Source organism: Elephas maximus, chromosome 7, assembly GCF_024166365.1.
Source record: "Elephas maximus indicus isolate mEleMax1 chromosome 7, mEleMax1 primary haplotype, whole genome shotgun sequence".
Classification (NCBI taxonomy): Eukaryota; Metazoa; Chordata; class Mammalia; order Proboscidea; family Elephantidae; genus Elephas; species Elephas maximus.
The window spans coordinates 58,342,500-58,414,588 of record NC_064825.1 but is presented as its reverse complement, the minus strand read 5'-3'; the positions used below and the strand labels follow the sequence as shown (position 1 = coordinate 58,414,588).

Here is a 72,089-nt window from a genome sequence, read left to right as displayed (position 1 = left end):
TTCTTTCTTGCCACTTAGATTCACCCTGCCCACATCAGCTGGCTCCTTCAGCGCCATTTTTTTTTCCCTGCAGTTGTTTTTTTTTGGCTTTTGTTTGTTTCTTCTCTCTCTCTCATCTTCTTCTTTTCCATTCTTTTGAACATCTGGCTCTGTGTGCCATCTCCACTACTTCTTAACAAGCTGTGAATCACCACTCAGATGGGAACCACTTCCCCAGTCCAAGCTGCCATGCTGGTGGTCTCCCTGGGGACATTTTTTTTTCTTTTTTCCTTTTTGTTTTTCTTCATTTCTCATCTCTCTCTACTTTCCTTCTTTTCCTGTCTCCTGAATACCTGGCACCGTGTGCCATCTCTGCTTCTTCTAGACAGGATGTGCAGTACCTCAGGGCTGGGAAGCCACTTCCCTGGTCTGTGCCACCACACTTGTTGACTCCCTCGGGGCTTTTTGTTTCTTTTCTTTTCTTGGTTTCTTGTCTCTTTCTACCTTCTTTCCTTACCCTTCCCCCAAACACTTGGTGCTGTGTGATGTCTGCACTCCTTCTTGACCAGCTGTGCAGTGCCACTCAGCTAGGAACCCATTTCTGGTGGGCTCCCTTGGGGCATTTTTTCTCTTCTTTTTTTTCCTCTCAGTTTCTTGTCTCTTTCTATCTTCTTTCATTTCCTTCCACCCAACCACATGGCATCTTTTTTTTTTTTTTTCTCTTTCTTAGCTTCTTGTCTCTCTACATTCCTTCCAATCCTTTTTCCTGACCACCTGGTTGTGTGTGTCTTTCTATCTTTTCTTAATCTAGTTTCTTATCTCCCTCTCCCTTCCTTCCTTTCCTTTCTCACCTCACTGAGCTGTGTGTGCCATACCTGGCCCTTCTTGACTGACTGTGCCTCACCACCCAGCTAGAAAGCCACCGGAACATGACTTCCCCAGGTCTGTGCCACTTCAACTGCAGGCTTCCTAAGAAATTTCTTTTTTTTAGCCCCTGTTTCTCTCTCCTCTTTCTCTTCTTTCCTACACACACTTAGCTCCATACATCACAACCTCCCCCTTCCTGCCCATTGGCATCAACTGGATTCCTATACACCAAAAAAGAGAATAACAAAAAGGAAATCAAGAAAACAATACCATTTATAATTGCTCCCCCAAAATAAAATACTTAGGAATAAAACTTACCAGGGATGTAAAACCCCCTTACAAAGAAAACTACAAGACACTACTGCAAGAGACTAAATCTACATTAAGGGAAAAAAAACATACCATGCTCATGGGTAGGTAGAGTCAACATTGTGAAAATTTCAATTATACCAAAAGTGATCTACAGATACAGCACATTCCCAATCCAAATACCAACAATATTCTTTAAAGAGATGGAAAAACTAATCATTAACTTTATATGGAAAGGGAAGAGACCTCACACAAGTAAAGCACTACTGAAGAAGGATAAAGGAGGAGGACTTACACTACTTGACCTCGAAACCTACTATACAGCTGTGGTAATCAAAATAGCCTGGTACTGATACAATGATGGATACATTGTCCAGTGGAACAGAATTGAGAACTCAGTTATAAATCCACCCACCTACAGTCACCTGATCTTCCGCAAGTGCCTAAAGCCCATCAAGTGGGGAAAAGACAGTCTTTTTAGCAAATGGTTCTGTCAAAACTGGATGTCCATTTGCAAAAAAAATAAAAAAAGAAACAGGACCCGTACCTCTCACCATACACAAAAACTAATTCAAAATGGATCAAAGACCTAAATATAAAGTCAAAAACTCTAAAGATCATGGAAGAAAAAATGTGATCAATGCTAGCGGCCCTAATATACGACACTAACAGGATACAAACCATAACTAATAACACACAAACTCCAGAAGATAAGCTAGATAACTGGGACCTTTTAAAAATTAAACACATGCTCATCAAAATACTTCACCAAAAGAGTAAAAAGAGAAACTACAGACTGGGAAACAATTTTTGGCTATGACAAAGGCCTAATCTCTAAAATTTACAGGAAAATCCAACACCTCTACAACAAAAAGACAAATAATCCAATTAAAAAATGGGACAAGAATATGAACAGAGACTTCACCAAAGAAGACATTCAAGCAGCCAACAGACACATGAGGAAATTCTCTTGATCATTAGCCATTACAGAAATGTAAGTCAAAACCACAATGAGATACCATCTCACCCTGGCATTACTGGCACACACACACGCACAAAAACAAAAACAAAAAAAAAACCCCAGGAAATAACAAATGTTGGAGAGGCTGCCGGGAGATCAGAACTTTTACGCTCTGCTGGTGGGAATGCAAATGGTACAACCGTTTTGGAAAATGATATGGTGCTTCCTTAAAGAGTTAGAAATACCATATGATCCAGCAATTCTACTCCTAGAAATATATCCTAGAGAAATAAAAGCCGTCACACAAATAGACATATGCACATCCATGCTCATTGCAGCATTATGCACAATAGCAAGAAGACGGAAGCAACCTAGGTGCCCATCAGCAGACAAATGGATAAACAAACTGTGGCACATACTTAAAATGGAATACTATGCAACGATAAAGAACAATGATGAATCTGCAAAGCATCTCAGATCTTGGATGTATCTGGAGGGCATTATGCTGAGTGAAAAAAGTCAATCACAAAAGGAGACTGTATGGACTCTACTACTATAAAAATTCATGAAAGGATTTACACACAAATAGAAACAACTTTTGATGGTTACAAGGGAGGGAAGAGGTGGAGATGGAAAAACACTAAACAGACAATAGATTAGTGGTAACTTTGGTGAAGGGTAAGACGGTACACAGTACTGTGGAAGCCAGCAAAACTTGATGAAGACAAAGTCATGGAAGCTTCATAGATACATCCAAACACTCTGTGGGACTGAATTACTGGGCTGAGGGCTGTGGGGACCATGGTCTCAGGTAACATCTAGCTCAGTTGGCATAACAGTTTATAAAGAAAATGCTCTATATTCTGCTTTGGTGAGTAGCATCTGGGGTCTTACAAACTTGTGAGTGGCCATCTAAGATACTTCACTGGCATCACCCCACCCACAGCAAGGAAGAATGAAGAAAATCAAAGACACCAAGGAAAGATTAATCCAAAGGACTAATGGATCACAACTACCACAGCTTCTACCAGACTGGGTCCAGCACAGCTAGATGATGCCCAGCTACTGAAGCAGGCAGTCATGAAAGGGTTATGAACCATGCCATAATAGTTGTTTTCAGAAAATCCACTCTTGCTACATTTTTGTTAAAACTTTTGTTACAGCCTTTTGCCATGATTGGTCAAATCCTCAGGTTTCTTCTCTTCTCCTGGCAGAAGGCTGAGGTGCATCCATACTGACTCTGAATTTATCCACTATATGAGCTTCCTCGGGTGGTAGTAGCAAGCTGTAGCCATTTTTTTAGGGCTAAAATTATGCAGACTATGTGTGCATCACAAGACTAAAGATCCTCTCCTCACTGTTCATGCATATGTAGTTCACTCCCTATAAAAGGAGCAAATTTGCCCTGGTTCAGGGAGCTGGCAGCCTTAGGTCACAAGACCCTGCCTGTCTCCCAGTTTGCAAACTGTGAATAAACCTTTCTCCTCTTCCAACCCTGCATCTGGCGGACTTCAGTTTGCCAGCCTGCTTGGCAAGAACCTGTTAGTTGACGGCTTCACTGGCACCACTGACTGCTCTGACAGGGATCACAATCGACGGTCCTGGACAGAGCTGGAGAAAATGTAGAATAAAATTCTAACTCAAAAAAAAAAAAAAAAGACCAGACTTACTGGTCTGACAGAGACAGGAGAAATCCCAAGAGTATGGCCCCCGGACACCATTTTTTTTTTTTTTTTTTAATGAAATCACTCCTGACATTCATCCTTCAGTCAAAGATTAGGCAGGCCTATAAACAACAAAATGAGACTAAATGGGCACACGAGCCCAAGGGCAAGGGCGAGAAGGCAGAAGGGGACAGGAAAGCTGATAATGGATAATCTAAATTTGAGAAGGGGAGAGTGCTGATGTGTTGAGGGATTAGCAACGAATGTCACAAAACGATATGTGTATTAATTATTTAATGAAAAGCTAGTTTTCTCTGTAAACCTTCATCTAAAGTACAATAAAAAAAAAAAGATTTAAATGTTTAAATGGATACTTCACAAAGAAAGACAAATGGCCAATAAACTTGTGAAAATGTGTTTGATATCACTAGCCATCAGGGAAACGCAAACTGAAACCACAATTAGATAGAAATACATGCTCTTTAAAATTGGTTAAGCTAACAAGATTAGCCATATTAAGTGTTACAAAGATGTGGAGAAACTGTACTCTCAAACATTGCTAGTAAAAAAAAACTAGTAGAAAGGCAAAATGACACAAAGATTTTGGGGAATGGTTTGGCAGTTTCTTAAAAATTTAAATATACATTTGTCCTATGACCCAACCAATGCAGTTCTAAGTATTTACCCAAAAGAAATGAAAAACCCTTTTCATACAAAGACTTGTACATGGGTATTCGTAGAAGGTTTATGCGTAATAGGCCCAAACTAGAAATAACCTGAATGCTTACCAGAAGGTGAACAGCTAAAAAAAAAAAAAAAAAATTGTGGTATATACATACAATTTCATAACATTCAGCCATAAAATAAAACAATCTATTGATATACACAAAGGGAGGAATCTTAAGATAATTGTGCTAAGTAAAAAGACTCGAAACAATTTATACTCTGTGACTTCCAAAATTCTATAAAAAGGCAAATCAACCTCCAAAGTCAGAAAGAAGACCAGTGGTTGCCTTTGGTCAGGGTTGAGGGAGGGAGGGGTTACAAAAAGTCATTAAGGAACTTTTTGTGGGGTAGAAATGTTCATTATCCTGATTATGGTAACAGTTTCAGAGTTGTCTTGGTTATCTAGTACTGCTGTAACAGAAATAGCACAAGTGGGTGGCTTTAAGGAAGAGAAATTTATTCTCTCACAGTTAAAAACAGTTAGGAGGCTGGAAATTCAAACTAGGGGTCAGGCTCCAGGGGAAGGGTTTCTCTCTCTGTGATTCCTGGAGGAAGGTCCTTGTCAGCAATCTTCCCCTGCTCTAGGAACTTCTCATCGCAGGGACCCCAAAGGACATGTGCTCCTGGCTCTACTTTCTTGGTGGTATGAGGTCCCCATGTCTCTCTGCTTCTTTGTCTTTTCTGTATCTCAAAAGGGATTGACTTAAGGTGCAAACTAATCTTATAGATTGAGTCCTGTGTCATTAACGTAACTGTTGCTAATTCCACTTCATTACCATCACAGAGGTAGGATTTACAATGCTTAGGGAAATTACATCAGATACCAAAATGGTGAATAGTCATGCAATACTGGTAATCATGGACTCTTGAAGTTGACACACATTTTGGGGGTCACAATTCAATCCATGAGAATGTGTATATCCCAAACTCACAAATTGTATGCCCTAAATATGTGTACTCTATTATTGGTAATATGTACTTATTTCTTTTGAGTATGTGTGTGTATACATATATATAAACAAAGTAGCTGCCTTCGAGTTGATTTCAACTCATAGCAACCCTTTAGGACAGAGTGGAACTACCCCATAGGGCTTCCCAGGAGTGGCTGGTGGATTCGAACGGCTGACATTTTGGATAGCCGTTTGAATTCTTAACCATTAAGGCTGAATGCTGTGTCAACAAGTTGACATAAGTCACCTTTGCCTATGTGCTGGCATGTGTGGTTACTTTCAGTTGAACATCTGACTTTGTTTATTCAAATTTTAGAATTCTTCCTACATAGAGGTATTACAGTTTTACACTTCCCTCTGCTATTCAGATGAAGTGGGAATTGATCACCTTTTTTTTTTTTTTTATGGAACTTGGATTGATGAAAACTCAAATCTTGGTTTCAGTTTTGAAAGAATTTGTTTCCCTCCGATCTCTTCCCATGGCTAATGTTTAGTATTATAGAACTTTCAACTAAAACGCAGGTGTGATCATTAGGATTCCTTCATGGCACATCCATAACTCTAATGCTTGTCCCTTTAGTACTTCCAGACTGCTGAGAACTAGCAGCTGATTTTCAGAGGGTTTTTGCTTATTGTTTTACTCTCGTGTCCCACACAGGTACAAAAGTAAAAGAGAAATAAATTGGAAGAAAGGAAAAACAGTCATATTTACTGCTTTCCTAATTTCAACAGTATCTTGACATATAAGATTGAAACTCTGTTGGTTTCCAGTTTCTTCATCCTCTTATAACAGCCATGCACTCAGGCAAAACTTGGATTCTAACTACTTTGTTGAAGTTTCAAATCAACAATGCCATCTGGTAACAATTCAATAGGTTAAGTATTCCTATGTGGTATAATATTGCCTTTCAAGTCTTTGGTGCTTCAGCAACTTTGGGATGCATCAAAACGATTATTTTTTGCATTATATTCAAGCTTTCTAGCTATTTTGAATGGATCTGCCATAAACTGTTGTGGTTACGTGCCAAAGTGTTGGTTCTAACTCAAGACCACCCTATGTACAACAAAACAAAACACTGCCCATTTTTGCACCATCCTCACAATCCTTGCTATGTTTGAGTCCATAGGTATAGCTATTGTGTCAATTCATCTCTTTGAAGGTCTTCCTCTTTTTTGCTGACCCTCTACTTTACTAAGCATGATGTCCTTCTCCAGAGACTAGTCCCTCCTGATAAAACGTCCAAAGTACTGAGATGAAGTCTCGCCATACTTGATTCTAATGAGCATTCTGGCTGCACTTATTTCTCTAGGATATACACTTCCAAAGTCCTGGAGTTCAAATACCAAAAGGAAAGAACATGCTCAGTATTCTCAAGCTAAAGAACTGAAGAAAAAATTCAAGCCTCAAGTTGTAATATTGAAGAATTCTATGGGGAAAATATTAAATGACACAGGAAGCATCAAAAGAAGATGGGAGGAATACACTATACAAAAATAATTGGTTGATATTCAGTCATTTCAGGAGGTAGCATAAGACCAGGAACAGATGTTGATGAAGGAAGAGGTCCAAGCCGCACTGAAGCCCTTGTTGAAAAACAAGGCTCCAGGAATTGACAGAATACCAATTGAGATGTTTCAACAAATGGATGCAGCACTGGAAGGCCTCACTCATCTATGCTAAGAAATTTGAAAGACAGCTACCTGGCCAACTGACTGGAAGAGATCTATATTTATGCCTATTCCAAAGATGGTGAACCAACCGAATTTGGAAATTATCCAACACTATCATTAATATCACACAAAAGTAAAATTTTGCTAAAGATCATTCAAAAGTGACCCCAGTAGTACATAGACAAGGAATTGCAAGAAATTCAAGCCAGATTCAGAAGAGGACGTGAAACAAAGAATATCATTGCCGATGTCATATGGATCCTTGCTGAAAGCAGAGAATACCAGAAAGATGTTTATCTGTGTTAATTGACTATGCAAAGGCATTCAACTGTGTGGATCATAACAAATAATGAATAACATTGTGAAGAATTGGGAATCCAGAACACTTAATTGTGCTCATGAGGAACAGGTGCATACATCAAGATGCAGTCATTCAGTCAGAAAAAGGGGATACTGCATGGTTTAAAATCAGGGAAGGTGTGTGTCAGGGTTGTATCCTTTCACCATACTTATTCAATCTCTATGATGAGCAAATTATCCATGAAGCAGGACTATATGAAGAAGAACAGGGCATGAGGATTGGAGGAAGGTTCATTAACAGTTTGCATTATGCAGGTGACACAACCTTTCTTGCTGAAAGTGAAGAGGACTCGAAGCACTTACTGAAAAAGGTCGAAGACCACAGCCTTCAGTATGGATTGCCCCTCAACATAAAGAAAAAAAAAATCCTCACAACTGGACCAATAAGCAAAATCATGATAAATGGAGAAAAGACTAAAGTTATCAAGGATTGCATTTTACTTGGATCTATAATCAACACCCACAGAAGCAGCAGTCAAGAAATCAAATGATGCATTGCATTGGGCAAATCTGCACAGAATACCTCTTAAAGTGTTAAAAAGCAAAGATGACACCTTAAAGACTAAGGTGCACCTGACCCAAGCCATGGTGTTCTCAGTCACCTCAAATGCATTCAAAGACTGGCAAATGATTAAGGAAAACCGAAGAACTGATGCCTTTGAATGATGGTGTTGGTGAAGAATATTGAGTATAACAAAGGAACAAACAAGTCTGTCTTGGAAGAAGTACAGCCAGAATGTTCCTTAGAAGCCAGGATGGTGAGATTACATCTCACACACTTTGGACAGGCTATCAGGACAGATCAGCCTTTGGAGAAGGACATCATGCTTACTAAAGAAGTGGGTGTGTGAAAAAGGGGAAGGCCCTCAACAAGATGGATTGACACAGTGGCTGAAACAGTGGGCTCAAGTATAACAACGATTGTGGGCGGTGTTTCGTTCTGTTGTGCAGACTCAAGGGCACCTGTCAACTAACAACGTATTCCTAGGATTGGGATTGCTGGCTCATATGGTATTTCTATTTCTAGGTTTTCAAGGAAGCCCTGTATCATTTTCCAAAACGGTTGTACTGCCAGCTATGCATAAGAGTTTCAGTCTCTCCAAAGCCTCTCCAGCTTTTGTCGTTTTCTGTTATTTTGGTTCTTGCCAGTAACGTCAGGGTGAGATGGTATCTCGTTGTGGTTTTGATTTGTATCTTTCTAATGGCTACCGATCTCAAGCATTTCCTCATGTGTCTATTAGTCTCCTGAATGTTTTCTTTGGTGAAGTGTCTGTTCATATCCTTTGTCCATTTTTTAATTGGATTATTTGTCTTTTTCTTGTAGAGGTGTTGGATTTTTGTATGTATTTTAGGTATTAGGCTTTGTGGAATTATCATAGCCAAATTTTTTTTTCCCAATCTGTAGGTTCTGTTTTTACTCTTTTGGTGAAGTCATTTGACGAGAATAAGTGTTTAATTTTTAGAAGATCCAGGATATCAAGCTTAACTTCTGGTGTTTTGTATTGCTAGTTATGGTTTGTATTCTATTTATACCATGTATTAGGGCCTATAACATTGATCCTATTTTTTCTCCTCTGATCTTTATTGGTTTTGATTTTATATTTAGGTCTGATCCATTTTGAGTTAGTTTTTGCGCATGGTGTGAAGTATGGGTCCTGTTTCATTTTTTTGCAGATGGACGTCTGGTTTTGCCAGGACCATTTGTTTAAAAAGACTGTGTTTTCTCTACTTAATGGGCCTTGGGCACTTATGGCAGATCAGGTGACCATAGGTGGATGGGTTACATCTGGGTTCTCAACTCTGTTTCATTGGTCAATGTGTCTGTCATTGCATCAATCCCTGGCTGTTTTGACTACAGTGGCTGTATAGAAGGTTCTATGGTGAGGTAGTGCAAGTCCTCCTACTCTATTTTTCTTCAGTAGTGCTTTACTTATTTGAAGCCTTTTTCCTTTCCTTCCGCTAATGATTAGTTAATGATTAGTTTTTCCATCTCTTTAAAGAATGTCATTGGTATTTGGATTGGGATGTGTTTTATTTGTATATTGCTTTAGGTAGAATTGATATTTTCACAATGTTGTGCCACTCAGGGGTGCACTAACTTCTGGTGCAGTATGTGATGTCTGGACTTAAATGCATGTGGGAAAGAAGAGAGAGCAGAATCCAAAAACAAAAAAGAAAAGAAAAAGATAAATAAAATAATTTAGAAAATGCCTCAAGGGAACATAGTGGCCTGGACTGGGGAAGCCATATTCCAGTGGCTCCCTGGCTGAAGGGTGGTCACAGCCTGTCAAAAAGCAGTGGGTGGCACATGCAGCCAAGTGGTCAGGAGGAAAAAATGGAAGGAAGGTAGAGAGAGACAAGAAAATGAGAAAGAAAAAAATTATATATATATATATATATAAACTTCCAGTGAGTGCCCACCAACATGGCTGCACATATGGGGAAAGGGCTGCTCAGCCAAGTGGCCCAGCACAGCCAGTCAAAATGCTACAGAAATGGAACACAGCACCAGCTAGTTGAGAGAGAGAAAGACAAAACAAAAATAAGCAAACAATAACGAAATGGCACTGAATTAAACTGCTGGTGGGGGCAAGGTGAATCCAAGTGGCAAACAGCCAGAAAGTGGCAGAGGCAGTGCAGACAGTAGCAGTGTGGGGGGTGAAAAGGCATGTACCCCTGGTTAACGGGTGCTCCGTCTCATGCTGAGAGCTCCGTGAAGTTGCCTTCCCCTACCCCCTATCCTCAGCTCTTGGTGGCTGAGAGATCCAAGATGGTGTGTCCATGCTTGCCAGCTGGCAGGGGACATCCACTTTGCAGCTTTTCTCATTCTCTGTCAGCCTTCTATTCCATTCAGTGCTTGGTTGAATTCTTTATTCCCTCACTTGCAACTTAGGGCTCCAGGATTGACGACTGTAACTGTTTTATTTAGTTTTTAGAGTCTTTGCTATAAAGGAATGGTGTGGTGCTTCTGTCTATAGCAAAATGTTGGCTCTGCCTCCTGGTATATTATTGTTAAATTATGAAAATATCTTGGGTCTAGGAAACTCTCAGGGATGGCTCTTCTCCATCCAGGAGCATGCTGAGACTGGGCCATCTCAGCATGAGTACTCCTTCACAATAATTGCCTGAGTAAAAGTAGTGAGACTCTCAGGATTTTTTCCCTGCTTCTCCATTATCTGAGTTCTTGACTGCTTCCATGGGTACTGATTGTGGACCCAAGTAAAATGAAATCCTTGACAATGTCAATCTTTTCTCCATTTATCATGATGTTGCCTACTGGTCCAGTTGTGAGGATTTTTGTTTTCTTTATGTAAAGATGTAATCCATACTAAAGGCTGTAGTCTTTGACTTTCATCAGTAAGTGCTTCAAGTCTTCTTCACTTTCAGCAAGCAAACTTGTGTCATCTGTGTATTGAAGATTGTTAACGATTCTTCCTCCAGTCTTGATGCTGTAATCTTCTTCATATAATCTAGTTTCTCTGATTATTTGCTCAGCACACAGATTGAGTAAGTATGGTGAAAGAATACAACACCGACACACACCTTTCCTGAATTTAAACCATGCAGTACGCTCTTGTGTTTGCAGCTGCATCTTGGTCTATGCTCAGGTTCCACGTGAGCACAATTAAGTGTTCTGGAATACTCATTCTTTGCAAAGTTATCTGTAATTTGCTATGATCCACACAGATGAATGCCTTTTCATAGTCAATAAAACACAGGTAAACATCTTTCTGGTATTCTCTGCTTCCAGCCAAGATCCATCTGACATCAGCAATGACACCCCTCATTTCATGTCCTCTTCTGAATCAAGCTTGAATTTCTGGCAGTTCTCTGTGGAGGCACTGCTGCAACCTTTTTTGAATTATCCTTCTGTGAGATAGATTGACACAATAGCTGTAACATTGGGTGCAAATATACATGTGAAAGCTGAGCAATGAATAAGGAAGACCGAAGAAGAATTGAGGCCTTTGAATTGTGGTGTTCGCATAGAGTATTCAATGTACCATGGACTGCCAAAAGAAAGAACAAATCTGTCTTGGAAGAAGTACAACCAGAACGCTCTTTAAAGCAAGTATGGTGAGACTGGGCCTTACATACTTTGGACATGTTGTCAGGAGGGGTCAGTTCCTGGAGAAGGACATCATGCTTGGCAAAGGACAAGGTCAGTGGAAAAGAGGAAGACCCTCAACGAGGTGGATTGACACAGTGGCTGCAGCAACGAGCTCAAGGATAACAAGGATTGTAAGGATGGTGCAGTGTTTATTTCTGTTGTGCATAGGGTTGCTATGAGTCGGAAGCAACTCAATGGCACTTCACAAGAACAATAACAACAACTTGACTACAGAAACCAAAGAATCCTTATTGTGTGTAAGACAGTATTAAATTTTGCTCTTTTCCATGTTCAAATATTTGGAGGGCTGCATTGGAACAGATATCACAAAAGTGGATGAACCTCTTTGTGTTCCGAAAGGGTCTTAGCTAACTAATGAAGCAAGAAATGGAGAAAACAGACTATTTCAGAGATGACAAATCAAATGTCTTTGGGGAGTGGTAGATTCTCTATATATTCATGCTCCTACTTGTCCAACTGCATTAAATTCTATTTTAAAATATTAAGTAGTTCAAATAAAATAGTGAAGCAGGTTGGACATTGTCTATGGAATTAGGGTAGATCAATTTCAGAAGGCATTATTTTGCCAAACAAAAGATATATTACTTTCCGCTCTAAGCTGCAACTATAGGCTGAGATCTGAATAAGCACTCAACATTATCTCCTAAAAAGGAGACTGACTTTATCGGGCCTACACAGTACAAAGAAGACATAATGATAGCAACCACCTTTCCACTCACATTCCCCAAATCCCTCCCTTAATCTCATGTCTGTGTATTCTCTCTGGGATGGATGTCATTGCAGTGGGGAAGATGGTGATGTCTCCTCTTAGACTATGCCCAAGTACCTCCTCCTCAGCAGTTCAGGTGCTTGGCGAATGGAAAATCTGAGAAATCAAACTGAGTCCCAAAGTGTCATGTAAGCAAACAGGACACAATACACAACAACGTCAATCTTCTTATAATCCTTTTCGTGCTCTCCTGCCACTGTGGATGGGCACTTGTTTCTTACTACCTCAGCTCCCCCAAGATTTCTACATCAGAAGTGGGAGTTTATATCTCATTAGCATTCATACCTCTAAAATGAATTTATTTCAGAAGACCTAATTGTTTTGTGTGCTAAAGTAAAATTTAATTTCACTAAGATTTGAACTATTTAGGTGAACATTAGTGATTGAGACAAATTTGTTCATTTCACTTTGTTTTTGCAGTGTTTATTTTCTGTCCATAAACAGCGGCATTTGCTCTTATTTCCTCACTCTTAGCATGAACGGAACCCAAAATTAACTTTAAGAAATCTCTTATACAAGCTGTTGTCAATCACAACGTTTGAAAAGTGTAAATAAGCCTGCCATCCAAGAGTTAATTAATTCAGTGATTGCCATGCTTAACACAGAGATATTCAAGGACACCTAAAAGGGATGTCACAACCCTCAGGTAAAATGGAACTTGACTGAAATTTGATAAAAACTAGCTACAAATAGCACACACACAAATCACACAGAAAAGAGAACAGCAGATAATATATCAGCTCATACCTGGAATTGGTAGTGAGAAAGTACACTGACACAAGGACTCAGCTTTTCTGGGTTCTCCTACTTTCATGCAATGAAACCCTCAAATAATAAAAACCCTTTCCATTGTTCAGAGATCCAGGTTAGCTAAACAATCATCTGATTGTATTGTGGTCTTTCACACAACTTGACACGAGGGAGAGATACTGTTGTGACTGTATTTTCTCCTCAGCAGTTGGGTTTTTAATAGTTAATGAGTAGATTGACAAACTAGCTTTCCACATTTGTTTCTGTAAACTAATTTATTGAAAGTATGCTGAGAAATCGATCTTGTTTAAGTGTGCTAGTATACCATTCTTGCACATCTGAGTGCTAGGTACCGGAGCTCGGTAACAGTTTGTTCAAACAAATAGCCTTCTCCAAGGAGACCCATCTGCATTTTTATTTAAAGGTAGCCATTTGAGAGGGTATTTTCTTTGTCCTAAAGACATACTCCATTTAATGCTGATGTGGTTTCTGCTTGTCTATCTATGATCTGAATGAAATTGTTGAATATCTGATTCTCATTCATAATACTTAGCAATAAAGTTTTTGCTGAGGAAACTACTCAGCTAGAAACCAAAATAGTGACTAAGTGCAAAGCTTCTGCTTTCAGTAGACCTAAAATTTTGACATCATTACCAAGTTAAATCCTTTCAGGTTGGTTTGATGCTTCACAGACATGGATCTCGCCCAAGATGACCTAAAAAGAAGAGCTCATAAATATGTTCCCTCAGTTCATAAATGTTTAAAACTGCTTTTCTCTAACTTGGAGTTTTGATAAGGAACAGTAGATTCACGATCCCTGGCTCACACATATTCCCTTGAGTTTCCTGAAAATGCTACTCCACAGTTGCCTTAAAACTTTCTTGAAAGTTATGTCAGTCTAGCTTTCTTCCCCTAATAATTACCTTGTCCTTTTGTACTTGAGGCAATGACAATTTATTTTTATTTTATTTAATCCTAATAGATTTAATAGGATGTGTCTGAGTTTATTGCTCTGGGTTACTTTTTCTAGGTATATAATGGTCAAGGGGTAGATCTACCCTTTTTCCTGGGGGAAGATTTGAAGTGTTTGGCTTATGTGGACATGACAATGTGTCTAGTGAAACAGTTTTCAGCATTTACTTCTGTTTGATCTCATTATTGTCTTACTGAATTATTGTTGGAGATCTCTTACATAAACATCACTGGCTTTTAGGGTTAACCATCCTTAATACATGTTCTCTTATCTGTTTTGTCCTGACCCCATAGATAAGAAGATTAAGGGCAGGGGGAACAACCACATACAAATTGGCCAGAAGGATGTGGATGTAATGTTGTGTCCAAAGCGATGTGTCATGAAGGAGAAGAGAGCTGGCAGATAGAAGGCCAATATGACACAGGCATGGGAGCCACAGGTACTGAGTGCCTTAAGCCGGGCATCCCAGGATGGGAGATGGAAGACTGCTCTGAGGATTTGGACATAGGAAAATCCAATCACAGAAAGGTCGATGTATCCCACTGAGAAAGCAATGAAGCCATAGATAACATTGACCCTAATACTGTCACAAGCTAACTTTGCTAAGCCCATGTGTTCACAATAGGTATGGGGGATAATCCGGACACCACAGAAAGGCAACCTCAAGATGAGGAATATGAATGGAGTCGCAAAGACCAAAGTCCTGACAATGATGACTATGCCCAGAATTGCTATCACCTTGTTGGTGAGGATCATGCTATATCTTAGGGGGTTGCAGATGGCAACATAGTGGTCTACGGCCATGACTGTCAGCACCACAGACTCCAGGCCAGTGCATACATGGATGGTGTACATCTGTGTGATGCAGGCACCAAATACAATCTCCCTGAGATTGAACCAGAAAATGCCCAGCATCTTGGGGATGGTGGCTGTGGATAGACCCAGATCAATGCCAGCCTGCATGGCCAGGAAGTAAAACATGGGCTGGTGGAGGCTGCTTTCAGTCTGGATCACAAACAGGATAGTGATGTTCCCCAGGAGGGCTGTCAGATACACTGTGAGGAAGGGGAAGCCAATCCAGATATGTGCATCTTCAAGTCCTGGAATTCCCATCAGAAGGAAGGAAGAGGGGTGGAACTGTGTATTGTTGTGATGAAGCATATTGAAGGGAATTGGTTATTGCCACATTTCTTGCAGTAGTTATCTTGCTTCCAGGAACAGACCCCAACCTCTTTCATAACACATTGCCTATTTCTTGGAGAAACATAAAATCCATTCTTTAATTCCATAATACAACAGAAGAGACCTGGAGAGGGAATATGAGGCACAGTTAAAGAGACACTTGGACTTTGAAATCTTTGCCTCACCTATATATATAACTGTGCAGAAAATTTCTAAATAGCAGCAGTCATGCACTTCCTGTGTTTCTCTTCCCTTCAATCCTTAAAGGCAAACCTGCACATGACATTAAATTAGCAAAAAATTTGTTGAATTAACTTCAACTAGTCCAAAGAGCCACCTTTTGGAAATAGAGCCAGAGTTGCTTTTCCTGAAGATATTTCCTTCTCTAGATTTCTCCTTGAACTATTTTTCTTTACTCACTTCAGGAAACATTCTTGCAAAATACTACTGTAGACATTTTGGTTACAGTATGCTCCTGTTTCCCAAAAAGTATGTTGGAGATATGTCTCAGGGTATCTGTTAATCAGGATATAAAGAAGAAACAAGATGAAGTGTGTGTGTGTGTGTGTGTGTATGTAAAATACCACTGTATCGCTGAACTAGGATTGAGGTGGAGGTGACACAGTCAGTATGATGGTTGAGGAACACAATGCATTTTAGAAAAGCAGACCTGAGAAGTTAGGAAGATGCTATGTGGGAGGTATTGTGATGAAGGTGAAGGATGAGACAGCTGGTGTTTGGATCTGAGCTGAGGAATGAAATTAACAAACTCACACATATTAGGAGACTTTTACATAATTCCAGCAATACAGTGCTCTCTTCTAGAACTACAATGTACCATTACTCACTATATTACATTCCCTTTCCAGAAAAGATTAACATTGGTTGTTCCCAGCTATTTTAAGAACCTATTGTGATCTATGATTTGTGAACGTCTTTTCTGCCTTTTTCTTGTTGAATTATAAATATGGACAGTCCTATCATGCCACCTCAACAGTGGCACTGTTAATATCTCTGTCCTTTTTAAAGTTAGAGTAATAGCAAAGTCAGAGCATGCCTTAACATGGAAAAGTTGTATAGTTTGTGTTTATTAATGCTGTAGTCAGTTTCGCCGATACAGTGATGGGTGAGAATATGTTTAAGTTGGCAGGAGACTTGTTGAACTGAAACAATTGAACCTCTCGTGTGCCTTGCGACTGATTCTGAGTTGTAACTGGTCCTGTGCCATGAGTGTTATCTGTAACAAGACTGGATCTGTACAGCGCTTGGGTGTGTGTAAATGAGAGTGGGAGAAACTTTGTCATTGCTGATGTGCTCTTGGGTAGACTCTGGGCATGGGTAAAACACCTATAGTATTGAGCTTGTGGGATCTGGGAAGCTGGGATCTGGGAAGCGCAGTGTCTAGAGCACACCTATGTGTTGCCTTGAGTGCAATGAGATCTGATGTGGTGGCAACAATTAAAAAAAAAAAAATCTCTTGCCTTGACTCTTAGAGGCTCCAGGAGCTGTTTAGGAGGTATACTGGCATGTGCCATTTGAACTCTTTGCTTTCTCCAATTTTCTGTAATAATATTCTGTGGAATTGTTTCAAAAATGTCGTGATCCTGCTGTAGAAAAGGAAGATAATTTATGACTCTTTCACTCCCTAAATTGCATTAGTCAAATCTTTTTCTCTGATGGGTTCCGATCCTATGAAAGTCAAGGTCAGCACCTTTTCACCCACTAACGAGCTTTGATTAGATTTACCTTTTTATTCTCGTCTTCCCCTGACCTAACTTTCAATCTGCCAGAGATTCCTTTAATTTCACTTTCTAATAAAAAAGTCCACCTAACATTATGTTGCAGGCATTTGCTCAGTGTTTTGCAAGTATTATTTTATTGAAGTTAATAACAAGCCTAAAATTGGTACTACTGTTGTCCCTACTATGGAGCTCTGGTGGCACAATGGCTAAGTGTTCAGCTGCTAAGTGAAGGTCAGCTGTTAGAACACAGCTAGCAGCTCCGTGGGAAAAGAGACCTGGTGATCTGCTGCCATAAGATTACAGCCTAGGAAACCCCATGGAGAAGTTTTACTCTGTCCTATAAGGTCGCTACGACTTGGAATCTACTCAACGATACACAACAACAACATTGTCCCCATTTGGTCCCTGGGTGGCACAAACAGCTGAGCGCTTGATTACTAACCTAAAGGTTGGAGATTCAAACACGTCCAGAGGTGCATTGGAAGAAAGTCGGGGCAATCTGCTTCCAAAAGCTTCTACCTTGAAAACTCCAGAGTACAGTTCTTGCCAGGAGTTAGAACTGACTTGACAGCAACTGGTTTCTATTGCCCCCGTTTACGGAGAAGTCATATCCAGCTTACAGCGGTTAAGTGACATCCCCAAGAAATTCAAAACTGTGTCCGTCTGACTCAATGGCTACGGCTTTTAAGTAGCATTGTCTTATTAATATGTAAAACTGGGCTCATAATGCTGATCATGTGGAGCTGTCCTGAGAATTAAAATTTATTGACATGGGATGTGCCTCCTCTGCCCTGCATGTCTCTAAATAAATGTAACCATTATTATTACTATTACTGATGATGAGAAGAAAGAGAAATATTTCCCCAGACCATCCCTTTTCATCTTACCTGCCTCTTCCTGCATTTAAATTTATTATTTTTCATGCAGTGTATTTCGTTTCTCTACTAATAATGTGTAACTTCGTTCTAGCCACAAAGATTTAAAATGTTAGAAATTTTTTTTTTTATTAATTATAACTTATGCCTTCCTTTATAATCAGCTATTAAGCCCTTTTGGTTCTGTTTTGAAATTTGTATCTAGTTTCATCTATTCTTATACCTATTCTTCTTTTCACTAATATACTTCAAATGAGCAACATTGTTAACCTGATCTATTATTATCAGATTGTCTTACCTTCATAAGGTGATTCCATTCATTTTCATGACTTCAAGTGCTGCTTTTTTTTCTTCTGTTGATTTTGACAGTATTTTTCTAGTATACTTTTTCCCTGGACTCTCTCTCTCTCTATTTCCAGCTGCTTACAGAATATCTTCATCAGTTATAATCAAGGCACATCTCATTTAATAAGCTCTGTACCAAGCTCATCATCTCTACTCTGACGCCATTCTTCTCCACTTCCCTCAATCCTAGTTAATGGTGTTACATACATTGTCCCAGAAAAGAAATCTTGGAAACATCCTCAATATTTTCCTCCATATCCCTCGAACTTCAGATCCAAACTCTCATCATTAATTATTGTCGATTCTTCATTCACACAACAAACAAATATTACTAGATAACCACTAGGTGCCAACTGACAGTGTTCAAGCTGCTGGGTGATAAAAATTAAGCCCAGGGTCTGCTGTCATGGATCATATAGCCTAGTTAGGGAGACCCAACATTGATCAAATAATTGCTCAAATAGATGGTAAGTAACAACTGGGCTACAAAGAAGACGTACTATACAGTAAGAGCTTATATAACAAAATCAGGGTTAATAGGGGATGATTTCCTGAGGAAATGCTGATAGAATTGATAACTGAAGGATGAGAATCCATTAATAAGTGGAAGCAGAGCAGAGAAAAGTATTGTAGTTAACAAGAACAGGATATGCACAGGCTGAGTGATGGGAGATGGCATGGCACTTATGAGGAAGTGAAAAATCAGCATGACTAGGGCTTGGAAGGCACAGCGTAGGTGAGATGAAAGAGAGGTAAGGAAAGATCATGTAGGCTCCAGAGGTTAACTTTAAGAAACTTTATCCTAGAAGCAATGAAAAGAAGCTGTAGGATCTGTAGCAGTGGTTTAACAAAATCCAATTTACATTTCAAAAATAGCATCTGACTGCAATCAAGAACACATTAAAAGCAGCTAGAGCCTTTGTAGGCAAATGAGTCAGGAGGTTGTCACAGAAGTCCAGGTTAAAGATGTCGTTATCTTGGACCATGGTGATAGTGACAGTCTCATGAATTGGAGCAGGTAAATTTTAAGATGGTTTAGTAGGTTTTTTTTTTAGTAGGGTTAGTTCTCAGAAATAGCTGCCTAATCCAATTTTCTTTCACAATTGCTGGGTTAGTTAATGCATCTATAATCTTTTAACTGGTTTCTCTAATTCATCTTTCTTTACCGATGGCCCTTGATATTTTTCATTTTGAAAATGCCCGAGGGATCGGTGCAGTCCCATTAATAAAGCACGATTGAGAAGCACTGACTTATACCTTAAGAGGAGAGGGCAGGGAGCTATGTCGGGGAGTAAGGGAGAGATATTAAGGGGTTATATGTCGGGAGACAGGGATGTCATTTGAAAAAGTACTCCACTGATTCCTAGGGTAGCATGTAGGGTGGGCAAGAAGGTGAACCTTATTTCACCTGTTTGGGTTTGTTACATCGTTCTTGCAAAATAAAATAGTCTGCATGTATCAACACATTGGGATTTTATAGACTGTGACACAGTCTTACAATTGCTCTTAATGACTTGGGTTTACTTACCACTATTTACCACCAGCCTCTGCTCTGATCTGTTCCATTATAGGAATTTTCAGTTATTAATTGTTGAGTTCATCTCACAAATACTTACAGTGTGCTTAAGTAGTGCTATACATATACAGTACAGCAGAGATTCAGTTGTTCTAAGTAATGAAACTTAGATTATAATAATGCTAGTATTTTCTTTCTTCGTCTCTACTGTCATAATTCTTTTTTTTTTTAATACTTTGTAGGGAAACTTTATAGAAGGCCCTTTGGTATTCTGAAAATGTAGTAGATTCCAAATGCTCCAGGTCACAAGGTTACCATCGGCAAAACTCATTGTCTGTGCTTCAAACGCTGCTACCATTACTTGGCTGTCATCTTCGCCTTTTAGGTGTACAATGGCTTTTTCTGTTTAACGAGGACTTCCATGTATGTTATCTAAGTATATCTTCGCCGTAATTTTCGGAGGCTCTCTTTGCCCCTTCCTGAATCTCTCTCTCCTTTCATATACTTAATGTCCTTGGTAAGCTCTGATGAGCTTCTCCCAGGGACTGATTTCCATTCTTTGCAGCAGAATGTAATTATATCTTTACCCGTTACTGCGAATTGTGGGTTCAAGCCACGTGCTGCAAAGCCAATACTGAGACAGGAGGAGGCAAGCAGCAAGAGGGCTTTACTGAACACCGGTGTCCAAGACAGAGAAGGGTTAAGTTCCTCCCAAATTCTGTCTAACACTAAAGGGCTAACTGGAGGGTTCTATAGGGAGAAGGTCAGCGTTTAGAGATTTCCAGGAATGTTGTTTCTCGTTTGAGGTGGACATGATAAAGTGATCTATTATTGAAGCCCTTCAAGTCTTTTCACACCATCTTGGAATCTTGCAAGGATCTTCACGCCATCCTGGTTTCATTCACAAGGTGGATCTGAGTTTTGTTCAGCTACGTCAGTCCTGTGTGTTTTGCCTCTTGGAAGAGGAACATAGTTTAATCAACAACAAAAAAATGGATTACTTTTATTTTTCTTTAAAGGAACAATCGTGAGACAGATTTCAGAGCAACTAAGTATGTTTCAAAGACTAGAGATTAATCACAGTTTATACAGCTGTACTAAAACACTAGGAAATATATTCTCACTATTTCAATACTAAAACACTAAAGAAAAAAAAATATATACGTATATATATATTTTTCTCTACTTCATAACCAGGCTCCAAGGCCTCCATCTCCCAACCTCTTTTGTGCCTCATTTCAGATATGCTACAACCTTCTCCCACTAAGTGACTGATTACTCAGAGTAAAAGTTTCCTTTCTGAGATGAGAATATAGAAGGAAAGGCTTCATTTGTTCTAGCTGACGAGCATTAGCATTGATAGTTCCCTCATGTTTGCATACAGTGCTCCTCCTTCAGGTGCTTGTGTCTCTCTGTGTTCCTGTGTTTATTGACACCGGTTTGTTTGTTTATCACTGTGTATGCTTTGCCACGTACTTTTGTGTTAGTGCCTGCTGTGTTGATATGAATCCAGGTTCTTCTCAGCCCACCTTCTATCTCTCTCTCTTCCTAGTCTAGTCATTGTTTTGTGCTGTCGAACTGATTGTCAACTCACAATGCCCCCCTGTGACAGAGTGGAACTTCCCCATATGGTTTTCTAGGTTGTAATCTTTATGGGAGCAGATTGCCAAAGTCTTTCTCCCATGGAGCCACTTGCTGGGTGGGTTTGAATTGTCAACTTTTGAAAAGCAGCTGAGTGGTTAACTGTTGTGCCACCAGGGCTCCTTTCTCTATTGCTACTTCCCTTGAAGATGGCCCTATCTAACAGAGACTCTGGCTGAGTCACTGGAGCACCACAATTCGAAGAATCTCTTTAGTTACTGCCACGTGAGCCCTCTTCCAGCATAGCCAGGAGCTGACTCACCTATCTCTGCCCAGCATCAAGAAATAATTTGTCAGGAACTGGATGCCACAGATGGAAACCTCTATGTGACCAGATTTTCAATAGTCAGGGCCAAAGAGTTATTTCAGAGCTCTAGATTCTTGGCAAAAGCATCTGAACAGTGGGACGTCTCTGTACCTGGAGACGCCCATATCCCTGAGGACAGAGCTCTGTGCTTTCTGGTCACAGGTACCATCTGGTTTCAGATGACCTGTGTGCATCCTCTCAGGCAGTACTTTCCCCAATCAAGTCCCAGGAGTCCAGTCCTTCAGAGGCGTAATGGCCTCACACCAACGCTTTAAATCTCATTGTAGTACCAAGTGAACAGTTGTTTTTGGCACATAGGCAGTGAATTTAGGAAAAGATCACTACAGAAAACAAACCAGAATTTCTTCAAAGTCAGCTTCGGACATTTATTAAGTGGCAGAGCCAGAATTCTAACTTAAGAATTCTAAATCTTGAGCCATATCTGTTTAGAAAAGAATACATTTTCTGTGAAAATATAGTACAGTACCTCTTATGCTATACATATAATTACTAATATTAACATATAAAAATATATTTATATAAATATGTGCATAAATGTATTTATGTAAAGGAGATATTTACTTTTAGAAACGTACTAATTAAGAATATGGCTCTTTGTCCACTTACATATTCTGTGATCTTGGTCAATGTTATTTGCTGTTCTAAGCCTTGGTGTTTTTCACATATAAAATGAGTAAAATTGTATCTACTTGTAGAACTGTTGTAATGATATGATAAGATAATGCCTAGAAAATGCTCAGGGCACTGTTTACCAGAGATGAGTTGATAAACAAACACTGGCTGTTATTAGTCATCTTTATGGAATCAGGCAGCTTAAATTTAAATCCCTTTTCTGCCATTCACAGCTGGGATACATTGAACACATTTCTTTACCTCTGTGAACCTCATGTTCCTCCTCATAAATTCACAAAGATGATGAAAATAACAATTCACCTTTCACATGGCATTTCTCATAACTGGAGTGCTGGTGGTACAGTGGTTAAGAGCTTGGCTGCTGATGAAAAAAATTGCAGTTGTAATTCACCAGCTGCTCCTTGGAAACCCTGCAGGGCAGGTCTACTCTGTAGGGTCTGTGGAGTAGCTAAAAGTCAGAATCAACTACAGAACAATGGGTAATGTGTTTTTCTCAGAATTAAATATGATAATGCATTTGACTAAAATGAAAGAATGTTTGACAGTTTATTAAAAGGGACGTTGAGGTATTTGAAATATATATATATTTGGTGTTGAATTTGAATAGAAAATGTGCAGGTACTTTTTAGTTAACTGTTGTTGTTAGGTGCTGTCAAGTCGGTTCCGACTCATAGCAACCCTGTGTACCACAGAATGAAACACTGCCCAGTGCTATGCTATCCTTACAATCTTTGTTATGCTTGAGCCCATTGTTGCAGCCACTGTGTCAATCCATCTCGCTGAGGGTCTTCCCCTTTTCCTCTGACCCTCTACTCTACCAAATATGATGTCCTTCTCCAGGGACGGATCCCTCGTGACAATATGTCCAAAGTATGTGAGACGTAGTCTTGCCATCCTTGCTTCTAAGGTGCGTTGTGGTTGTACTTCTTCCAGGACAGATTTGTTTGTTCTTTTGGCAGTCCGTGATATATTCAATATTCTTCGCCAACATCACAACTCAAAGGCGTCAATTCTTCTTTGGTCTTCCTTATTCATTGTCCAGTTTTCACATGCATATGATGGCTTGGGTCAGGCACACCTTAGTCTTCAAGGTGACATCCTTGCTTTTCAAGACTTTTGAAGAGCTCCTTTGCAGCAGATTTGCCCAGTGCAATGGGTCTTTTGATTCCTTAACAGCTGCTTCCATGGGTGTTGACTGTGGATCCAAGTAAGATGAAATCCTGGACAACTTCAATCTAAAGAGATTGCTCATATTAACTACTCTTTGTCCAGGAAACCCTGGTGGTGTAGTGGTTTAGAGCTACAGCTGCTAACCAAAATGTTGACAGTTGGAATTTACCAGACACTCCTTGGAAACCATATGGGGCAGTTCTATTCTGCCCTTTAGGGTCCATACGAGTTGAAATCGACTCCATGACAATGGGTTTTTGCTTTGGCTTATTTGTTTAAGAAATGTATTTGGCTTGACCACTAGATGTCAGTAATGCTCAAGTGATAGGCAAAGGTTTGGTTTTTCCACCCATGTTTATTGATCATCTGCTATTAGCTAGACAACATATTAATTAGGGGTTCAGTAAACTTTAGTTGAATCAATGAAAGTTTGATTGCTATTTGGACAGCAACTCTATGTGCTTTGAGGACTAAGGTGCGCCTGATTGAAGCCATAGTATTTTCAATTGCCTCATATGCATGTGAAAGCTGGACAATGAATAAGGACAACTGAAGAAGAGTTTGGGCATTTGAATTATGGTGTTGGTGAAGAATATCGAATATACCATGAACTACCAGAAGAAGGAACAAATCTGTCTTGGAAGAAGTATAGCCACAATGCTCCTTAGAAGTAAGAATGGCAAGACTTTTTCTTGCTTGCTTAGGACATGTTATCAGAAAGGACCAATCCCTGGAGAAGAAATCATGCTTGGTTGAGTAGGGGGTCAGCGAAAAAAAAGGAAGACCCTTGATGAGATGGATTGTCACAGTGGTTGCAACAATGGCTCAAACATAGCAAAGATGGTGAGAATGGCACAGGATGGGGCAACATTTTTTTCTCTTATACATAAGGTCGCTGTGAGTTGCAATTAGCTCGATTGCACCTAACAACAATTGCACATATATTTTATTTTACTGGTGTTAATGTTTACTTTTGCCACAGAAGTTTTATCTCTGAACTTTAATTTCTCAAAGGTATTGGGACTAAATGCAAATATATCTCAAGTAGTTAATTTTGCAGCTTCGGAGAAGACTAACACAAACTTCAGAAAAGAAGATTTAAGGATGGCAGGTAAGTATTGAAAATTTGCTCAACCTTAGTCATCATCAGAGAAATGAAAATCAGCAAGCAGTTCCCTCTCACTAGAGCAGCTAAAATTCAAAAGACTAGAAAGAGCAAATGCTGGTGAGAATGTATAGCAACCAGAATACTTACATCTTGTTGGTAGGAGTGTAAAATGGGGAAATCACCTTGGAAAACTGTTGAGGATTTTATTCAAGCTTGGCACCTGGAAAATGGAAGGTCTCAAAGCATCTGAAATTTTTTATAAACTTTTATGAAATAGAACAATATCAAGGCTCTGGCTGGATATTGTAAGTTGTGGGTTGATAAGTTGATTGAGTAGATCAACTTAGAAGGGATTTGAGAAAATATTGCACCTGAGTTAAACTTCAGAGAAGTTTACTTCTTTAAATTAGAGCGAGCTATGTCTGTTTCTATGAGTTGGAATCAACTTGGCAGCAAGGGTTTTTCTTTTTTTTTCTTCTTCTTATGTCTGTTCCCAAGGTGCTGTTGGATAATGAAGTACCAAAAAAATGCACTAATATTATGTGAGTTCTACTTGTTTCTATGTTCTGTAAAGTATCACGAAATAATACATAAAGCTCTCCCAAGGAGAAGGAAGTATTTGGGAGAGTAAGAGAGGTTTATGGAAAAGTGACATTATATTAGAACATTTAATCCTAGTAGAATATAATTAACTCTAACTTCATCTCATCTCTTGTCACTATTTCTTAATCTATTTTTATGTTTTGTATCTTTTTTCTTCTTATGATATCATCTATATTTTTATTAAGCTGTGTGTAAGTGCATGTAGTATTCTTAGCACTGGCATGTCCATGCCATATTTAATGCATAAACATTAGCCTGTGTGCATACATACTCATGCACACAGCTTGACAAGGAAATGAGTACTCAAACTGCATACAGATTATTTCCAGAACTCTAGGGCAATGTTCCAGTCCCGTAAAACTCTTTGCCATTGAGTTGATTCTGACTCATAGCAACCCAATAGGACAGAGCAGAACTGCCACATAGGGTTTCCAAAGAGTGCCTGGTGGATTTGAACTGCCAACCTTCTAGTTAGCCCCTGTAGCTCTTAACCACTACACCACCAGGGTTCCAGTCTGGGGCAGTAATACTTTGAAACAGATCACACAAGTGAGTGAAGCCTGAAGCTAGATACTGGACATTCAGAGGCTAAATGTAAAAAAGTATGCAGGGCCTTCCCTAAGGTATGTGGTGTCCAGGACAAATTTTTTTTGTGTGTGTGAGTCCTTTACTATATAAACTCTTTGACTAAAAATGTATTACTAATTTGTGGACCCATATGATATACCGTGATTTATCACTGAAGATTTAGAATAATGGGTAGAGAAGAAGTGCTCATATGTTTCGTTGTCGTCAAATCACCACACATGAAGGCTCTACAGTGTCCAAGTACTTCTCTTTCTATTCAGGCCCAAGGATTATCTATTCGTGCTTCTTATTGTCAAACACGCCGTTCCTGGCCATTTCAATGTTTCTGCCACAAGCAAAAGTTAGCAACAGTGTTATTACTTACAATGTCATGGCTCTTTAGAACAAAACAGACCTTGCCTCTACCAAGAATTTAATTTATTTAATGCTGATTTGCTCCATTGCTTATGACACTGCTTCATTCATTGTGCTGCCCGTGAATAAAGCCTTCCAATGACTGTCTCAGAGGTTGTTTCTGTGTTTCATTGATAATGTCCACAAACACCAATCTTAAGCAGAGCAATCAGAAAAATGTGAATTATAGCTCTTCTTCTGTTCATGTAAATTTACCATCTGAAATTTTATAGCAAAAACATATCTTCTAACCATCTGAAATCCTTAGGCCTTAATCACTGCATTTCTAGAATGTGAGCTCTTTCAATTTTGGATGACTGTTTACTTTCCCCTGGTGCCATCAGTGTGAAGTATAGGTGATGGGTCTGTGGGTAGGGTGAGACAACTGCTCCTATTCATACAGGAATACCCCTGCCTCTTCTACCATTACTTAACAGCAGGGAAGCATCATGCTCCCACATCAGTTCAAAGATTGGAAGTACCTGGTGGTATTGTAGAGCAGTAGTCTTGAAAATCCTTGGAGTAGCCTCTTCTGGAGGACTGCCTGAGAGTTGGCTTGAACCTATGGGATGATCCCAGGTAACCAGTGCCAAGTGGTAGTGAGGAGATAGGGTAAAGGATGTCGGCTGGTCAGAATGCAGAGAGGTGAGAGCCAGTGTACAGCTCTATGCATGTGGCTTAAGCCCAAAGGTTAGCAGTAGATCATGGGTAGCCCAGGGGCCTGAACTCATGCCTGACATGAGTGAGACCAAAAAAAACAAACCTACTGCCTTGGAGTTGATTCTGACTCATAGCGACCGTATAGGGTTTCCAAGGCTATAAATCTCTACAGAAGCAGACTGCCACATCTTTCTCCTGCAGAGCCACTGATGATTTCAAACTGCCAACCTTTTGTTTAGCAATCAATCACTTTAACCACTATGCCACCACCACGCCACCAGGGCTCCTCGACATGAGTAAGGCTCACCCTAAATCAACATGTCAGCACAATTCTGTCAGTTCCATTTTATATTTACTTCATGAAAGACCTATGGTGTCCAGTGCGAGTTACCTGTCCACCAGCCCAGCCTCTTGAAATCAGGTCCCAGACACAGGGCCCCTGGAAAATCCTTAGGGCAAATGGTCAACACCACAAGCTGGTAGGCTTTGGTGGAAGAGTGTCATAGAGTTCTCTAAAGAGGAGAAATTGAGACTGACCTATGGGTGTTTACCCAGATGGTACTGCTGACCCCAGACGGTCCAAAGCACCAGAAGGGGACTTAACTGTTTTTTAGTAATCTACTTCTCCAAAGTACAGAGGTTCTTGAGATGGGTGCCCAGGACAGGGGCTCTGCTTACCCAGGTCTAAGCATGATACTGCAATTTGTTTGTAAACTTTTTCAGGGCCAGCATTATTGTATACTCCAATCCACATTGTGCACAGTGTTATGCTGCTATTAAATCTTTTCCAACTCCCAGTAACAGATTTAACCAGAAGATTGCTTTTTACATGCCACAGACCCCTTCATATCATTGCCAGTAGAAAAAAATCATAGGCTTAATTTAGCATGCTTATGTGTGCTATGGAAACCCTGGTGGTGTGGTGGTTAAGTGCTATGGCTGCTAACCAAAAGGTTGGCCGATCAAATCCACGAGGCACTCCTTGGAAACTCTATGAGGCAGTTCTACTCTGTCCTATAGGGTCTTTATGAGTTGGAATTGATTTGACGGCAATGGGTTTGTTTTTGTTTTTTTTTGGTATGTGTGGTCCAGGTATTGCTAACCAGGGAGTTGGTCATTTCTTACCACTCAGCACCTATGGACATAGTGATGAGGGCTATACCAATTTTCATCACTCTTTGGTACTAGCCTACTGGCGCTTATACTCAGAGTTTTCATAACTTCCCTTTTCTCATTACTAACTCCAGTCCCAGGCTACTTGCTTTATCTCCTGCTTTTCTAGATCTTTCTACCTGGGCCCAATGGTGGAGCCTCACATACATACATAAAATATTTTCTGCTCCAAATCTCCTGTAAGAGTTTTGAGTGTGTGGTCAAAAGAATTTATCTGTGTGATTGTCGACCTCTTGTTACATGAAAATGATGATAAGGATGGGTGCAATTTATATATTTTATGAAAATAAGTTCCTGCTTTTCTTTGGAACTCAGGTTTCTTATTTGTAAAATGAAGGGGATAGATCAGTTGAGTGTCAACATTTTTTCCATCTTTAATATTCTGTGTTCTGATAAAATTTTAGGGGCAAGAGGTAGAGGGTGAAAAAAAATAACCAATGGTCACAGGCATGAGGACATCCTACAAGATGCTCTAGCATGCAGGAATTGTGCGTTTGCCAGTGTCAAATTTCAGATGAAGAGCTGACCAGATTCACAGAAATTACACAGGTAATGTTATCCTTGTCTACTTGGTTGCACATACCCCCTATTTTTCAGTACCATATTGTAGTGTGCTGCTAATTGTTTGTCATCATAGAGAGTAGATCTAAATCATAGAAGATGATGGAGACTTCTCATTTCTAAGAAGAGTGCTCTGGTCAGTCACAAATGTCAGCTGAGTACCTCTTTCAATTGATTTAAGAAAATCATATTCTCCAGGCATATCTGGAGTTTGTAAATGGAACTAAATATTGAGTATCTACAGGTTTGGGTTTTTTTTTTGTGTGTTTTTACAGGATTAATAAATTATAGTCAGACTATTCTGATCTTGATGTCTAGCCTGGCCTTGTGCTTAAACTGTGGAATGACTATGATGTCATTTTATGATTTTTCTAAAGTCCTGTGTAAATTGGTATAGAAGGGAAGGGAAATTGTAAGGTAGGAGACAATTAGACTTACACCTGGGCACACATAAACTTATTTATATCTAAGATGACTTCACTTCAAGCAAGGAAATAATAGCATGTCTTCTTAATGTCCATACCTTAGTCTTTCATATTCCCCAATTCACAAAAACTTAGTTTATTGGAAAAAGAATGAATAAAGGAGAGGGACAGGGGAAGAAGAAAGAGGACAGAGCAAGAATGGCAATGATAACAAGACTAGAGGACATAAAAATATAAATGAGTCAATTATTTTAAAGAAGGAAGGAGAAATTTGAAGAGATGTAAATAATGTGAAACTATGGATCAGGAGATGTTCGGATTCAGACATTGCCAGAAAACAATACATAAGCCTTATTTTCTTTATCTATAAAAATGAGTTTATGCCCCAATGGGGAACACAACAGAGAATCCCTGGTGGAGCAGGGGAGCAGTGGAATGCAGACATCAAATTCTTGTTTAAAAGAAAAAAAAAAAGCAGACTTAATGGTCTGACTGAGACTGGAAGGAAATGGGAGGTCGTGGTCCTCAGACCTTCTGTTAGCCCAGGGCTGGAACTATTCTCAAAGCCAACTCTTCAGAGAGGGATTGGACTGGTCTATATGATAGAAAATGATATTGGTGAGGAGTGAGCTTTGTGGCTCAAGCAGACACATGACACTATGTGTGCAGCTCCTGTCTAAAGTGGAGAGGAGAAGGCAGAGTGAGACAGAAACTGGCTGAGTGGACATGGGAATACAGGGTGGAGAGAAGGAGTGTGCTGTCTCATTAGGAGAACAGCAACTAGGAGTACATACCAAGGTATGTATAAGATTTTGTATGAGAGACTCGTTGATTTGTAAACTTTCACTTAAAGCACAATAAATTTAAAAAAAGTGAGCTCATTAGATGAGAGTTCCTTCAAGTTTTAATCTTACCTATAAGAGAAAAAAAAAATTTTTTTTTTTTTATAAGAGAAGACATACAAAGAAATGGGGACAATTTGCACTCTTCTTTGCCTGCAATTCTGCTCTAAAACCACTGCTCTCAGGATATCTGTTTTCTCCATTACTGTCTTTTGACCAGATACATGTGGAAAGAGGAGTACTAGTAGAGATAACTTTCTTTTATCTGCCCACTCTAAACCACTGCCAATCAAAATGAAAAATTTGGCCACCATTACTCCACGTTACAGAAGATGTAAAATAGAGCTCAGATTATCATATTTTGGGTAGTATATGGATATATTTTTCCACCTCTTTGGAATTGTTTTTTCTGTACAAATATCTTCACAACCTGTTCCCGGATCTGCTTGGTCCTGACTCCATAGATGACTGGGTTAAGGGCAGGTGGAACAACCACATACAGATTAGCCAAAAGAATGTGGATGTAGCGGGGAATGTTCTGACCAAAACGATGGGTCATAAAAGAAAAAAATGCTGGTGTGTAGAAGCACAGCATGACAAAAACATGGGAACCACAGGTATTGAGAGCCTTTAGTCGGGCATCCTGAGAGGGAAGGCGAAAAACAGCTCGGAGGATGAGCACGTAGGAAGAGGCAATCAGGATCACATCCACAATAATATTAGAAATCACCATAAGCCCATAGATGATGTTGACCTTGATGGGAGCACAGGCCATTCGGGCAAGACCCATGTGCTCACAGTAAGTGTGAGGGATGATGTGATGCCCACAAAAGGGCAGCCGCAGGATGAGAAACACAAATGGGGTCACAAGAACTAAATTCCTTCCAACAACAACAGAGCCTAGAATGATGATGGTTTTATTGGTGAAAATCATGGTGTACTGGAGAGGTTTGCAGATAGCAACAAAACGGTCATAGGCCATGACCACCAGTAGAATAGTTTCCATGCCTGAAAACATGTGGATAAAGAACATCTGAGTAAGGCATCCCCCAAAGCTGATCTCCTGGAGATTGAACCAGAAGATTCCCAGCACTTTCGGGATCGTGGATGTGGACAGACCCAGATCAATCATAGACAACATGGCCAGAAAGTAGAACATGGGCTGGTGGAGACTGTGTTCAATCTTGATCACAAAAAGGATGGTAATGTTTCCCACAAGTACAATCAGGTACACAATACAGAATGGGAAAGCAATCCAGGTGTGTACAGTTTCCAGGCCTGGTATTCCCAGCAGGAGAAAGACGGGGGGATGGAACTGGGTGTCATTGATAGAAGGCATTCTTCTAGCAAGTGTCATTGAAATCCTGTTATGAAGGAGGGACCTCACTTTTTAAAATGTCTTCTGTTATCAAGGTCCTAGAGAAATGGAAAGATCTCTAATCAGTGTACTAGAGGTAATGGTAGAGGTAGTTAACTTACCAACATCAGAGGGTCTTTTCTTTCTGGATGATAACTGAACAAACATCTCAGCACCTGTTTTTGTTCTATGAGATCCATCATAGACAGTATAGTCCCAGGTTTTATTTACTTATTTTAAAATTTGAGATCTTTGAAAGAACTGGCAATATTTCACAATGAATATAATGGGGGGATATTTACATGTTTTTTGGGGGGACATTCCTTTTTATTCCTTTTGTAAGTAACCCTTTAGTACTTTTAGAAAATTACCTTATCCAATGATTCTAAAGCGTGGTCTTGTGATATCTGGGCATTCCCAAGACTCTTTCAAGGACTCCACAAGTTCAAAACTATTTTCATGAAGGACATTATATTCCCATTTTACTCTCATTCTATCATGAGTTCACCGGGGAGTTTTCCAGACGGTATATGGGATGTAATATCATAACAGATAAAATGCTAATGTAAACAGGAGATTGCAGCTCTCTTCTATTAAACCAAACTTTAATGAAATTTGCAAAATGTAAAACAATGATATTCTCACTATTTCTGAAAATACAATTACTTTAAAAGGGAAAATTTAATTTATGTTTACATATAATGGTTTTATTAGTGCTATTTTTAATTAAGAAATAAAATGTTTTTGAATTCTCAGGTTTTCATCCTAATGTGGTAAATATTGGTAGATATAATTCACATAGACTAAAGCCCTTTGGGTTCTTTAATAGTTTTTAGAAGTGTTAAAGAATCCTAAGTCCAAATGAGCACTGCTGCCTTACACCATTTTCTATGTTTTGATACGAGGTAGATCTCGGCATTTGCCTCACTAATGCTTAGGCATTCACATGGCACAAGGGAGTTCACTCAGATGTTTTTAGATTTTTTTCTTGTTCTAACTCTGCCTTCATGAGCAGACTCGTTCAATTATGAGACCATTGCTGTTTTTGATGCTTCCTAATCTTCTTAAATTTGCTTTGTTTCAAACCCCGTTTCTCCAGCCTCCTGTTCTTTCTGCGATCCTGATGTCCTTCCAACAAATACCTTGGGCTTGTCAGCCAAATTAAGTTCATCTTCCTTACAACCTATAACATGAATAAGGACGTACAAAATTATACCAATCTAAATTTGTGAGTAGTTTATGAACAGATTAAATATATGGCAAATTTTATTGACATGACAACTAAAATATTTGTATCTTCAATTCCTGTATATGAAATTACCTGTCTTAAAAAAACTCTTCGTGCCCCTACAACTCTGTAGCAACTAACATAACCTGAACTGTGTAATATTATATAATATTCACTATGTATTTTCCTTATCTCTATCAACAAAACACTGGTACTAGGGGTAAAGAACCAGGAGGCATTGATTTTAATGTTCCCAACACTGCTGTATGAGCTTTGCTTCCAGTTGTTCAGTATTTAGTTGTTGAATTGAAACAAGGTTCATGTAAGTGTTTGTGTGTGTGTTCAGAGAGAGTGAGAGACAATAAGAAAGAGAAAGAATATTTTTTAGTATGTATGTGATGCACATATAATTTGTCCAGCAAATTTGCAGATAGCGATTGTGTAGTAGAAATACCAAAGCAAGTGAGTTAATATTCTGTTTTCTATGAGAAGGAAAGCAGAATCTCTCTAGAGGAGCTGGAGAGAAAATTGTCCATGTGTAGACAGAGCACCAAGCTTGCCAGTGCTAAGGGGAAAATTCTAGGCTGGGAAATCAGAGGGCAGTGATTTGTGGGTCTTGACTTGGAAGAGATGTTTCCTCAGAAATGTGTAGGGTGACACGTCATGAGATTTACAGTCTAGAGTCAGTCTTTTCTTCAGTGCTGCTGTTTCTCAATATGACACTTTCCCACATCAAGAAAAGTATTCAGGCTATGGTCAGAGAGACTAATCTTTGACAGTATAGTTCAAAACCAATAGGACTTTCACCCTCTCACAGTTTTGACAAGAACGCTTCTCCACGGCTGTGTGCCATAGACAATGGCAGACCCTGTGTGACTAATAAGCCCAAAGATCACTCCTGGCAGGCAAAGTGCTAAGTCCACCCTTTCATAGATGTTCACGCTGACAAAAAGCCCAGCCTGAAAGTTCATTTCCAAAGCTAAATGGTAACAGCTTTAGTTATATATACATATATATATACATATATGTATATATATATGTTATATGCATTATACTATCTTTTATTTAGAGATCTTTCCCCTTTAGTGCCCAGTTCTTTGAGCTTGTGATTTTCTACCCTCTGACTCTTTTTCCTGTTGACTCTAATAGCAATATATTACAGGTGGTTTGTGTGCACTTGGAAATCTTTCAGACATGGGTTGAAATTCTGTGATGCCGTTTACTAGAGGAGACCCTTGGAAAAATTCCTTAACTGACTACATCAGTTTCTTCTTTTGTAAAATTGGAATTATAAATGCAAACTAATGTGGCTTATTTTAAACATAAATAAAACCAATATACGTAAAAAGACTGGCTTATAGCATAACCTTAATAAAAGGCAGTTATTTAAATTATTAATGCTGTCCAGTATTTTATTTTTATTTTCACTACAGATAGCTAAAACACATTCACCTAATGGAAGAAATAACACTTCACTATAAAAAAGTCCAAACTTTGTAATCAATGAGCCATAAGGTGAGGAGAAGGAGGTGTAGAGGGAAGAATGGCACAGAAGTGGGAGTGAAGGAGTAGCAGAGGGCCACTCAGACCTATGTTTCCCTAAATTTCTAAGAATACATATATAACCTAATGCTTCTCTGTTTGAAAGGGAACTATTTATTTCCCTCTTTCTTCAACCTGGGGGGAACAAAGCAATTGTAGGAGTAGATAACAACCTTCATTCAGGTACTTTCATGACTAGGCCATGAAGCAGGAGCCAGAGGAGGAGCTGGTTCTGTGTGATCTAGTAAGGATATTGGCCTTAGAATAAAAAAGGCTTGATAGGTCTCATAAAATAGTGGGTGCACTAGAGGTCCAAGTCACAATTGACAATCTCTAAGTTCTCTAGGGTTAAGAGGTAGAGGAAAGAAGAAAATAGTGAAGACCACATGGATAACACCTAGATCGTTTTATTTGAATATTGACACTGGTCAAACCTCCACTCCCCTCCCCAAACACACACATACAACAGTGGCCTGCAACAAACATTCTTCTACTTCAGATGAACCACAAGAAGTCCAGTCAAAGGACCTGGTTCCCTGCCAACAATTAATTTGCTGGCTGGAAAAATCTAAACTTTTGGGTTACAGCAAGTAGACCCATGCTACTATGAGACTGTTTTGGGGGTGCTATACTTGTAAGCAGTGTGCTGTGTATGTGTGCATGTGTGTGTGTTTGTGTGTGTGTATGTGCGTGACAGAGATTTACCTGTGTAATATTTCTACTCCTTGTTCTCATCTGAAGCTGAATCATGAGCATGGGAGCAGGTGCTTAAAGATGGTGATGGGGAGCACTTTCAAACTCCTGGGCCCCAAGTCTGCCCAGTCACATGGAGAAAACCTTTATAGTCAGTGATGGTGTTCCTAAGTCTAGGTATATCCCAGAATCCCTGAGCTTAGTGTTCAGAATCCTCTGGGGATAGATATGGCTGCAGAGAAACACCATGCCAGATACAACTCTTTAGCTCATGAGAGTGTGTGAGGTAGCTACTATTGAGGGAAATATCCTTCAGGGAGTTGAAGGCTGGATGGGGAATGATATTGATTGTGTCTCTCTCAGAAGCCATGAAAACATTAAGTTTATGCCATGAACTCTTCATAGTGTGACTTATTAAGAAACTGTCCTCAGCAACTCATTCTGTTTTCTATAATATATATGTATGACATATATATACACACACACATATTATAACAGTATATGTGTATATATACATATGCATATACACATATATGTATGTATATACACACACATACACTGGTATAATGTTAAAATAGTAGTAACAACTCTTATGCAAATACAAAGGACAGAGAGATCATACCTGGTTGGTTCACATGGAAAATTATCATGGAGGAAGTAGTAATTGAGGGAAGAGTTGAAGGCAAATCGAAATGAGAGGTGATAACTTTTGTGGACATGACTTGTTGACCAAAGACCAGGATATGGATTGGGGAGTCATGAAGTGAAATTGAATGTTAAAAAGTAGATTGGGCAATAAGTGAAGGACTTCGATCATTATGGTGTCTGTGCTTTATCATATAATGCCCACAGTACACAATGCAGAAAGTGGGGGATCTTTGGAAGGATTTTTAAGCAGAGACTGCATAGAATCAGATGTGATTTGGGAAGATAAATTTGAGGATAATGGGGAGGATGGATACCATGAGGGAGAAACTGGAAGACTAGGGAGTAGGCTTTTAACTAATCAAATAGAGAAGTTATGAGCACTAGAACATAGGACATCAGCGTGTGTATATGTACATATATGTATGTGAATATGTATATACATAGAGAGAAAACCCCGTTGGTGCAGTGGTTAAGACCTGGGCTGCAAACAGAGAGATCAGCAGGTTGAATCTACCAGCCACTCCTTGGAAATCATGTGGGGCAGTTCTACTCTGTCTTACAGGGTCATTATGAGTCAGAATCGACTTTACAGCAACAAGTAGACAGACGATAGATAGATAGATGATAGATAGATAGATAGATAGATAGATAGATAGATAGATAGATAGATAGATAGATAGATAGATAGATAGATAGATAGATAGATAGATAGATAGATAGATAGATAGATGATAGATGATAGATGATAGATGATAGATGATAGATAGATAGATAGATAGATAGATAGATAGATAGATAGATAGATAGATAGATAGATAGATAGATAGATAGATAGATAGATAGATAGATAGATGATAGGTAGGTAGGTAGGTAGGTAGATAGATAGATGATAGGTAGGTAGGTAGATAGGTAGGTAGAGAGATAGAGAGAGAGAGAGATACACACACAACCGCAAACAAAAAAATGGAAACAGTATATATATAGAAAGAAAGAAAGTCATGTGTGGCACAAATGGTTAAGCTCTTAACTGCTAAACAAACAGTTGGCTATTTGAACTCACCTGGAGGCATATCAGAGAAAGGCCTGGCAATCTATGCTGGAAGCTTACTGCCTTGAAGACCCTATGGAGTGCTATTACAATGAGTTGGATTTGACAGCAACTGGCTATATATATATATATCTTTTTAGGAATAGTTGTTACATGCATTTCCCATTTTTTTAATAGACTGATATTAACAATGAAGTTTAACTCAATTGTGTTCTTTGATTCTCACCAAGCAAAGTGTCTTGAATATAGCAGGTGCTCAGTCATTGCTGAATTATGTTATTTTGGGACATAAAAATTACATTTCTGTTAGGGTCTCATTATATCCCCTAATCCAATCCTATGTTCTATACCTCTGCTATTCAAAATTCTTCCACTGTGTCTTCTGGAAACATTTTTTTTTTTAATGATCAGGAATATTATTTACACGTTAACTTTTTTTATTGATGTAAATAGAAATGTAACAAAACATTTGACACTTCAACAGTCTTTACATGTACAGTTCAATGACTTGAATTATGTTCATCAGGTTGTTCAACCACCACCCTTCTGGAGGGAAATTTTTCAGAGGAGTGGCAGAAGGTGCTGATCTCTGAGAGTATAGTCCAAAACCAACAGGTCTTCCCCCCTCAAAATCTTGTCCAGAATGTTCTAGTTAGACTGTATTTACTAATGTAAAAGGACACATCACATACACAGTCAAACCCAAGCCGTAGGAAAAATGGCTCCATCTCTTGTTGAGAGGATATTAAACATCATATTGAAAGGGCACATCTTAGGGAAAGCAAGAATTTAAGATCATTTTTATAATTAGTACACTTGTTAGAAAATATTCACCTACACCAAGATCATGAAGATATTCTACTATGTTTTATTTCAGAACCTTTGTTTCTATATATTTCATATTTTTATCCACATTTCCTTTTTAATTAATTTTTTTATTGCATGAAATGAGGTCAAGTGTTATTTTTAAATATCCGATTGATCCATATTGGCTATTCAATTGGCCCTTCCCATTTATCTCAAAGTCTATCCCTTCTCCCTCCCATGGGTCTGTCAGTTTGTGTGTTGCTGTGATGCTGGAAGTTATGCCACTGGTATTCAGATAAAACCAGAGTCATCCATGGCAGACAGGTTTCAGCTGAGCTTCCAGATTAAGGCAGACTAGGAAGAAGGACCCGTCAGTCTTCTCCCAAAATGAATTAGCCAGTGAAAACCTTATGAAAAGCAGTGGAACATTGTCTGATATAGTGCTGAAAGATGGGTCCCCCAGGTTGGAAGATACTCAAAATACGACTGAGGAAGAGTTGCCTCCTCAAAGTACAGTTGACTTTATGACATGGATGGAGTCAAGCTTTTGTAACCTTCATTTGCTGATGTGGCACGATTCATAATGGGAAGAAACAGGTGCAAACATCTATTAATAATAATAGAGAAGTGAAATGTGTGAAGTATGAATCTAGAAAAATTGGAAATCACCAAAAATGAAATGGAATGCATAAAGATCTATATCCTAGGCATTAGTGAACTGAAATGGACTAGTATTGGCCATTTGGAATCAGACGATCATATGGTCTGCTATGCTGGGAATGACAACTTAAGGAGGCATGGCGTTGCATTCATTGTCAGAAAGAACATTTTAAATTCTATCCTGAAGTACAGCTTTGTCAAAAAAAAAAAAAGTGATAGGATAATATCCACACATCTACAAGGAAGACCAGTTAATATGACTATTATTCAAATTTACACACCAACTACTAAGGCCAAAGGCAAAGCAATTGAAGATTTTTACCAATTTCTGAAGTCTGAAATTATTCAAACACGCAATCAAGGTACACTGATAATTACTGGTGCTTGGAACGTGAAAGTTGAAAACAAAGAAGGATCAGTAGTGGAAAAATACGGCCTTGGTGATAGAAACCATGCCAGAGATCGCTTGATTGAATTTTGCAAGACCAACAGCTTCTTCATTACAAATGCTTTTTTTCACCAACATAAATAGCCACTATACACGTGGCCCTCACCATATGGAATACAGGAATCAAATTGACTACTTTTGTGGAAAGAGATGATGGAAAAGCTCTATATCATCAGTCAGAACAAGGCCAGGGGGTGACTGCAGATCAGACCATCAATTACTCATACGCAAATTCAAGTTGAAACTGAAGAAAATTAGAACAAGCCCACGAGAGCCCAAGTTGAACCTTGAGTATATCCCACCTGAAATTAGAGACCATCTCAAGAATAGCTTTGACGCATTGAACACTAGTGACCGAAGACCAGACGAGTTGTGGAATGACCTCAAGAACATCATACATAAAGGAAGTAAGAGATCATTAAAAAGACAGGAGAGAAAGAAAAGACCTAAATGGATGTCAGAAGAGACTCTGAAACTTGCTCTTGAACGTAGAGCAGCTAAAGCAAAATGAAAAAAAAAAAAATGATGAAGTAAAACAGCTGAATAGGAGATTTCAAAGTGCTGCTTGAGAAGACAAGGTAAAGTATTATAATGACATGAGCAAAGACCAGGAGATAGAAAACCAAAAGGGAAGAATATGCTCAGCATTTCTCAAGCTGAAATAAATGAAGAAAAAATTCAAGCTTTTAGTTGCAATACTGAAGGATTCTACAGGAAAAAATATTAAGTGACGCAGGAAGCATCAAAAGAAGGTGGAAGGATTACACAGAGTCACTACACCAAAAAGTACTGATCAATGTTCCACCATTTCAGGAGGTACCACATGAGCAGGAACCAATGGTCCAAGTTGCACTGAAGGCATTGGTGAAAACAAGGCTCCAGGAATTAATGGAATACCAATAGCAATGTTTCAACAGCAGCGCTGAAGTGTTTACTCGTCTATGCCAAGAAATTGGGAAGACAGCTACCTGGCGAACCAACTGGAAAAGATCCATATTTATGCCTATTTCCAAGAAAGGTGATCCAACTAATTACAGGAATTATTGAACAGTATCTTCAATATCACATGCAAGTAAAATTTTGCTGAAAATCATTCAAAAGTGGCTGCAGCAGTATATTGACAGGGAATTGCCAGAAATTCAAGCTGGATTCAGAAGATGACATGAAACCAGGGACATCATTGCTGATGTCAGATGGATCCTGGCTGAATGCAGAGACTACCAGAAAGATGTTTACCTGTGTTTTATTGACTATGTAAAGGCATTCGACTGTGTGAATCATAACAAATATGGATAAGATCGTGGAGAATGAGAATTCCGAAACACTTAATTGTGCTAATGAGGAATCTGTACGTGGATCAAGAGGCAGTCGTTGGAAGAGAACAACGGGATACTGCATGATTTAAAGTCAGGAAAGGTGTGCGTCAGGGTCGTATCTTTTCGCTGCACCTATTCAATCTGTATGCTGAGCAAATAATCTGAGAAACTGTGCTATATGGAGAATGGGGCATCAGGATTGGAGGAAGACCCATTAACAACCTGAGTTATGCAGATGACACAATCTTGCTTGCTGGAAGTGAAGAGGACTCGAAGCACTTACTGATGAAGATCAAAGACCACAGGCTTCAGTATGGATTGCACCTCAGCATTAAAAAAAATTCTCACAACTGGACCAATAAGCAACATCATGATGAAAAGAGAAAAGACTGAGGTTGTTCAGGATTTCATTTTACTTAAATCCACAATCAACAGCCATGGAAACAGAAGTGAAGACGTCCAAAGACACATTGCATTGGGCAAATTGGCTGCAAAAGACCTCTTTAAAGTGTTGAAAAGCAAAGATGTCACCTTGAGGACTAAGGTGCCCCAGAACCAAGCCATGGTATGTTCAATCACCTCATATGCATATGAAAGCTGGACAATGAATAAGGAAGATCAAAGAAGGATTGATGCCTTGAATTGTGGTGTTGACGAAGAACATTGAACATACCATGGACTACCAAAAGAATGAACAAATCTGTGGAAGAAGTACAACCAGAATGCTCCTTAGAAGCAAGGATGGTGAGACTATGTCTCACATGCTTTGGACATGTTATCAGGAAGGATCAGTCCCTGGAGAATGATGTCATGCTTGGTAAAGCAGAGGGTCAGCAAAAAAGAGGAAGACCTTCAATGAGATGTATTGACAAAGTGGCTGCAATAATGGGCTCAAGCGTAGCAACAATTGTGCGGATGGCACAGAACTGGGCAGCGTTTAGTTCTGTTGTACATACCGTTGCCATGAGTCAGAATCTTCTCGACAGCACCTAACAACAACAATCCCTTCTTCACTGTTCTGCAGTGCTGTCTTTGTCTTTGCAATGCCTCTCCCCATCCCAACACCCACTGTCATTGAGTCGATTCTGACTAAGCAGGAATGGCAAGACTAGTCTCACATACTTTGGGCATGTTATCAGGAGGGATCAGTCCCTGGAGAAGGACACCATGCTTGGTAAAGTAGAAGGTCAGCAAAAAAGAGGAAGACCTTCAGTTAGGTGGATTGACACAGTGGCTGCAACAACGGGCTCAAACATAACAATGACTGTGAGGATGGCGGCAGGACAGGCCAGCTTTCTTTCTCTTGTACATAGAGTTGCTATGAGTTGGATATGCCAAGAAATATGGAAGAAAGCTTCCTGGCCAACTGAGTGGAAGAGATCCATATTTATGCCTATTCCCAAGAAGGGTGACCCAACCAAATGTGGAAATTATAGAACAATATCATTAATATCACACAAGCAAAATTTTGCTAAAGATCATTCAAAAACAGCTGCAGCAGTATATCAACAGGGAACTGCCAGAAAATCAGACCAGTTTCAGAAGAGGCCGTGGAACCAGGGATATCATTGCTGATGTCAGATGGATCCTGGCTGAAAGCAGAGAATACCAGAAGGATGTTTACCTGTGTTTTATTGATTATGCAAAGGCATTCGACTGTGTGGATCATAACAAACTATGGATAACACTGCGAAGAATGAGAATTCCAGAACAGTTAATTGTGCTCATGAGGAATCTTTACATAGATCAAGAGGCAGTTGTTTGGACAGAACAAGGGGATACTGATTGGTTTAAAGTCAGGAAAGGTGTGCGTCAGGGTTGTATTCTTTCACCATACCTATTCAACCTGTATGCTGAGCAAATAATATGAGAAGCTGGACTATATGAAGAGGAATGGGGCATCAGGATTTGAGGAGGACTCATTAACAACCTGCGTCGTGCAGTTGACACAACCTTGCTTGTTGAAAGTGAAGAGGACTTGAGGCACTTACTAATGAAGATCAAAGACCACAGCCTTCAGTATGGATTACACCTCAACATAAAGAAAACAAAAATCCTCACAACTGGACCAATGAGCAACATCATGATAAACGGAGAAAAGATTGAAGTTGTCAAGGATTTCATTTTACTTGGATCCACAATCAACAGCCATGGAAGCAGCAGTCAAGAAATCAAAAGATGCATTGCATTGGGAAATCTGCTGCAAAGGACCTCTTCAAAGTGTTGAAGAACAAAGATGTCACCCTGAAGACTAAGGTCAGTCTGACCTAAGCCATGGTTTTTCAATCACATCATATGCATGTGAAAGCTGGACAATGAATAAGGAAGACCGAAGAAGAATTGATGCCTTTGAATTGTGGTGTTAGAAAAGAATATTGAATATACCATGGACTGCCAAAAGAATGAACAAATCTGTCTTAGAAGAAGTGCGGCCAAAATGCTCCTTAGAAGCAAGGATGGCGAGACTGTGTCTTACATACTTTGGACATGTTGTCAGGAGGGATGAGTCTCTGGAGAAGAACATCATGCTTGGCAGAGTACAGGGTCAGCAGAAAAGAGGAAGACCCTCAACGAGGTGGATTGACACAGTGGCTGCAACAATGAGCTCAAGCATAACAAAGAGTGTAAGGATGGCGCAGGACTGGCCGTGTTTCATTCTGTTGAGCATAGGGTCGCTATGAGTCGAAACTGACTCAACGGCACCTAACAACAACATCAATTCTAATTAATTATTATTTTATTGTAATGCAAAGCCTTCCAGGTCTATGTTGGATAGAAATGTTGTTAATGACATCCTTATCTTGTTTCTGATATCAGAGCAAATATTTTTATACATTACGTTAATGCACATAACTTTTCATTTTTTGAGGTCTGCGCATTTTCTCAGGTTTAGGAAGACTACTTCATGCTTAGTTTGTTTAAGAGGTTTTTGAAAATAATTAATAGGTACTAGATTTTATCTGCTACTTTATCTATTGAACTGATCACATTTATTTTTCTGCTCCGTTCTGTCAATATTTTTATTTTCATTAATTGCTTATTGAATGTTAAGCCACCTGGCATATTTTGGAATAATTCCAAGTTGGCCTTCACCTTGTGCACAAGGGGAAGAAAGATTATTGGCCCATGTCCTCTATGAATACAACCATAAATTAAGTACCCTGGTGATGTTCTAAAGGTCTGCTCACTGGTTGAACTGAGTTTGAAATTGATTTTGTCTTGTTTGGAAAAAAAGTATCACTCTTTGCTGTGGGTAGCCTGATATTTCACTTGCTTTAGATTGTTTTGTATATTTCCTACTTTTTCCACCCATATTTTTTCTCTTTTCTTCATTTTTTTAACCAAAATATCTCATCTATTGTTGACGTACTCTTTCCCAATACTGTTATATAGTTATTGTTTTACCTCTAGCTTATCTCTTATTTAAATATGTATTTGTAAGAGATCAGAGATAAGTACTCGTTCCCATAAAATGACATGGAAATTTAGTCAGAATTTAAAATATATTTCCAATTAAAAAATGGCGTCATCATTTGAGTGTTTGGCACTCCATCACTTTAAGGAAAATAAACTAGATAGTGTACACTGATGCTTGTCAAAACTTGTGGATATGTAGTTCGTAGGGTATTTCTTTTTTTACTGTTACCTCAATATTAACTCTTTTTACTGAGGTTAAATGATCATCACCAGATAATACATTTTGAAAATATTGATTGTATTTGTTAAATTAATGAAGCTCACTAGGAATGTCATAGAATTGGGTTATTAATTACTGTAGTCACATGTAAAGTCAAATATGAACCAATCTCTGTCTGAACATTTTTCTACTTAGGACATTTAATTTTTTGAAATTTCCTTTAAGTTCCATTCTTTCTTTTTTATTGCCATTTTTGATAACCGTGAACACATTGTTTAAACCTTCCCCACTTATTTTTTATACCCCTGTCATACTCACTTACATCCTCATTTTCTACGTTTCCTTACAATCTGATTTCTTCTTCTACACCCCTTTTCTACAATTCTGTTTGCTTTTTTAAAATCCATAAATAATTTTCTTCTGAAACATTTCAATGATCAACCAAAGTCATCCAGCTTCAAAGCAAACACACACACACACAAAATAAATGGTCACCTTGTTATCCCTCTCTAATTTGTGGTTAAATCTTGTCCATTATGCCTCTCCCTGTATCTCATACCTGGTATGCCTTCTCTTTATTTGCATTATGACAACCCAGATTCCAGTTCTCCTTGAATTATAAAATTACCTGAATTAACTTTTTGCCCCACTAATTGTCTACTTCCTACCCATTCTAACTGGAGTAAGATAAAACTTTCTATATTAACATCTCATTAATTTAATCATAGACTAAAAAACTCAAGGCTACAATATATATATTTTAATCTTTCTAAAATATGGCCCCAATTGTGAAGTAATATTCCATATTTTTATTATCTCTATCTTCTAACCAAATTACTTTTTTTCCATTTTGTTTTAAAAAAAATGCTTTATGATGATTTTCACTCATTCCACGAGCACGCTTAAATTCCAAGAAGAAAGAGTCATCACAGATGACATAGTGCTAAATATCCAGTCCAAGAACAGGAATATATGGTATGGGGCTAACTTCTGTAAAACTTCAAGGTATCAGAAACTTAAAGTTTAAAAAAGGGTAAAAAAAAAAAAAATCTAATTTAAACTCTATCCTTTGCTTGTATATCCTTCAATAAAAAATATACTAATTATTTTCAGGAAATATCTTATTATTTACAGAAAATTTTTGCATTTTTGTCAATACCTGTAAGTGGCCAAATTATCTCTATTTGAAAAATTCTATGAAAAAAGTATTATTGTCACCTTAAAGATATCTAGAACACCAGATAGTTGTAACAGAAAGTTCTTGCTCCAGTGAATCCAAACAGTTATCCTTGAAATTTACTCTTGTATGTCAAATTATGTTCCAGTGAGGATACAGGGGTCAACGGAGAATGGTAATGCAAGTACACATCCAGAAACACAAAAAAACGCTTGCCTCCAACAATTTCTGCCACTATTTATTTATTTTTCTAAATTTGATTTATTTTGTTGTTGCTGAGAATATACACAACAAAGCATACAACAATTCAGTAGTTTGTACAGGCACAATTCCATGACATTGATTACATTCTTGGTTGTGCAACCATTCTCACCCTCCTTTTCTGAGTTGTTCCTCCCTTATTAACATAAACTCACTGTCCCCTAAAGTTCCTATCTGATCTTCGGGTTGCTGTTGTCAATTTCATCCCAATACAGATAGTTCTAAATGAGTATAATGCTCAAGGCAGACCTCTTTTACTAATTAATTTTTTTTATTGTTAGGTTTTAAAATGACTTCAGGGGATATTTTTGGTTTAAGGTTTAAAGATTATCTTAGGGAAACAGTTTCAGGGGTTCATCCAGCCTCCATGGCTCCAGGAAGTCTAGACTGTATGATAATTCTATATCTTGTTCTGCATTTTCCCTCTTTTAATCAGGATTCTTTCATGGAATCTTGGATCAAAGTGTTCAGTAACCGTAGCAGGGCATCTTCCAGTTCTTCTGGTTTCATGGAAAAGGAGGAAGTTGTTTATGAACACAATTAGCCACACATTCCATATCCTCCTCCTATTCCTGACTCTCCTTATTCCTGTTGCTTCAGGTGAATAGAGACCAATTGCTGTGCACTGGATGGCTGCTTGCCAGCTTTTAAGATACAGGGCACTATGCAACAAACTAGGAGGTAGAACAGAAACACTAAGTATGTTATTAGGCCGGTTAACTGTGATGTCCCATGAAACTGTGACCCTAAACCTCCAAACCAAGGAGCTGAATCCCATGAGGTATTTGGTTGTACATAAACAACCTCAGCAGTTACTCCTTTTTTCTTTTTTTTTTTTGTTATTGTTGTAAATATATCTATCACACAACTTTTGCCAATTCCACTTATTACAGGTGTACAACTTGTTGACAGCAATTACAATTATCAACTGCACTTAATTTCATTTTTCTGTCACCATTAATCCCCTTTTTCCCTCTCTCTCCTGCCTCTGGTTACCACTAATAAACAGTTTGTCTGTATAAACTTGTCTTTTCTTATCTTTTTTATATAAGTGAGGTCATATAATATTTTTCCTTTTGTGATTGGCTTACTTTGCTCAGCATAATATCTTCAAGCTCCATCCATACTGTACTGCAGCATGTATCAAGACTTCATTTCCCCTGCTGGCTGAGTAGTATTCCATTGTATGTACGTACCACATTTTGTTTATCCATTCATCTGTTGATGGACATTTAGGTTGTTTCCACCTTTGGCTATTATAAACACTGCTGCAATGAGCACTGGTGTACAAGTCTCTTTTGGAGTCTCTGCTTTCAAGTCTTTTGGGTATACACCTAGGAGTGGAATTGCAGGGTCATATGGTAGTTCTATTTTTAGTCTTTTTGGAATTGCCACACTGTTTCCACAATGGATGCACCATTTTGCATTCCTACCAGTAGTGGATAAAGGTTCCAATTTCCACACATCCTCACCAACATTTGTTATTTTCTGTTTTTGTTGTATCTTAGCCGTCTTAGTGGGGGTGAAATGGTACCTCGCAGTGGTTTTGATTTGCATCTCTCTGATGGCTAATGATGTTGAGGATCTTTTCATGTGTCTGTTAGCCGTCTGAATGTCCTCTTTGATGAAATGCCTATTCAAGTCCTTTGCCTATTTATGATTGGATTACTTGTCTGTTGTTAAGTTGTTGAGTTTTATATATGTTCTATTACATTCTTATCAGATATATGGTCTCCAAAGATATTCCCCCAATTGGTAGCTTGTATTTTTAATTCTTTGGTAAGGTCTTTTGATGAATAAATTTTTTAATTTTTATGAGGTCCCATTTACTTTTGTCTTTTGCTGTTTGTACTTTTTTATTATATTGGATAATTGTTGAAAGTTAGCCCTGAGAGCTTGGTCCTGCTAGTTTTTATAAGAATTTTACAGTTTTAGCTTGAACATTTGGGTCCTTAATCCATGTTGCCACCATTTATTTTTCATATACATAAATAAGTAATTCATAATTAGTGATACCAATTTCTTTACTCATTTTATCACAATTAGAGGACTTCTCAGGCTTTATGCCTTCACAGCCTGAATTTATTACCTGTTATTCAGGCTTTTCTTAATGAAGAGATTCTGTACCTGCTCCTGGATCTGCTTGGTCCTGATCCCATAAATGACTGGATGGAGGGCAGGGGGGATAACCACACGCAGATTAGCTAGGAGGATATGGATATACTGAGGGATACCATGACCAAAGCGATGAGTGAGGAAGGAGAACAGAGCTGGGCCAAACAAAGCTATGATGACACAGATATGAGAACTACAAGTATTGAGAGCCTTCAGGTGGGCATCTTGGGAAGGAAGCAGGCAGACAGTGTATAAGATCTTAGCATAGGAGATAACAATAAGCAGCATATCCAGAAGCAAGACAGAAATGTTCCCAAGACCATAGCAGACATTGATATTGATGCTGGCACAAGCCAGGCGCGCAACTCCCATGTGCTCACAATAGGTGTGAGGGATGATTCTATGTCCACGGTAAGGCAGTCTCAGGAGGAGAAAAACAGTGGGAGCAATCATGACTAAACTTCTTAGGACTACAAGCACACCAATCACACCAACAGTTCTGTTAGTGAGGATCATGGTGTACCTGAGGGGGTTGCAAACAGCCACATAACGATCAAAGCTCATGGCAAGAAGTACAATGCTCTCCATGACTGTGAAAAAGTGGATAAAAAAGACTTGTGCAACACAGCACCCAAAGCGCAGTTCCCGGAGGCTGAACCAGAAGATGCCCAGCATCTTGGGTATGGTAGCAGTAGAGAGGCTCTGGTCGATCCCTGATAACATAGCCAGAAAGTAGAACATGGGTTGGTACAGGCGATGATCAACCCAAATCAAAAACAGAATAACATTTCCCACAAGAGCAGTTAGATACAAAACACAGAAGGGAAAGCCAAGCCAGGTTTGTGCAGCCTCCAGTCCTGGAATCCCCAGCAACAGGAATGAAGAGGGATGGGACTCAATGACATTGAGAAAAGCCATTCTTCTGCAGACTAACGGTGGCCATAATCTTTAAAGTCATTGTCTGTTCCCATTGAGCAATTCGTCCACATGTAACTGAGATCTATAAAAATGAAAAATAAAAAAGTTCAAGATAAAGTATTAATATTAGGATTAAATTTCTTTAAAAATCTTTGGTTCTTTTCCCTTCTTGAGCTCTCCAGATATAAACCTAGTATCACTTCTCACCTGCACCATAAGTGTGAAAGGCTGAGGTGCCAAGCAGAAGCTAACACTGTGTCTTCAGAGTAAGTAAATACAATTCTTCTTCTTTTCTTCATGAAATAGACATTATTAGGAAATATTAAAAATCATGATAATTTTAACCATAATAATAATAATAGAAATAATAACTATCATTAATTGTGTACCCACTGTTTTCTAGGCACAGTGCCCACCAATATTTACATGAATTACCTTGTTTAGTTCTTCCACAATTTCATGGCACAAGCTCTGCTGTCATCTGGTTTTATGCAAGAGAAAGGTTTTGGAGAGTTAATTAACTTCCTATTGCTTGAAACACTAATTAACCGAAGAGTCGAGGTTTGAAACTAGGCTATGTGAAATAAATCTGGATCTGTCTTGGCAATACTTGCTAGTGGGAGAAGTGAAAGAAAAGAAAGGAAGGGAGAAGAGTAAAAAACCAAGAATACCAGAGCTATCTTGAAGATGAATAGGTCTGGAGCATTTACACTAGCAGATACTAAGACTTTCTGTAAAGCTATGATGGTTATGACAGTGTGTTACTGGCAAAACAGACAAACAAATAAGCCAAAAGGAAAAGAGACAACAGAAGAGAATTGAGAGTCTGGAAGCGAATCTACACATTCCTTAGGGTTCAGATATCTAAAAGCAAGGTCTTACCAGGTGAGAGGTAAAGTAAATTGTCGAAGAGGAAGATTTATCCATAAAGATTTTTTCCCATATGAAGTTTCTTTTTTTCTAGACTGTGTTGGCTCTTGTAAGTTGAGAAAGACATCAGACCTCCTGATCCATTCATTTAATTCCAAGATATTCTTTCATCTCACTCCTCATCTTGGGTCCTGGCCTCCATCTTGAAGTTATGTTCCCCCAAAATCAAGTTTGAATTTAGTTCAATCTTTTTGAAACATGAAGCGTAGTGAAAGACTGATAGCTGATCACAGTATTGAATGATTTTCTGTATCAGGTATATGTAGTCACTTTTATGCATAAGGAGGTTCAAGCTCGTTACTTGATCCTCCTTTGCCTACTATGTTTTTCTGTTTTTTCCCCACTTTGTGTCTCACTTCCTGTCAAGGTATTATGCGTAGGAAAAAGAAGTGAAAGTAAAGGGAATTTAATAATTTTGCCATTGTGACATGGAATGAAGTACTGATTTTATTCTTACTGGTTTTATAACCTTGGAATAATTACATCATTTTCTGCTCTTCAGTTTCATTTGGAAAAAAAGCACAGCACCACTGATCTGTGCCATTTTGTTCTCTCTCCCAATAGCGTAGGCCTTGATTCAGTTCTTTGAATCCAAATGCCAATCTCAAGGATGCATAGCACAAACTCCTCACTGATCACCGGCACTCACCAAGATCTCTGCCTTCTGTCCTAGGGACTCTTGGAGTAACTGTGCACCTGCCTGTTAAAGTATTTGTATGGTTTAGAACAGAGCCTCAATAGCCCTAAGAGATATCACCACAATGCCTCTGTTTGTGGGACTTGTAGTGGAGTCTGCAGGAACCAGAGAGTTGGGCACATCTAGATTAAAGTGCCTAGGGATTCCCTTGGGTCACTGCACCAGCCGAAGAGAAGCTCTGGGGGAGTCAGAGCTTGCTGCTAGCAACTTGGTCAACTGTCAGTTCTTGTTATTTCACATAATATTCATAACACATTCTATATGTCCTTTTTCTCTCCTTCTGTCTTCCTTATCCTTCTTTCCTTTAGTCTATGAATTGCTTGGGTTAAACCCTAAAGCTCTGTTGGGCCTCTAGATAGCCAGTACACAACTCTTTTTTTTAATGTGCGAAAATACACACAAAATGTACTAATCATGTACAATTTAGTGACATTTAGTATATTCACAATGCTGTGCAGCCATCACCACTATCTAGCTCCAGAGATGAAGAAGAGGTGGCAGTTTGCTTCTGTAAAGATAAAAAAAAAAAAAACCCAAACCCATTGCTGTCGAGTCGATTCCAACTCGTAGCAACCCTGTAGGACAGAGTAGAACTATCCTACAGGGAGCACTTGGTGGATTTGAGCTGCTGACCTTTTGGGTAGCAGCTATGGGTCTGAACCACTAGTCACCAGGGTTTTCCCTGTGGAGCTTACAGCCTTGGAAATGCTATGCGGCAGTTCTGCTCTGTCCCAGGGGTTGCTGCGAGTCAGAATCCACTTGATGACAAGGTTTTTTTTTTTTTTTTAAATAAGTATTTAGAAGAGCCCTGGTAGCATATGGTTAAGCACTGGGCTGCTAGCCATAAAGTTGGTGGATGGAACCCATGGGAGAAACATACAGCAATCTGTTTCTGGAAAAATTTATAGCCTTGCAAACCCTATGGGGCAGTTCTTATCTGTTTTACAGGGTCGCTGTTAGTTGGAATCGACTTGACAGCAATGGAATACATATGTAAGTCCCTGGGTGGTACAAGTAGTTAATGCACTTGGCTGCTTACTCAAAATGTTGGAGGTTCAAGTTCACCCAGGGACACCTCAGAAGAAAGGCCTGGCAATCTACTTCTAAAAAATTCGCTATTGAAAGCGCTGTGGAGCACAGCTCTACTTTGATACACATGGAGTCGTCACGAGTCAGAATGGACTTGATGGCAACTGATGGTGGTCGTGGTACACCCACATAGAATGACTGAGCAGCTGGTTGCTTTGAGAATATTTGTGGGCTTGGAAATTATGTTGTCCGATAGATGGGGAAAGTCTCACTTTTGTAAACTCTCCTGATAAATACACAAGGGTAAGTGGGAGAAATTGATTTCCTTAGGACGTAGACATCTTATTTTTCTGAGCTCCTGTTGTATGTAGCCTCTAAAAGTGACTGAAATACCAGACACTTATGAGTCTGTTCATGAACCTATTGATGCTGGAAAAGGTCATAGAGAGGACAACAGTTCCAGAATTCTGTCCTGGGTGACCACTGTGATTCCTTTTTTCACTTTTTCCTTGCTCCTCTCTCTACCTGAAATAAAATTCCTTTTCTTCTTTTTCTAAATAATTGCTTAGGTTTTAGCATAAACCTAACCACCTCCATGGAATTTATCTTGACACATCCCTATATTTACAGCACTTTATGCAGGAAGTTTTCAAATTTCTTTCTTGCAATTTCGTTTCCCTCACTACACAGGAGTCTTCTTGAGAATATGTGACAGGTCTGATTTAAATTTGTATTCAGATTGCCTAACCATGGCTGGCACATTAAAAAAAAAAAAAAAAAAACAGTAGCTGTTGAGTTAATTCTGACTCCTGGCAAACTCAAGTATGCACAGCAGAACCGTGCTTCATAGGGTTTTCGAGGCTGTGACCTTTCCTAAGCAGATTGCCAGACCTTTCTTCTAAAGCACCTCTCAGTGGTTTTGAACCACTAACCTTTCAGGTAGTAGTCAAGCACTTAATTGTTTACACCACTTAGGGACTTTTTATATAGAGGACCTCTTAAATAGTTGATAAAATGAATTGCGAAAGGGACACCTCCACATCCTTTGCGTATTCTCCACTAATGAAAGAGATTACAGAATTTAACTCAAATTATGGAGCCTTGATGGCATAGTGGCTTAGAGCTCAGCTGCTAACCAAAAGGTTGGCAGTTCCAATCCACCAGCTGCTCCTTGGAAACCCTATGGGGAAGTTCTACTCTGTCCTATAGGGTCGCTATGAGTCGGAATCGACTTGACAGCAGTGGGCTATATATATGTATGTGTGAATATGTATTTTTTTTTCCTTTCTGAGAGAATTTCCCAAACTGTCTTTCATTTTTATTACCCTTCCTAGTGTTAAAATGGGCACAGTTGTTTGCCAGGCACTTGTCTTCATACACACTTATCTCTGATGGATGTCACTCAAGCCTGACTTACCTTGACAACCAACTATTTCTAAATTTAAAGTTTTTGTGCAATTGCAAAGATTGCATTCAATCACTTCTACATTTTTTTGTACAGTTAATTTTACCCAAATTGCCCAATAATAAAAACAAAATTTTAAATTCACTATAAACAAGGAAACCTGGTGGCGTGGGTTATAAACAAGTTCAGAAATTTCTATAGTCCAGGTCACTACTATAAAATAAAATCACTTAATAGTCCTTTTTTCTCTGTTACTGAAGGACAGACATTCATAAAGACAGTTTCCAAATCTGTTGCTATTGAGTTGATTCCAACTCATAGCGACCCTATAGGACAGAGTAGTATTTGCCCATAGGGTTTCCAAGGAGCCATTGGTGGATTGGAACTGCTGACCTTTTGGTTCGCAGCCACAGCTCTTAACCACTGTGCCATTAGAGCTGGGAAGTAATCTTAGTAGGAACTAAACCATAGAGTATCTAAAGTGCTTCTGCCTTCTCCCCATCATACAAGGCTGAGATACTATTTAAAAATGGTTTACTCAAAAGGAGAATGAAGAAACCAAAGACATAAGGTAATTATGAGTCCAAGAGACAGAAAGAACCACATAAACCAGAGACTACATCAGCCTAAGACCAGAACTGGATGGTGCCTGGCTATAATCGATGACTGCCCTGACAAGGAACACAACAGAGAAGCCCTGACGGAACAGGTGAGCACTAGGATGCAGGCCTCAAATTCTTATAAAAAGACCAGACTTAATGATCTGTCTGAGGCTAGAAGGATCCCGGAGGCCATAGTCCCCAGACCTTCTGTTAGCCCAAGACTGGAAACATTCCCAAAGCCAACTCTTCAGACAGGGACTGGACTGGACCATAGGATGGAAAATGATACTGGTGAGGAGTGAGCTTCTTGGATCAAGTAGACACATGAGACTATGTAGGCATCTCCTGTGTGGAGGGGAGATAAAAAGGCAGAGGGGGTCAGAAGCTGGTTGAATGGACACAAAAATAGAGGCTGGAGAGAAGGAGTGTGCTGTCTCACTAGGGGGAGAACAACTAGGAGTACATAGCAAGGTGTATATAAATTTTTGTATGAGACACTGACTTGATTTGTAAACTTTCACTTAAAGCACAACAAAAATTAAAAAAAAAAAAAAAAAAAAAGACCGTCTAGCTCAGAAAATGTAGTGTTTCCTCCTTTCACAGCTAGACCATGCCTGGACAGGTTCTTCACTAGAGATGTTTCCTTATGAGGCATCTAAAACCTAGGCTTATCTAGAGTAAAATAATTTCTCAAACCTTGTTTCTTCATAACTCTATTTTTTGTCAAATATCTCACTCTCCCTGTTTTTGTTTTTCATAACTGATGGATAAATTTGCTTTTTATTTTACAAAAAACTGTTATGAGTGGAACTGAATTGTTTATTTTCTGAACCCTGACTCTGAAATTAATTGCTATCCTGCCTCCTCCTATTTATTAATTTAATAAACTTTTTTAAAATTGAAAATGTTTATGTAGCCAACCTTTTTTACACATATGAATAAACAAAGATTAAGTTGTCTTTGCTCTTCGGGGTCAGAGTATCCAATATTCAGTTACACACACTCAGAATACACACACACACACAAGTGTTAAATACATGACATTTCAAGGTTATCAGGTTCCCAAATAGGGAAATGTAAATATCCAAGAAATTATCATGCACATGAAGCAAAAGTGAGTTTAAAGCTACTGGATACACATGTTCTAGAGAGTTATTTTTCCCATTTATTTCTAGCTCTTATTCAGATTATGAATTTAAATCTGGAAGGCACGTGTTCTTCTCTGCTCCTTTCCTCATCTCCAATCTTTCCTAGAAGAAAAAACAGCAGAGTAAAGCTAATTCTAACCCTGGTACCTTTTGAAGCTCAGGTAAGACTAGCAGAATGTGCGGAGAGTACTATAACTCCTTTCTGAATGGGAACAAAGGCAGATTATAATGTTATTTTTCTTTTTACCAGAAATCTAGATAAAGGGAAAAATGGAGCAAGAATCACTAATGGGAAGTCGATAACTATCTCTGACACATAAAACGTCTCATTTTGGCAGGAAGAATATCAATGCCTAATGACACCCAGCTCCATCCTTCCTTATTCCTCCTAGTGGGCTAGTGGGCATCCCAGGGCTGGAAGATGTGCACATCTTGATTGGATTCACTTTTTATATGTGTATCTTGTTGCGCTCTTGGGGAATGCTGTTGTCCTGTTTGTGATCCAGACAGAATAGTCTCCTTGAGCCCACATACTACTTCCTGGCATCGATGTACATCGACCTGGGCTTCTCCACAGCCACCATCCCCAAAATGCTGTGCATCTTCTGATTTAGCCTCAGGGATACATCTTTTGGAGGCTGCCTTTCCCAGATGTTCTTCATCCACTTTTTTACAGTTATGGAGAGCATTGTTCTTGTGGCCATGGCTTTTGACCACTGCGTTGCCATTTGCAAACCCCTTTGGTACACCTGATCTTCACCAGCAAAATCATCAGCATCACTGCAGGCGTTGCTATCCTGAGGAGCCTGTACATGGTGCTTCCACTAGTGTTTCTCCTCCTTAGGCTGCCCTTCTGTGGGCACTGTATCATCCCTCATAGCTGCTGTGAGCACATGGGCATTGCCCGTCTGGCCTATGCCAGCACCAAAGTGAATATCACATTTGGCCTTGGCAACATTTCTCTCCTATTATTGGATGTGTTCCTTATTGCTCTGTCCTATGTCAAGATTCTCCATGCTGTTTTCCACCTGCCATCCTGGGAGTCCCGGCTCAAAGCTCTTAAGACCTGTGGCTCCCACACTGATGTTATCTTGCCTTTTCACACCAGCATTGTACTTTTTTTTGACACACCGTTTTGGCCACAATGTCCCCTGGTATATCCACATCATCCTGGCCAGTTCATTTGTGGCTGTACCCCCAGCTCTCAATCCTGTAATCTATGGGGTCAGGACCAAGCAGATTTGAGAGGAAGTGCTGAGGATTTTCTTCAAGAAAGACAGATAAATAGTCAGAGGCCACAGATGGGTTTGTATTAAAATTCACACTTTTTTTTTTACATGTTAAAAGTAACATTTTCTACTGTGTAATACAAAGGAAAGCAGGAAAGCATTGAAGAATATTGAGACTGATAACATTTTTTTGTGTGTGCTTTTTAGGAGTTGGCATAGTGAGATATCCACATTTAAAAAGATAAATTTAGATCATTACTTCATGCCATAGAGGAAATTTAACTCAAAATGTATCGTAGACTTAAATATAAGGGCTAAAATTATTTAAAAAATTTGAAAGGAAACATGGAAGAAAATCTGCACAACCTTGAGTCAGGCAAAGATTTCACTGACATGACAACAATCACTGGGTTTCCAAGGCTGTGTTTTTTACAGGAGTAGATTGCCACATCATTCTTTTGAGGAGGGGCTGGTGAGTTCGAACCACCCACCTTTAGCCTAGCAGCCAAGTGCTGTTACCACCAGGGCTACTTTAAAGGCATATAAACTGTAGAAGCCTCTGGCCTGCACCTTCTCCTGCACTGTCCAAAACAGTAAATCAAAACAATACTACATTGTAGGGATGGTGTTCCCTGTCATATGACCATTTAATTCACTGGTTTGACCCTAAAAAGTCTAAGTGGATATTAATCAATTATAGAGGACTCCTGAAAATCTAATCAAATAACTTCAATTGTGGAAAGATAAATGGCTGTATGTAACAATACTTATGAACTCAGGGACAGAAAAGAATTGCCTAATTGTTTGATAAGGGCTTCAAAGAAGATATATTGGACAAGGTCTGGGCAAGAAGGTCTGGGCAAGAAAGTCTGGGGAAGAGTCAGGTGGATGAACCTACAGGAGTGGACATTAAATATCAAGGTCTTTGTTTTGCCACCTGCCACTAACAAAGACAATGAGGTTCCAGTATGTCACCCTCATGCAAAGAAACTTATCAACCACTTCCACGCTAGGAGGTGAAACAGTTATCCTTTTGTGTATATCAAACCAAAACCAAACCTAACCCATATAGTTTCATGATATTAATTAGTGGTTACTAGGGAACTTGATGGCACTGGGTTTGTTTGTTTTTTTTTTTTAGGGAACTCATAATATCATCCTAAATCTACCACAATTCAGTTGGAATTGATACCAATTTGGTTTCAGTATCATATGAAATCTCTGCTCTTGCATAGCTCTATCTGCTTTATGTTGTTCCTGTCACAAAGTGCATACACATGTATACGTACATTGTATACCCATTAACATAGATTTATAATTATTGTATGCATTTGTTTTTAAGATTATATAGGAAATAAAAAGAAAATTTAGAAATCAAAATAAAATATTACTGACTTTCATATTTACCTATGTAACCACTTTTACTGGTTTTTTATTTCTTCGTGTGGCTTTGGGTTACTCTCTAACATCCTCTCATTTCATCCTCTCTTTTCACTCCCTTTAGTATTTCTTATGGGGGCCTATCTATTAGCAAAGAATTCCCTCCACCTTTGTTTATTTGAGAATGCCATAATTTCTTCTTGATTTTCAAAAGATAGTTTTGCTGGATATTGCTTTCTGGGTGTTTTTTTTTTTTTCTTCCAGTACTTTAAAAATGTCATTCCACTCCCTTCTGACCTCCATAGTTTCTGATAAGAAATCTGTTGTTAATGTAACTTTCCTGGGGTTTTTACTATGCTCCATCATCCTTGGTATGTCCTGAACACTAACCTTTGTCTTGTTAGCACCTTAAGACAGCCATAACTATGCTCTGCTTTTCATCTGCTTTCTCCATGTGCCCTATGCAGTTTAAGAATCAGGAAATGGCTCTAGGAGAAGAGTGGTATAGATATCTGAGTTTACTTCTTTGCATTTGTTTTCACTCTTGGATCTTGGTTCCTCAAGTCCTGGCTAAAAAAGCCCATAAATGCATTTTTTCATCTAAAAAAACCACCCTAGCACTGATAATTTGACAAAATTGCAGGTTTCCTTGCTTCTGAGTGGTTGCCCACTGCCCTGGTCCTCAGCCTTTTTCTTTGCTCCTACAATCACTAAATACCTGGAGGAAAAATGCTAAGTATAAAGTTACGCTCCTCTTAGTGAGTTTCCTTCTCTCTAGGATGTTGGCTCCTCCCATCTTTGTTGCTTTAGCAAGTCTTTCACCTAAATAGTTCATAAGGAGTAGGGCAAAAGGATTATAGCTATATCAAGATATAAGCTATGACAAAGATGATATAGAAAAAAAGAGCAAGGGAAGATTGATAGAGTGGGTCATTGAAGAAGATGACAGAGAATTATTTTAACAGCCCAGGTGTTAAGCAGAATCTGAGGCTTTCAATTTGGAAAGCAGAAAATGCATAGTTTTCCTTTGGAAGGCAAACAGTAGATGATTCTTGCTAAGGTGATCCTCAGTTCCAGTGTATAGAGGGACGCTTCTTAGGAGAGCTCTCCAGTGAACATCACTTAGTCTATGCCAGAAATTCAGGGAGACTACAGTCCCCATCCTAGTGGGTGCAAGGCTGCAGCAGCAATATAAATGCCTATTCTTTACTTAAGAAAGAAGGTGCAATCTCAGAGAGATTCCAGATGATATTTTCAAAGTCCATCCTCTCTGAGAAATTTGGAAATCAAGGTAAGGCTGTGTTATTCTGGTTTGAGTGGTGGGAAATCGCTTGAGGGATGGAGAATGAGTCCATGCTAAGCTAGAATAGAGAGAAGGTGGACAGTAAGTGTATAATAGAGAGTTGGGGGGAAAAAAAGGAAAAGCAAAGGCAAGATTTGGGCATAGCAAATTTTAAACCCACAAACTACCATGGGTACACACGAGTTCCTACATATGCATATATTTCTTTGTATCAGTAGTCTAACACATGCAGCCGTAGGTGAGATGCAGAAGAAAATTATGTACCACATCAACTATTGTTTCTCTCCTTATAACAAACCCACTACCATCGAGTAGATTCTGACTCTTAGTGACCCTGTATATACTAAGGAGCAAATGTGACCATCAAGAGGTCAAGGACTATGTTTTCTCTGTACTTAGCACATTGCCTGGCCTCATATAAGAGATCAATAAGTATGTTTTAAACAAAGGAGTTCATGAATGAATGAATTGTGGAGCATGGCTATGAATGCTGGTAAAGGTTTGTTTTCTTTATTTCTTGCTTTTGTTGTTGCTTGTCTGTTTTTGGTAGAAGCCAAGACTAAGGTAAGAAGGCAGCTGAGGAATAGAATAATGTGTGAATGTTTAAGATAGCTTAATAACAACATAAATCATGAGATTAGGAATTAGGAAAACATCAGATAAAAAGGTGTATACCAGGGTTCCACATCCTCAGCATACCACTACAGACATTTTTGGGCTAGATAGTTCTTTGCCTTGGAGGGCTGTCCTATGAATTGTCACATGTCTAGCAGCATCCCTGACTCTACCTAGTAGATTCTAGTAGTACTTCCCCCAAGTTTTGACAGCCATAAATATCCCCAGTCACTGCCAAATATTCCCCAGGGGCAAAATTGCTAATTTGAGAATCTCTTCTTATCCTCATCAGTTACAGCACATAAGATGGTGTTTATGTACTTAGGTGAAAGGATGTGTGTGGTGGGATGCTCCAGAATATGGTAGAGTAACAGGATGAAGAATTGAAAAAAATAACTATTTGGTGTAAGTTCTTTTCAGGATGTTAGAATTTGTGGTCTCAAAGAGAAGAAGCTGTCTCAGGCTCATCACTATACCTGGCAATATTGGAGGATATATGAATATATCTTGCTAGAATAGATCTGTATATACTTGCGGAATGACTAAGTGATTGGCTGCTTTGCACATTGTGGATCAAGTTGGAAATATGACTATTTCGGTGCTCAGAAGGGAACCAATTCTGGAGACTCTTTCTGGAAAATGATCAGGGAAAATTGGATGGTCTTTCTTGCTTTGGAACTTTGGAAAAAGTAGTAATATTTCTATGAGATCATGCTCTAGGCAGGTATTGAGAGTGATTCAGATACTGTTCAATGTCCAGTTGTATAGAGGGCCATGGAGTCCAAGTCCTGGATGGCAAAACAATGAGCTTACCCCACAGAGTACGGCCATACTTCTTTCTCTAGAAAAACACAGTTAGGTCTTTGATTTACATTACCTCCTCCATGAAGCTTTTTGTTTTTGTCCTAACCCATACCCACAATTTTTTCTGTATTTTTCTATCACAACACAATATTTTATTCAAATTTCATCATTTCATTTATGTCTCCCTCATTATATTGTGAGAAGATGTGCAAAGTTTTATCCAAATTTTCTGTCCAAATTCCTTAATCCAAGGCCTAGTACATAGCAGGAAGTCAATAAATATTTGCTAAAATTAAACTGTGAATGGTACATCTCTACTTCTCTTATTGATCCTTTTATATCTGACAGTTTTCAAGTACAGAACTGAGAAGAGAAATCATTTTTTTCTTCAAATATCTCTTTCTCTGCCTCAGCAACCCAAGTTATTTATATAGCTTCACTTTTTTTGATATACTGTCCCAAATTATTTCTCATTTCTGCCATGCTTCACAGGCCCCAGATGTACCACATTCTTTGCTAGGAGCTGATCTTATCCAGAGTTAAAGAAGGATATGATTTCTTCTCTGTGCATCCATCTCCAATGAGTGCCATTCAAATATGAACTACCCCGATTTCCAGGCATCTTCAGAGCCTATCACTTCTACACAGTTTGTAAAATGATTTCATCTGAGGTATAGTTACCCAATAATGAACTTCTATCTTGATTGCCTCAAGATATTAATTCACAATAAATATATTCAACATTTGACACTCAAGCTAGTTGCCATATTAAAAAAAAAAAAATCACTTAGTAAATTACTGTTTATTTAGTATTGAAAAGAGAATATCCAGAAAGACACAAAGATCTGGGACAGAGGGCTGCTTTGTTGGACTCTAATCTCAAGAGAATCTCAAATGATAACCCTTTTCTGTATGTAAGTAGGATTAGTTTAGGTAGGATTTAAACAAGGTATTGTTCAGGGAATTGGAAACTTTTTAGTACCCTCAATTGACCTTAGAAAGACAACTTTTTAAATGAATTTGAGATTTTGTGGATTCGATGAATTATAGAACCATTACCACCCCAATTTAAATTATTTCATAAATACAAATTTCATCCTAACTTTGAAAATCCTGTTTAAAATACTTCTATTTCCTTGTCTTTATTCATGATCCAAAATATTCCAGATGAAGATGGCTTTTGGAAGACCTGTTTAAGATGGAAATTGTGCTGCTAATCATTTGGGGCATAACTGGTTGTTATTCTGCCTTCCCTCTACCTCCCATTCACTTAAGAAACATTTTATTTGAGAGTTTATATGTCTCAAGTATTATTTTAGGTACATGAATAAACAGAAGGGAATTGGTGGTCTCTGCTTTCAGAATCAGATAGTCTGAAGAATACACACGCACACACACACACACTGGAACATATATATTTTAAAGGTCCTCAAGTAGCTCCCTAAGAGAATGGGCTGGGTTACATGTATTATTCATGCACATTAAATGCAATGTTTATAACACCACCAGATGCAAAGAACAAAGACCTTTGCTATTCTCATTTGTTTTATTCTATATTCCTTACCACTCTTTTCTTGTTCAACATTTTATGGGTGGAAATGGCCTGGGGAAGAATGATGTTGGTTCTATTCTGGAGCCATCTGATGCTCAGGTAAAGATGGCAGAAAATCTTGGATAACATTGAATGGGAGAAAAGGAATATTAAGTGTTATTTTGCATTTTATCAGGAATCTGGAAAAGGAAGGAAGCAGAGCAAGAATCGCTAATGAGAAGTCAACATCTAACTCTGATGAGCACAGGAGCTAACAGTGGCAGGAAGAATGTCTATTCCTAATGACACCCAGTTCCACCCTTCTTCATTCCTCCTAGTGGGCACCCCAGGCCTAGAAGATGTGCACATCTGGATTGGATTCCCATTTTCTTGTTGCACTCCTGGGGAATGCTGTTATCCTGTTTGTGATCCAGACTGAGAGCTGTCTCCATGAGCCCATGAACTACTTCCTGGCCACATTGGACTTCGTCAGCCTGGGCCTGTACACAGTCACCTTCCCCAAAATGCTGTGCGTCTTCTGGATTATCCTCAGGGATATATCTTTTGGAGGTTGCCTTTCCCAGATGCTCTTCATCCACTTCTTCACTGCCATGCAGAGCATTGTGCTTGTGGCCATGGCTGTTGACCACTACATTGCCATTTGCTCTGCACCAAACCTCTTTTGTACACCATGATCCTCACCAGCAAAATCATCAGCATCGTTGCAGGCATTGCTATCCTGTGGAGCCTGTGTGTGGTTGTTGCACTAGTGATTCTTCTTCTGAGGTTGCCCTTCTGTGGGCACTATATCATCCCTCATAGCTACTGTGACCACATGGGCATTACCCGTCTGGCCTGTGCTAACATCAAAGTCAACATAATGTTTGGCCTTGGGGATATGTCTATTTTATTACTGGATGTGCTCCTTATTGTTCTGTCCTATGTCAGGAATCTCCATGCTGTTTTCTGCCTGCCCTCATAGGAGGCTCAAGTCAAAGCCCTCAACTCTTGAGGCTCCCACATTGGTGTTATCTTAGCCGTTTTCACACCAGCATTTTTCTCTTTTTTGACACACCGTTTTGACCACAATGTCCCCAGTTATATCTACATCTTCTTGGCCAATTTGTATGTGGCTGTGTCCCCAGTCCTCGATCCTGTAATCTACGGGGTCACGACCAAGCAGATTAGGGAGCAAGCGCTGAGGATTTTCTTCAAGCAAGATAGCTAACCATGGAGGCTCTGTCTTAGAAATCATATTTCCTCCATATACTCTTACGAATACGTTTACTTCTAGTCAGTGGCGCAAAGGTGTGTATGACAAGTTGAAGCCTTTGAGTTTAAGGATATTAATAAGTGTTTTGGATTCTGTAAGGATTGTATGGTTACAAAGTCCTCTCAGGTACCTTGTTTAATCATCAAGGTAGCCCTATAGAAACTAGTTTCTCTAGTTTACAGATGACTAGTTTCATATGTTGACTTGTTAAACAACTCATCTCAAAATTCCACTGAGTCCGAGGTAAGTAATTAAGCCAGATTGCTTTTAAATTGTAGCAGTTTTGGGGGTATCATATGGAATATGAAAGCAACAGAATGAGATTTGCTCAGAGATTATAGACATTTTGGTAATAATATTTTAGAAATAAAAATAATGATAATATATAACTCATTTTATTTAGTATTTGTTATTCAAAACAACGAACTTACATTAATACATGTGTTTCTTACCAGAATGCTATGATGTAGTTCCTTTTATTGTTTCCCTTTTCATTTGACTAAACTGTGGTTCAGCCAGAAAGTTCTCCATAACAGATCATGGTTGAGAGTTTAGAACCTAGAACCCAGGACAACAGAAGGAGTCATGCATTTAGAAATGGAATACAGAATGCAGACAATAATGGTGCCTGGCTATGGCAGATACATTTATTTATGAACATCTACAAGTGCCTAGTTGTATATGGCTACTTACTGATAGAAAAAAGGAAGAGCAGAATTCTATGTCTTGAGGAACCCATGGTTGATGACATATAGGTTATAAGGCTACAAATATTACGCTAAGGGATTACATATCAATTGATATGGGGGTGTTAGAATCTTTGGAATAATATATAATAAATATCCCAGAAGCCGGGGACAAGATATTGAACACAGTCACACAAATGTACTTTATCCTATGATTATTACAAGAGTGGGAAGAAGCAACTTATTTCCATTCTTGTAATAATAGTCACAGGGCAAAGCACTGACCTGTAAGGGAGGGATTCATTTAAAAATACTTTCAAACGAGTCTGTCAAAGTTATGTTCTCTCTTACTTTAATTAACACTGGTTCATTATCAATTCATGTGTATAGAACTTCTACTGCATGACCAAAATAGGTCATAAAGAAATAAAGAATTTTAGAATTTTCTTTTAAATGTGGTAGTTGATTCTGGCAAAAATATTGTAAACAGGAGAGCATAGATGCTTAAGTTCCAAATTTTTAAAAAGAATATCCAGAGGTTACAGTTAATTTTTTTGTCTAGAAATCTAAAAATAGATTAAGAAATGATTCCACATCATGCTCAGCATACAGATTGAATAGGTATGGTGAAGGGATACAACCCTGATGCACACGTTTCCTGACTTTAAACCACACCGTATTCCCTAGTTCTGTCTGAACGACTGCCTCTCGATCTATGTACAGGCTCCTCATGAGCACAATTAAGTGTTCTGGAATTCCCATTCTGCCCAAAGTTATCCATAATTTGTTATGATCCACACAGTCGAATGCCTTTGCATAGTCAATAAAACACAGGTAAACATCCTTCTGGCATTCTCTGCTTTCCGCCAGGATCCATCTGACATCAGCGATGATATCCCTGGTTCCACGTCCTCTTCTGAAATTAGCCTGAATTTCTGGCAGTTCCCTGTCGATATACAGCTGCAGCCACTTTTGAATGATCTTCAACAAAATTTTGCTTGCGTGTGATATTAATGATATTGTTCAATAATTTTTGCATTCAGTCAGATCAGTTTTCCTGGGAATAGGCATAAATATGGAACTCTTTCAGTTGGCTGGCTAGGTAGCCATGTTCCAAATTTCTTGGCATAGACGACTGAACACTTTCAGTGCTGTATCAGTTTGTTGAAACACCTCAATTGATATTCCATCAATTCCCGGATCCTTATTTTTTGCCAGTACCTTCAGTGCAGCTTGGACTTCTTCCTTTGGTACCATTGGTCCCTGATCATATGCTACCTCCTGAAGTGGTTGAACGTCAACTAATCTTTTTGATATAATGACTCTGTGTATTCCTCCCATCTTCTTTTGATGCTTCCTGCATTGTTTAATATTTTCCGCATAGAATCCTTCACTATTGCAACTCGAGCCTTAAACTTTTTCTTCAGTTCTTTCAGCTTGAGAAATGCCGAGCATGTTCTTCCCTTTTGATTTTCTACCTCTAGCTCTTTGCACATGTCATTACAATACCTTACTTTGTCTTCTGGACTGTCCTTTGAAATCTGTTCAGCTTTTACTTTATTACATCTTCCTTTTGCTTTAGCTGCTCAACATTCAAGAGCAAGTTTCAGAGTCTCTTCTGGCATCCATTTTGGTCTTTTCTTTCTTTCCTCTCTTTTTAATAACCTCTTGCTCTGTCCATATGTGATGGCCTTGATGTCATTCCACAACTTGTCTGGTCTTCTGTATTAGTGTTCAACACATCAAATCTATTCTTGAGGTAGTCTCTAAATTCAGGTGGGATGTACTCAAGGTCATACTTAGGCTCTCACGGGCTTGTTCTAATTTTCTTGAGTTTCAGCTTGAACTTGCATATGAGCAATTGATGGTCTGTTCCACAGTCGGCCCCTGGCCTTGTTCTGACCGATGATATTGAGCTTTTCCATTGTCTCTTTCCACAGATATAGTCTATTTGATTCCTGTGCATTCTGTCTGGCGAGGTCCAAGTGTGTAAAAAAAAAAGTGTATAGTAGCTATTTATGTTGATGAAAAAAGGTATTTGCAATGAAGAAATCTTTGGTCTTGCAAAATTCTGTTATGTGACCACTGGCTTTGTTTATGTCACCAAAGCCATATTTTCCAACTACTGATCCTTCTCTTTGTTTTCAACTTTCTCAATCCAATCATCAGTAATTACCAATGTATCCTGATTGCATGTTCGATCAATTTCAGACTGCAGCAGCTGATAAAAGCCTTCGGTTTCTTCATCTTTGGCCTTAGTTGTTGGTGTGTAAATTTGAATAATGGTCATACTAACTGGTCTTCCTTGTAGGTGTGTGGATATTATCCTATCACCAACAGCGTTGTACTTCAGGATAGATCTTGAAATGTTCTTTTTGACAACGCCATTCCTCTTCAAGTTGTCATTCCTGGCATAGTAGACCACATGATTGTCCAACTCAAAATGGCCAATACCAGTCCATTTCAGCTCACTAATTCCTAGGATATCAATGTTTGTGTGTTCTATTTCATGTATGACGATTTCCAATTTTCCTAGATTTGTACTTTGCACATTCCAAGTTCCAATCATTAATGGATGCTTGCAGCTGTTTCTTCTCATTTTGAGTCGTGCTACACAGGTAAATGAAGATCTCGAAACCTTGACTCCATCTATGTCATTAAGGTCAACTCTACTTTGAGGAGGCAGCTCTTTCCCAGCAATCTTTTGAGTGCCTTCTAACCTTGGGAGCTCCTATTCTAGCACTATATCACACAATGTTCCACTGCTATTCATAAGGTTTTCACTGACTAATTATTTTCAGAAGTAGACTTCTGGGTCCTTCTTCCTAGTCTGTCTTAGTCTGAAAGCTTAGCTGAAACCTGTCCGCCATAGGTGACCCTGCTGGTATCTGAATATCACTGGCAAAGCTTCCAGCATCACAGCAACACACAAGCCCTCACAGTACAACAAACTGACAGACAGGTGGGGATTATAAGTGGTTAATATTATCTATATAACTGGAATATAACCTTCTTGGGGGAAAGAATTATGGATGCAAGACATCTCTGAGGACACATTTAATCTTCAATAATGACTCAATGGCTTAACTAATTTCTAGGTCAAGTAAATGATACTTTTTGAACAAAAAGTCTTTGGAGAAGACAATAGTCATGGGTAACTAGATGTGGAAATTACAGGGTGCCTCAGATATTATTCCTGTGAGTATGATGGCAAGAGAGTAATTAGAAATAATGAGACAATTAGAGAATAAGAATTTCTAGCAAGTTGGGGATTCAAATGCAGAAACTTGATGGTCTCAAGGGATTCCTTTGCATATATGCTTTTTTATGCCCATTAACCTGTGAGCACAACCTGTTAATGCTTTGTTTCTCATGCTGTCATCCCATGGAGTCCCAGAAGAACAACTATTCCTGTTCAGGAAGAGCATTTTCAATCTAAGTACAAATTGCCTTCCTTGGATCACAGTTATGACGCTGAGACACTTTGAGCAGGCATTAGTCAGGATTGTAGATTCCCACAGTAGTGGCTGTCCCTGAGGTTGGTGAGTTGGGTAGAGCCTGGCCTGTTATCTCTATTTGATCATAAATATTGGGAAGGTTTGAACTTCAATCTATTGATTTAATACCTTCATTCACTTTAGTTATGATAAAAATATTAATTTGGAAGAATAAACCAAAATATTTTACAAGCTTATTTCTAGTTGGCAGAATTTTAGGTGATTCTGCATACTTTAGTGTTTATTTATTTTTTTTTAATAAGTATGCCTACATTTTATGATAAGGAAAAGAAAAAATTAAACAGTCAGCTCTTTTCCTCTCTCCTAACTTTCTCATTTAGCTTAATTTATGGAACTGTATGGTGTTTCTGGTTATTTTGGAATTTCTTTTTTTGTAATTATCCTCCAAAAATGACACCTCAAAATTTTTCCAAATCAAAAACATTTGTTTTTATTTCGTAGTCACTAATGATGAAGAACAGCAGTAGTTGAATGCTTCCAGATTCCAAATAGTTGCACATATGATTTTTTTCCATTCTGATGTGTGCATATATAGCTTCATGTTTACATACGCGCTTACTATTGCTTTACAGCCTTGCATATTACCAAGTCATTTTAGCACCAAATATATAAATTTCAGAGAAAAATACTCAGAAATTGAAAAATAATATTTTATGACATCCCTTTCTTTTCATTATAAAAATTCCTGTTATTAGCAGAACTCACTCATTCACTTACTCATTCACACTCCCAATTTATCCTTTTATATATATATTTGGGCTTCATTTGGAAAAGGCAAGACAGTTCTCTCTCCCTTTTCTGTAATGAGAGTTTGTTTATTTAGTTATTCATCTGTCTCCATCACCTGTCTGTCAGTTTGTAATGCTGTGGTGGCTTGCATGTTGCTGTGATGCTGGTAGATATGCCACTAGCATTTCAAATACCAGCAGGGTCACCAACAGTGGACAGGTTTCAATGGAGCGTCCAGACTAAGACAGACTAGGAAGAAAGGCCTGGAGATATACTTCCAAAAAATGGCCAGTGAAAATCTATGGATCACACCAGAACGTTGTCTGACTCACTTGCTTTGAACACATCATCAGGAGAGATCAATCCCTGAAGGACATTGTGTTTGGTTAAGTAGAGACCCAGCAAATGCGAGGGAAACCTTTGGTTAGCTGGATTGGCATAATAGCCTCAACAATGGTCTCGAAAGTGCCAGTGATCATGAGGATGACCTTGGACTAGGCAACATTTCTTTTTGTTTTATTAAGGTCACCATGAGTCAGAGTGGACTTGATGGTACCTATCTATCTATATCATCTATCTACCTATCTATCTATCCATCCATCCACCTATCCATCCATCTATCTATCTGTCTGTCTGTCTACCTCATGACTGATGATGACCCCATGTGTGCAGAATAGAACTGTTCCATAGGGTTTTCAAGGCTGTGAATTTTCGGAAGCAGATCATTAACTTTGTCTTCTGAGGCGAGTTCAAACTGCCAGCCTTTTTGCTAGTAGTTGACTAACTATTTGCACCACCCAGGAGCTTAATGGCAACTAACAACAACATTTATCTATCTCTTCATCTATCTATTTCTCTGGTATGGATTGGGAGAGTAGGTCTTATTTGAGTTGATATGCTCTGGCATATAGCTCTCACAGTGAACATTTCCTTGGGTAACATATGACCTGGTTATTTTAAACATTACCCTCCCTCACATAAAGACAGACTCCTGAGAGACAAGCAGATCTTCCTGAACTAGGCCTGCTTAGTGTCACACAGAGGAACAATTCTGGTCTCAGAGAGAAGCTCCCTTTTATCCATCACTGTGGTATTGCTGACAGAACACATTTCTGGTTGTCACTCAGTTTTTGAGTTTTTGTTGCTCATTCTATATAAGGATAAAAATCTCCTAGATAGGTGTAATAAGGATCTCTTAGGTAGGTATTAAAGCCCTGATGGTGCAGTGGTTAAGACCTATAGCTGGTAACCAAAGAGTCAGCAGTTTGAATCCACCAGCTGCTCCTTGGAAACCCTACGAGGCAGTTCTACTCTGTCTTATAGGGTCAGAGACTGAGTTTTAAGAGCTATTATGAGTCGGAGTCAACTTGATGGCAACAAGTTTGTTTCTTTTTTTTTAGGTGTGTATACGCAGAATGAGGCTATTTTGCAGCAACTCCTCTCATAGTCTATTCCTCTAATTCTCTCTAAAGGCTAAGGCTTTGATTACAGATTTCACAAGTCTCTGTCGCCATCCTTTTGCCCTTGCTTAGGCATTCTCATATATAGTGAATAATTATTTTATAGGCTGAAAATATGTTGACATTGTGAAACATTAAATAACTCAGATTTTGGAAAATGTACTACCATGAAGCTATTTTGTTGAGGTTCCATAATGCTATAGAGTAGCACAATAGGCAGGATTTTTAATGAAAAGAATGTAATACATAAATAAATACTTCAATTATTTTAGTTCCCATTTCTTGTTGACATATCATTTACTTTTATTAAACCCTTCTCAGGATGTCTACCCTTTATTCTCTCTTTATTATATCACAAGACCTTCAATGGCTCCTTTGTCAGGAAAGCATCTAAGAACTATCTTTCTTATATACCCAAAGTGTCCTCTTATGAAATTACAGCTTTCCTTCTCATTTAGCCAACTTTTATACTCGGGAATGGTTTGTGATTTCTATTCCCATCCCTCTTAACATGGGATCTTCTGACCAGAACTTCAACTTAATAGCCATCTGCTTGTTTGTTATTATTAAATATGTTTTGAGTAGTGGCTATCTGCCAGATGCTATAGTAGGTAAATAACAAAGAACAAAACCACCTGCCCACATGAAGTTTGCAAATTAATGGGAACTCTCAGATACTGATTAATTAAGCACACATATAAAGGTATACCCATCATTTTGATTAGAGCTATGTCAGCTGGGTCCCTGAGAGAGAATATTACAAGCAATCGCACTGACATGCCTTTCTGAGAATATCTCATTAATGTGCAGTCCTGGAGGCTCAATAGAAGAACGATGCAGGTTCTTCTTTTCTTCGGCTCTCACTTAGCTAGAGGGATCTCTTCATCAGTTATTTTCCATATTTAAAGATTTTATCCTCCTTTCTTTTCCTCTTTTCTCTCACAGATTTCCTGATCACAGAGTCAGGCGTCCATTACTGCTCAAATCTTCTACTTTGATTTCCTAAACTCTTGAGTTCACTGTGTGTTGTGCAAGATCCTGACTTCCTTGGCTCTTAGGAAGAGGCCATGTCTTCCACTTTAAAGACTATTTCATCATTTTCAGAGGGTTATTTCTTGTAATTAGGAACGTACTCAACCTTTATCTTTCTTCTATAGAAACGTGTCTTTAGAGTGACTAAAAAACCAAACTCATTGCAGTCGAGTTGATTCTCTCATAGAGGCCTTAAAGAACAGAGTAGAATTGCCCCATAAGGTTTCCAAGAAGCACCTGGTAGATTCAAACTGCTGACCTTTTGGTTAGCAGCCTTAGCTCTTAACCACTACACCACCAGCGTAGACTGACTAAGGTAGTAAAATATGCAAGAGGGAACAGAGAATAAGGAAGAGTAAATTGGAAAGACACAAGGGTGTGCTGATCAGGGTGGGTAATGTAGTTCAAAGTGCTAAATGAAGGGTTAAATGCTTGAGACGAAACAAGTCCTATGAATAGAGATACATTTGGACAGAGTCTTAGGAACACTAGGTGGTGAGAGATCTGACTATGACAGAGTACCTTTGTTTTGAATATGGATATATGCACCTGTGATCCAGACATTTAAAAAAGAAGAAATCCATTTATTCAGAAATCAGAAACTTTCAGCTTTTCTCACATGGCTGATGTGAATAGCAAGTGATATAATATAGCTGATACATCCTTGTTAAACTAGTATTAAACAATTATATGGCAGTATTATTTTTATAGTTATTCTCTTACTTGTAATAGCAATGATAATAATAAGAATAGCCATGATTTCCATTTAGGAATGAAGTTGGAGATAAAACAGATCACTTAAAATTGATGAGCCCAAGCTGTGTGCTGCAAAGAATATGGGAAATGGAGAACCTGAAGGATTTAGTCACTGCTTTAACCCTGGTCAATTTCTCTAAAAAAAATGATTGTTTTACACGTAATATCCATTACATTGTCTTAAATTTTGTGAAACCAGTGGCCTCAAAGGACAAAGCCTTTGTTTCAAAGGGCAAAGAAAATGTCTCTACCCACTGATGACATAAGTATAAAGTAACAACAGAAATTAGAAGAAACAGAAAAAATGATTAGATTTGATGAAAGTTATTTATAAGCAGGTCGAGGTAGAAAGATAGGCCATATTAAGTAGCAGAAATAAAGGCCCATTAATCATAAGCGGAAATGTCCAGAGGCATATATTGAGCTCATAATTCTAGTCAAATAAAGCACCCTTAAAGGATGCTTCTGAAATCTATAATATTGTCTATGCTTCCAGCTTACAATCATTTATCAGTGGAATACCAATGTGTACATCTCTTCCTAATTTATAATTAAATATTTCAAAAAGTTAAGACCTAACTTAGAACGCTGTATCAAGCAGCTTGGTCTATGTTCTACCTTATCTTAACATAGATAATCTGATCCAATGTGCAAATATCCACTCACTCCTTAGGGAATATTTTTCATTTGCCTTTTGTATCAATGAAAAGTAAAAGTAAGGAAACATAGTATAGGGGAAAACATATCTTTTCTGGACTCGAAGAGAAATGCACTAATTACATCTTTTTTCTTATTCTGCATTAGCAGTATTGATGAGGCATTAGAAAGCGTTATATGAAACTAAAGATTCCTCCAAATGAGTATGATCATCAGAGGCCCTTCGCAGTATGTCCTCAGTCAATAGCTCATGGATTCACCCCTCATCCTTCATCCTGCTGGGAATCCCAGGAATAGAAACTATGCAGCTCTGGCTTGGCTTCCCATTTGGTACAGTGTATCTGCGTGCCCTTCTGGGGAATATCATCACACTCTTTGTGATCCCGACTGAGCGCAGCCTTCACCAGCCCATGTTCTACTTATTGGCCATGTTGGCTATGACTGACCTGGGCCTGTCCACTGCCACCATCCCCAAAATGCTGGGCATCTTCTGGTTTGGCTTCAGCAAGATTGCTTTTGGTGGCTGCTTAGCTCAAATGTTCTTCATACACCTGTTTACAGGCATTGAAACATTCATGCTTGTAGCCATGGCCTTTGACCGCTACGTTGCCATCTGCCACCCTCTCCGGTACAACACAATCCTCACCAACAAAACAATTTGTATTATTGCTGGGGTAGGAATGGTGAAAAATTTTGTTTTGGTTTTCCCACTGATATTTCTCCTTCTGAGGCTGTCATTCGGTGGACATTACATTATCCCCCACACCTACTGTGAGCACATGGGCATTGCCCGTCTGGCCTGTGTCAGTATAAAAGTCAATATATTGTTTGGATTAATCCTTATTTCTATGATTCTTTTGGATGTTATTTGGATTGCTCTTTCCTATATGCAGATTCTGCATGCTGTCTTCAAGCTCCCATCTTGGGAGGCCAGGCTCAAAGCTCTCAATACCTGTGGTTCCCATGTGTGTGTCATCTTAGCTTTCTTCATTCCAGCCTTTTTCTCCTTCATGACTCATAGATTTGGCCACAATATTCCACGTTATATCCACATCCTCCTGGCTAACTTGTATGTAATCATTCCCCCTGCCCTTAACCCCATTATTTACGGAGTCCGAACCAAGCAGATCCGAGATCGGGTGGTGAGGATCTTCCTTTTTAAGGAAGTTTGATCTGAACACTTGATTTGGAAATAGTTTCAAATATCTTTCCTTTGTGTTCTTAAAAAATGGAAATTTAAGTGTCATCAACCTTTAGTGGATCAAGTGCTTTATGGAATATAAAGTTAAACATGTTTTATTTCTTTAGAAAATATTTGTTCCTAGACTAAATGTACATTTTCTTATGTAAATAAATTGGTATCTTCGTGTTGCTGTAAAGGGTATTTAACCAAGATTTGTGAATAACACGTTAATGCAACTCAAGTACTAAAATACAGCCTCATTAAACAGAATTCACTGTTTATGATCAAGGAGTGTTATGGTGTTGAGAACTTTAATAACTCCTTTCCAAGAAAATCCTAGAGAAAATGATATTGTGTTTTTTCGTGTGAGG

At 38.8% G+C, this 72,089-nt stretch overlaps 3 protein-coding genes and 3 pseudogenes across 3 annotated transcripts; 3 read left to right on the top strand and 3 right to left on the bottom strand.

Moving 5' to 3' along the window:
* Positions 1–6,342: 6,342 nt before the first annotated feature.
* LOC126080039 (olfactory receptor 52E5-like) lies at positions 6,343–15,272 on the bottom strand (annotated as a pseudogene).
* Positions 15,273–30,242: 14,970 nt separating this feature from the next.
* On the bottom strand, positions 30,243–31,241 carry LOC126080038 (olfactory receptor 52E4-like). The gene has a single exon (XM_049891362.1). The coding sequence runs from the start codon at positions 31,233–31,235 to the stop codon at positions 30,243–30,245; it is 993 nt and encodes a 330-aa protein (XP_049747319.1). The 5' UTR covers positions 31,236–31,241.
* A 15,562-nt stretch (positions 31,242–46,803) lies between these two features.
* LOC126080036 (olfactory receptor 52E8-like) lies at positions 46,804–47,751 on the bottom strand. The gene has a single exon (XM_049891361.1). The coding sequence runs from the start codon at positions 47,749–47,751 to the stop codon at positions 46,804–46,806; it is 948 nt and encodes a 315-aa protein (XP_049747318.1).
* Positions 47,752–53,511: 5,760 nt separating this feature from the next.
* LOC126080035 (olfactory receptor 52E8-like) lies at positions 53,512–54,807 on the top strand (annotated as a pseudogene).
* Positions 54,808–60,707: 5,900 nt separating this feature from the next.
* LOC126079559 (olfactory receptor 52E8-like) lies at positions 60,708–61,652 on the top strand (annotated as a pseudogene).
* A 9,113-nt stretch (positions 61,653–70,765) lies between these two features.
* On the top strand, positions 70,766–71,707 carry LOC126079554 (olfactory receptor 52E8-like). Its single transcript, XM_049890647.1, has one exon. It carries the CDS (start codon positions 70,766–70,768, stop codon positions 71,705–71,707), a length of 942 nt encoding a protein of 313 aa, XP_049746604.1.
* The last annotated feature ends 382 nt before the right edge of the window (positions 71,708–72,089 follow it).

Excerpts from the sequence above, each read along its gene's own strand:
- LOC126080038 (XM_049891362.1), bottom strand. The coding sequence starts at position 31,235 with ATGCCTTCTATCAATGACACCCAGTTCCATCCCCCCGTCTTTCTCCTG.
- LOC126080036 (XM_049891361.1), bottom strand. The coding sequence starts at position 47,751 with ATGGCTTTTCTCAATGTCATTGAGTCCCATCCCTCTTCATTCCTGTTG.
- LOC126079554 (XM_049890647.1), top strand. The coding sequence starts at position 70,766 with ATGTCCTCAGTCAATAGCTCATGGATTCACCCCTCATCCTTCATCCTG.